General features: G+C 38.8%; 2 protein-coding genes across 2 annotated transcripts; one reads left to right on the plus strand and one right to left on the minus strand.

The window, feature by feature from the left end:
* Window positions 1–202: 202 nt before the first annotated feature.
* SMARCA5 (SNF2 related chromatin remodeling ATPase 5) lies at window positions 203–25,259 on the plus strand. Its single transcript, XM_082051965.1, has 24 exons — window positions 203–613; window positions 3,129–3,203; window positions 5,996–6,162; window positions 6,930–7,030; window positions 7,731–7,831; window positions 9,442–9,621; window positions 11,015–11,170; window positions 11,271–11,402; window positions 12,258–12,326; window positions 12,816–12,925; window positions 13,210–13,436; window positions 15,644–15,765; window positions 15,854–16,006; window positions 17,258–17,394; window positions 18,010–18,154; window positions 18,432–18,551; window positions 18,793–18,903; window positions 19,479–19,592; window positions 19,816–19,938; window positions 20,925–21,057; window positions 22,064–22,182; window positions 23,439–23,651; window positions 24,091–24,201; window positions 24,938–25,259. Exons 1-24 carry the CDS (start codon window positions 479–481, stop codon window positions 25,001–25,003), a joined length of 3,120 nt encoding a protein of 1,039 aa, XP_081908091.1. The 5' UTR covers window positions 203–478; the 3' UTR covers window positions 25,004–25,259.
* Window positions 25,260–29,093: 3,834 nt separating this feature from the next.
* FREM3 (FRAS1 related extracellular matrix 3) lies at window positions 29,094–57,575 on the minus strand (the record flags this gene model as incomplete). The annotated part of the gene is given in 28 exon segments (XM_082051208.1): window positions 29,094–29,173; window positions 32,318–32,459; window positions 32,463–32,572; window positions 34,695–34,772; window positions 34,775–34,819; window positions 35,081–35,207; window positions 35,211–35,222; window positions 35,224–35,312; window positions 37,849–37,864; window positions 37,868–37,948; window positions 37,952–37,995; window positions 51,172–51,261; window positions 52,913–52,946; window positions 52,948–53,100; window positions 53,104–53,247; window positions 53,251–53,446; window positions 53,448–53,692; window positions 53,696–54,166; window positions 54,168–54,310; window positions 54,313–54,438; window positions 54,441–54,864; window positions 54,868–55,370; window positions 55,373–55,427; window positions 55,430–55,621; window positions 55,623–55,671; window positions 55,673–56,391; window positions 57,024–57,082; window positions 57,491–57,575. Coding segments are annotated over 28 exon segments (4,512 nt in total).
* Between the last annotated feature and the right edge of the window lie 14,514 nt (window positions 57,576–72,089).

The following is a 72,089-nucleotide window of genomic DNA, read 5'->3' on the forward strand; positions in this document are numbered from 1 at the left end:
GCGCCAGGCGCGGTGAGGGGGGAGCGGGGACGGAGGCTCAGACCGTGACCCTCCCCTGAAGGCTGCAGGGTTCGGTCACGGCCCCGTTCCCGGCCGGGGCGCGCGGGACGGCCGTTGGGAGCGAACGGCGGTGACGCCACAGCGCGCGGCCCCGCCCTCCCCGCCGCGCGCAAGCGGCGGCCGTTGCGAAGGCGCCGCCACTCAGCGGCCAGGCGGCGGCTCGCGCCCGCGCACTCGCTCCCGCCGGCGGCGCTCTCGCGAGAGCGGGCAGCCGGCTCGGGTGCTGGTTGGTGGGCGCCCGCCGGGAAAGCCGGGGCGGCAGCGGGGACGGGGCCTCCGCCGGGCACCGCGCACCGGGCTCAGCGCGCCGCTTCCGCGAGACCCCGCCGGGCGGCCGCCCGCCCTCCCTCTACCCCAGCGCGCAGCCAGCCGGGCGCGGGCCCGCAGCCCCGGCGGAGCATTGTCTGCGGTGGGGATCATGTCCGCCGGGCAGCAGGCGCCGCCGTCGCAACCGGACGAGCAGCCCGCGCCGCCGGGCGCCAACAGCAGCGAGGCCGCGGGGGCAGCTCCGCCTGCCGCCGGCGGCCTGGCCGAAGGCGACGCCGAGATGGAGGTCAGGCGCTTTCCCGCCGCGGGAACCCCCCCCGCACACCTCTCCCCGGCTCCGTGGGGCGCGGCGACGGGTTCCCGGGGCTCCGCGCCCGGCTGCGCGGCGGCAGGTGCCCGCCATGCGGGACGACGCCGGTGGGGCGTCCCCGGGCCGCGTGGGGCCGCGGGAGACAATGGAGGGGCGGGCGCAGGGCAGGGCCGTGCCGCGGCGCCTCCGGGGCGCTGCCGGGCCCGCGGCGGTTGCGGAGGTGTGTGTGTGTGGGGGGGCTCCATCCTTCGGCTGCCGCTCGCAACGGAGACCGCGGCGCACGGGGCCCGTGCGCAGTGTTCCTCCGCCGGCCGCCGCCGCGGGGACACGGCGAGGGGAGGCCTGGCCGCCGGGTCACTCATTTATCTTCTTCGCTGCAGGGTGATGGGAGGGCAGGGGGAGTCCCCCCGCGTCCTCCCGCTCGGGAGCGGGGTTCGTCACCCCCCCGCGCACACTTGTCCGCGCTGAAAGCGCAGAGATCGCACTGGGACCGTCACCCGCTCCTTGCGAGTCGCCTTCTTCTCCTCCCTCCTCCCCGCAGAGCCCTCCCGGCGTCTGTGCTTCCGGCTTCACTCATGAGCCGGTTCATATTCTAAACTGCAGTAAAGTTTACCCTCCTCTGAAGTAGCTCAAAACTTTTTTGTAGGGGGTTGTTTGAGTTCGGTTTCTTTTTTTGTTTGTTTGTTTGTTTTGGGGTTTTTTTTTGGCAGCAGGTGCTTTTTCTAGAAATTTCAAGGGGGTTTGAGCGATTGCCTGGAGATGCTAATTTTATCGCAGCATTGTTTCTCTTTAATGATATGAGGAAACTGGCTGATCCTGCTTGCAGCACTGGGTGTTTTGTACTCTGAGTCATGCTGTATAGTCCAACCTACTCGATTTAAATACATTTGTAAACGCCATATTTTTCAGATGAGCAAGTAGCCAAAGCACTGTGGGTAATAAGCCCTGCTTGAGCCTGTGAAAACAGGGCAACTCTATGCTGGGCCTGAGCGCCTGGAAGCTGCGAAACGTGTGCTCTTGATTTGCCTGTGCTGGAGGGCTTGCTCGGTGCTTGCAAAGTTTGTTCCTTTTTGTGTGGGTTTCAGTTGAAACAGCTTGTTGGTAGTCGTCTGGGAGGTATCTTTTCTTGTTCTCCACCTGAACTGTGAGCTTTTGTCATCTTTATTCCACATGACGAGGTCAGATGGCGCACTGCTGCGTTTCCATGTTTCGCGTGTTAGGTATTTCAGAAGGAACATGAATTTTGTTCTGAAGTTTAAATGGTCTTGTGCTTACTGGTAGGTGGGTTTTAGCTAAGTCCAGTGGGAAATTAGTAAGAAGATCTGGAATGAGTTTAGAAGATCTTTAGCTGTATCTTTTTATGCTCAGTTCTTTATATTTTGACTGGTGAACAAAACACTTGCCTTGGGATTCTTCTGTTTCCTCAAGCCTTACCTGCTAGAGTTTACTGAGGAAACACCCACCCACAAACATCCCGTGTTTTGCCTGCCTTTGTTTCTTGTGCTTCATGGTTTTTTTTCTTACTTTTCTGTTTCTTTATTCTACATTGACTGGTAAAGACTGAACTTAGCTCAATTCTTACTTGGCTCAGTTGAACAGATGGTTAATAATGATTTTGGAGGCATCTCGTATATTTCCTTTTGTCACCCTTTCAAGAATTATTTTGTAATGTAGTGCCTTAGTGTGGTTTAGCAAGGAAGGATTGTCTCATTGGTTTTGTTTTTAAGAACAGAAGATGAAATTACATGTGGGAGGTGATGGAGAGAGAGTTAACCTTATAGAGGAGAGGAGTAGAGAGGGTATAAAAAAAACCAAAAGTGATCTGCAAGAAAAATTGTAGGAAGTCTGTCAAGGATTTCACAGGAAGGGGATGAGAGAGGACTGTTCCTTCCCAACCAACTTGTTTTTCTGTTAGTAGTGGTACTGTTGGTGATAAGAACAATTATTCTATTTGGTAAATTATATGGGGAAAACATGCAGTTTGTCTAAATTCCTACTCTGCTTCCAGGACAAAACTGCAGTCCAGGTTCTTAATCAGACTTGTTCCCTCAATGCAGAATGATGGGGGATTAGGATAATCTGGAAGAAGGGAGAAAAACCTTGAAACTAGTCTTGCTTTGGGACCAGAGCTGGTTCTTTCACAGAACTCTCCAGAGGCAGCTTTAGAAGAGTTTTGGCTCAGCACCTTAGAAGCAGCACGCTGAGCTCCTGCACCACAGCTGTCTCTCGCATCCGCATTGATGTGATGCTTTAATGATGGAGCTAAATCGGATTATAGAGAGCTAGCTCTGTCCCTCGCTCTGTGGCAGGGATCTTTGATCCATCTCCAGGTAATTTTATAGTAAGTAACAGCTGACTGTATCAAAGCAGCAAAAGATGCCTGTGGCATCTGATGTGGATAGATAGTAATTTGAAACACGCTTATTCTCTCTTACATAGGTATCTTCTCTTGCTTAGAAAATAAGTTTTTTCTAATTCTTTTTCATCTTAGGAATCTTTTGATGATGCATCACCAGGCAAACAAAAAGAAATCCAGGAAGCAGATCCTACATATGAAGAGAAAATGGTATGTAATATTTGCAAATGTGTACAGCTATCCAGTACTTATGTAGTTGCCTAAAATAGACTGAGTTGTCTGCTTGTTTGAAATCTCTTACCTGGATTTATAAAACTTTGTCTAGTTATTTAAAAATATATAAGTAATTTGAAACCAAAAATCATAACCCCCTCTAAGACTCTTCTGCTTTTTAGCATTTTGTTCACTGTTCCTCTGTTCTTTCTCCATTTGCATTGCAGCAGTTTTGGGAATAACTGGTAATGTGTTTGCTGTTTCTAGGAACTATAGTCCTAGCAGCTCGGAGGTGCTCTAGATTTAGAAGAATGATATAATGGGCAATATTTAAATGTCTTAGGGGAAAAAAATGTAATAGAAGTTGTCAAGTTGTTTTTGAAGTAACCTGTAGAGTTGTCCTTTCTGCAGGGAAGGAAGATTATGAAGAGTTGAATGTTCACTGTCTCAGTCAGAAATTAAAAGATCCACTAGGAAAGTGTCCATAAATTTCTAAATGGCTGCTACCTTACTGTCTCGATGTATGGAATCAGTTGAAGTCCAGGACCTTCTTTTATATCACTGTTGAATATAGGAAGATAATTCCAAACTTTAAAACTGCAGGAGCAGCAGTTCTTTGTAGGAAAAGTATCTTACTTTCTCTTTATGAGGTGTAAAAGGAAAGGTTTGGCCCAAGGCTTTGCGTAGGCACTGCAATCTTGTTCAGTTGAGATATGCTTAGTAGGAGAACTTCAAAATAGGCAGGTTCTTTCAAACAGTACAGTTTACGGGTCAAAGTAAATAAGAGTTAGCTTTCACAATTCACTGGAGGCCCTTGTACTTTTCCTAGACTGAAAGGGATTTTGTGAGCTCTTTCTGAAATTTAATTTGTTCTTTATGAAGCTCCAGATACATTTCTCAAGCTTTTGAAGATGGGTAATTCTATGTTTCATGGTTTAGATAGAACTTACTCTTTTCCTTGGTTTTTAGTTTTTATATTATCTTGAAAGTAAGAGATGAAGCCCTCTGTTCTTTGCCATCCCATCACCTTTTCTTTCTCTGTTCCTCCCTATTTTCTTTTCTTCCTGTTTGTAATTCCAGTGTCTGTGACTGCATGTAGAATTTCTTCATATGAAAGCAAAACTGGTTCTTATAATTTGCTGCTTCCTGTGGTGTTTCTTCTTGCCACTGAAAATAACTCAGTCCTCTTCAGCTAATTTCTTCATGCTACTTCCTCGTAAACTGAAGACCGTGAACTTGGAGTTGTCTCTTCCAGTCTCTAGACAGGCAGGATTGCAAAGGGGCTTGTATTTTACTGTTGCAATAGTGAGAAGTTGCACTGGAAGAGAAAACAGGAAAAGTTTCTCTGTTGAGAGAAGGATAGCTCTAGGTTGCAGAGTACAGACTGTTCTTGTCTGTGCCCTATCTAAAAAGCACAGACAATGTTTGTTAGTCTCTTAAAGGAATATCTGTAAGCACAGTGAAAATGACTTGTGGGGTGTGTGTCCAGTGCCAAAACTTGCAGAATATTCCCTACTAAAATATTAGAATGTGGGAACTTTTGCAATGCCGTTTGTATCTCCTCTACTTCTCGTTTGCACAGCCAATTAAACAAGTGCTTAAAAATAAGGATTAGCAATTTGGATAGTAGTAACATCTTACCTAGTTTAAACTTCAGAAACTGTTACAAAGTAAACAGCAAGAATCCTATGAAGACTGGACAGGAAAACTTGAATTCAGTGGATGTGGATTGTAGCAGTGTCAATCAAGCTTTAACTATAGTTAGAATGAGTCTGACTTTAGTGGTACGTACAGGATCTCTTTCTGGCTGTTTTTCTTCTCTCACCCCCTATCTTTTTGTCTTTTATGTAGTGCAAGAACTGCTTGCTTTAAGGAGAACACTCACAGAGCTGGCATTGCTCTTGCAAAAGTCTGGAACATATGTTCCATTTTACTAAAAAAACTCACTTCCTGTAACTGTGCAAGTTGTTAAATACCAGGTTACATTGTGGCAGCTGGCGGAATGTCAGAGTGGCTGCTGTTAGGCTTAGAACTGTTTCCTGTCTTCATTGTCTGTCCTAAAGTCTTGACGTGGCCCTGGGAATATGTGTTGATTCCAAATGGAACCTGTCTCAAAGGAACTAAACCTTTCAGATACTAATGTTGTCTTCTGTAATCTTTTTTGCACACCAGAAACAGCGACTCATATCAAAGGGGGGGCCATCTGATGAGTTAGGCTGAGCGTATCTTAGAGGTCTCTGCTGCTGAAATAAGTATTCTGGTTTCTAGCTATGGGCAATTCTGCCCCCTTTTATGCCAGCTCTTTTGCTTATCTTGACACCACAGTGAGGTGGTGTTATCTCACAAGCAGGTAACGAATGTGGTAGAAAATAGTTGTTGCCAGGTTGGTGAGATGAAAAAGTTCATTGACAATGCCGTGCATGCTGGGTAGGGGTAAATTTCTGTGAGTGGGACTCTCGTTTTTGATAGAAGGTTGTTAAGGCCACTCTGTGGCCTTGTCTAGTGACACTCATGCGATCTTTGTGCCAAAGTCAGTCTTCAGTCTTAGTGCAGGTCTGTCTTGCAACTTTTATCTTGCAGCGTAGCAGAGGCTAGCCTGAACCTAATAAAAGAATATTGAATCTGTCAGCAACAGTCATGTCATTGATGTTAATAATCTCTTCTTTTTTATTGTATGTATATATATAAAGAAATGTGAATGTTTAAAAAGTATTTGTAAGCTTTTTCTTTTGAATGAACACACACTGTAATATCTCACACTTGTTCTACTTAATTTTCCTTGTCAACAGCAAACAGACAGAGCAAACAGATTTGAGTATTTGTTGAAGCAGACTGAGCTGTTTGCTCATTTCATTCAGCCTGCTGCTCAGAAAACTCCAACTTCACCTTTGAAAATGAAACCTGGACGTCCACGAATAAAGAAGGATGAGAAACAGAATTTACTGTCAGTTGGCGAGTGAGTGATGACATGTAGACCAGCTTGTACTGTAGTTATGGATTTTATTGTACTTTAGAAGCGTAAGTTAAACTTGCTAGCCTTTTGTCCTATTGTGCTGTGTGTTTTATGCTGTATATATGTGGTTATTTCAACTGTCCACTTGCAAGTTGAGGGTTGCTTAACAATTCTAGGACTTGTAAGAATTTTGCGTTGGTGGTAAAATACTATCATGATTAAAAGTATTCCAGCACAAGAAAAACACAGATGGAAAAGCAGAGCATTTGTGGCTGTAAATTGTAAGAGTTCATAGAGAACATCAGCATACTGTATCTTCCAAGCCGCTTGAAAACCGGAAGTCTAGAAATTTGGATTGCCTTTGTTAACACCTTTGTTGCAGCTTCTATGGCTACAGTATCTCTGTAGCAGTTGGCAGCTGTTCCAGAACCCTTAAATACAGTACCATTCCCTGTTTTGTCATTAAAGGCCAGTACTGATGCACACAATTTATCCCTTTCTAGTCACCCTGCTCTAGTTTTGGAGCCTGCAACCACTGTGAGCTGGAATGCAGGGGCCATCTTGTCATTAAGAAGCTAGTGGCTCATAAAGAGTTAAAAACTAGTTTTTCAACTGATCAGCTGAACGTAAGAATCCTTCTGAAGAAACTTGCAAGAAGCATCCTCGGGTGTTTGTGATCTGTCCTGTAATGCCATTAGATCTCATTTGGGAACAGTTTTGTGTCTTTTCAGTTTAGCCAGAAACTTACTTCTTTCTTGCACCTTTTTCAGCTACCGCCATCGTAGAACAGAGCAGGAAGAAGACGAGGAGCTGTTAACAGAAAGCTCCAAGGCAACTAACGTCTGCACTCGATTTGAAGAATCTCCATCATGTGTGTTTCCTCTTTTCGTTTTCTTTTTTCCTCTGTTCTTTTCCTTAAGGATCAAGCCTTTGTTGTTTAAAATTAAGTTTATTTTCATCCTTCCCAAAGACAATGAATCAATCGGGCCGGGGGGCGGGAAGGCAAGAGAAGGAGAAAAAAATAACCAGCACCAGTCTAGTGGGACAAAATGTATTGGCAAGGAACTGTGTGTCCTTTCAGGCAGGCTGGAAAGATGGTCCAGTGCATCTTTTCCTTTGGAATACCTGAGCTACTAGGAAAGAGGCAGCTGGTTTTAAGTCAGTCATTTTACAGTGTTTAGATGTGTAGCCTATCTTCTCATACAGTTTAAAGCACCTATGAGCTGCCAGTCCATTTAACAGATAATTCAATATTCTGTTGTTTTAACATTCAACTGTTCTGATTTGCCAGGGAGAAGGGGAATGGCAGAGTTAGGATTTCTATGTATTTTGTTATCTTGCAGAAACAAACTAAAAAACCCAAATTGTAGAGGCAGCTCACAGAAATTAAATTAACGTGTCCCTGTGTCCCATATGCATTGTCCTTGGAATTTACTGCCTGAAATTTACTGCTTGATTTTATTCTGTGGCTGAGATAATCAGTGTCGCTTAGCAGGCTGGGGATGGTAATTATTTCTACAGATCTAAAATCTAAATACAGATATTTTAGTCTATTCTTTCATGTCTTTTAGATGTCAAATGGGGAAAGCTGCGTGATTATCAGGTCCGAGGATTGAACTGGCTCATCTCTTTGTACGAAAATGGTATCAATGGTATTCTAGCAGATGAAATGGTATGTACATAGCACATGTTTCTGTGGAATTGTGAACACATGCAATGCAATACAATTTTAGTTCAGCTGTATACATATATTTATTTAAGAGCAGAAAATGCAATATATAATTTGCCTAACATTATTTTTCTAGTATATTTTAAGTCACTAATGTCAAGAGTCACGGATATCTTACTTTAAATAAACTGTGAAGGCAGTTTCAGAAATAGGCATATAGCAAAGGGAATTCGTCAACCATTATAAAACCCTCCAAATTCAGAGTTGTTCTATAGAATTATGTGTCCTTTATTTTTTACTCTAAGTTGCAGATATTTTGTTAAGGTATTCTCAACCTGCCCTTGTGGAGAGAGTGTCATATGTGAAAAGAGCAACAAATGTGGGAATACTTCCTGTTGTTGTTAGGGTAGAATGCAGATAGCAGGATATGAGTGTCCTGTGTGGATTGATCTCATCAGCAAGAGCTTTACAAGTGGGAAATTTCCTGGGAAAAATCATGTTAAGATAGATTTCGCCAGAGAGCTGTGTTAAAATTTCTTTCACACTATGACCGTGGACATTTCAGTCAGTGCTGGCCATAGCAGCTTCTGTTTCTGTTGTTTTGTTTTGTTTTGTTTTTTCTGAAAGACAAGGGATGAAGGCAAAAGAAATTGTAGTAGTTTGACAGGCAGATATATTTTTTCTCTAAGTCATTTTAGTTGTATCTATTTTTCACAAGGAGCACAAACAAAAATGTCATATTTCAGTATGTTGCATTTCTCATACCTTCTGGTAATTAACTTCCTGTGTAATAAAACTGCTTAAAGATAAATTAGAGACAAATGAATTTAAGTTATTGTGTAGTAACACATTTAATTTCAAAATAGATCAATAATTTTCTTCAACATATGTGCTTATGAATAGAGGTTTTTTGTTTATTTTGGATTGATGTTTTTTTAATGGCATGTGTTTGAGTCATAGTACTTTTTGAATTATTTGAATGGTACAAATGATTTGGGTTTTGCATGTCTTCCTTGATTTCATTTTAAGTAAATTATATGCTGTAAATACAAAGTTTTTAAAATTTATGTTGAATAATGAACAGAGTGCTTAAAAAAAGGAACTTCTAAAGAAGCTCAGTATTTGTTTTCTTCTTTGGCACTGACATCATGTTTTGTGGCCTGTAAAAGGCTCCTTACAGGGTTTTTAATTTCTTCAATTTATTTCAAGTTTAAGAGAATGCATACATTGCATGCATTCAATTCATTGAATGCATGCAGTTTGTGAAGTTCATTGACCTCTTAAATAAATAATCTGAGTATACCCTAGTCTATAAAATGAGATTTTTCGAAATAATGTTTTCTTGCAAGAATGTCTTATTTGAAAGGTAAGACAAAGTTCTAACTTCATAGTCCCAGGTTTGAAAAACGTTACTTTTATTATTTTTCTTTAAATGAACTGTGGGAAGCAATACAAGCGTTTCCTAACCAAAAGTTTGATGCCTTTTGTGGCCGTTAGTATATTTTAGTGATTTGCTCAGGCTGCCGTTTCTTCCATTATGTACTCAGCTCACTCTTGAGCTTTTTAAAGGTGTTCCTGAGAGATTTTTTTCTGACACGTTGTGTTTCTTACAGGGTCTTGGGAAAACACTGCAAACAATTTCTCTTCTTGGGTATATGAAACACTACAGAAATATTCCTGGTCCTCACATGGTGTTAGTTCCTAAGTCCACTCTACATAACTGGATGAATGAATTCAAGAGATGGGTACCCACACTTCGAGCAGTTTGTTTGATAGGCGATAAAGACCAGCGAGTAAGTTTTCATGTGTTTTTTTTTTTTCCTGTGTTTGTACACTGTAAGTCCAGCTTGTGATCTTGCTGCCCTTTACCTTTCCTTCACAGGGAAGGATATTACTTGCATTTTTAATGGTTAAACAGTAAGACCTACAAGCGCTACCTACTTAAAATATAAGCAGCTTAGAATTGTTTGTTGCTCAGCTATTGCTTCATCACTCCGCATTCATAATTTCTTGTCTGAATGTTTTCTCTCTCGTTTTGTGAAGGCAGTACACTGTGTAGACCAACCAGACCCGATAAATTTTGAAATAGGAAGATGAAGTGTTTCGTGTAAAGTGCTGTTGTTTGTATGAATATGTAACTCTGTAAAAAAGTAATTTGTTTTCTGCTCTGTATAGTATAGTACATTGTATTGGCTGTAACAGCGGCTCTCGAGAGGATTGTGGGGTCTTGTCTCTAAGGAACTGTTTTCTGAAAACAGTTGTCAGCTTAATGTTGGAGGGGCCGAGGTGGGTTGGTTGGTAACAGTGGTACACAAATGGATCTTATTTGGCTTGAATTTTCTCAGTTTTAAGAGCAAATATTGTTCAGCCTCTTAGAGCCTTGGTGTTTCAGTCACTGTCTTTTTGTTACTTCAGTATTGGTTCTCTGCTATTTTTTTTTAGCACAGCAAAGGAACACTTAAAAACCATGGAATATGATGGCACATCTGTAGATTAGTCAACTGGAGTTAGCCATTTATTTATGGAAGGAATAGATATTACTGGTGCAATTCAAATTTTGTCAGCAGGATTTTTTTTTTAAATCCTAAAGGCACCTAGCTCTGTTTTCAGAGTTTATTGGGTTCAAAATTACAAAAATGTTGATGAAGTCATTGGTCCAGGTCTAATATCTTGTGATTTATTTTTTTTTTTTTGGTGCATCTTTTTAGAATCCAAAAGTTGCTACTGTTCCTTCAGTGTATCTCTTGCTTATATGAGTTATGCCCTTAACATTAATATGTCTCTGTATTTTGAATTCTGAATAATTACTGTGTAATTACTTTTAACCATTCTAGAAATTGTTCAGTTGGCCAAATAAAGCTGTGCTTGGGTTTATTAATTATATTCCAAACCTACTATTTTCTAAACTTGAAAAAAAATAAGACCCCACATAAAATTAGTTTCGAGTTCTAATCAGCTGTTGAAAAACCTCATGTCTGGGTAGTCATCTGTAGTTTTAGCAGCTTTGGCACTGACAAAATCATCAAGCTTTACAATGGCTGCATGTTATACTTCCTTTATAATTAATCTTGCCTTTTCTTTCAAATTTAGTAGCAACATTGTTTTAAAATGTTAACAGTGCTAGTGTGTTCTTTGTGGTTCAGATTTGACAAAACCTCAGTAATTAACTGTCACCTTGTTGTCTAGGCTGCCTTTGTCAGAGATGTATTGCTGCCCGGAGAATGGGATGTCTGTGTAACATCATATGAAATGCTTATCAAAGAGAAATCAGTATTCAAAAAGTTTAACTGGAGATACCTAGTTATAGATGAAGCCCACAGGATTAAAAATGAAAAATCAAAGGTAATTTATACTTCAACTGAACAAGATATTTGTGTGGGTTGCTAGGTGGTGATGTGGGGACTAGTAATTTTACATTTGCTTGTGACTCAATGTCCTTCAGTTATCAGAAATTGTGAGGGAATTCAAGACTACAAATCGGCTGCTGTTAACTGGAACTCCGCTTCAGAACAACTTACACGAACTCTGGGCACTTCTTAACTTCCTTTTGCCAGATGTCTTTAACTCATCTGAAGTAAGTCTTCATTTCTGCTAATTGAATTAAAGGAACTTTGTTGTTTTTCCAGATTTGAAAACAGACTTGAATATTATATAGTTAGGAGTATCAGTTACTGATAATGATAGATTGACAGTGTTTCCAGTGTTGTGCAGTATAGTAGGGTAGACAGTTTTCCCAGCTTGGCCATTTTAAGTGCTCTTGTCAGCTTAGCAGATATGAGAGGTATTTAAAATCACAATATGAAGATGATCTCTACTGCATTTCAAAAAAGGATTAAACATTATGATGACTAAACCAACTGATTTTGTTCTTACATTTGACTGTGTTACATTATTGTTAATCTTTTCTGTGAGCTGGGAGATACTATACAATGAGCAACAGACTTCAGAAAGTAAAACATGTACATAACTGTTTTGATGAAATTGGAGTGTTACAACTGTAGAAAGGGAAGTCTTGTGGTATATTACACCAAAATTTTACTTTTTTGTTTTTCATCAAACGCTGCAGTAGTATGCTGCTTCCAACTGGAATTTGTCCAGTGGAGTGATATGAGCGAATCTTTCTCAGCAGAAAAGGACTCACTTTTTTTTTTTTTTTTTTTTTTGGTCTTCTGATGTTATGAAGATTGTGTTGGGGTTTTTTGTTTGTTTGTTTGCTTGTTTGTTTTTGTTTAATTATGGGTTTTTGTTTGCTTTGGTTTGTTTTTTAAGATGTTTTGTCACAGACCTTTCCTATAAAAACAGACCAAAAGAAGTGATTTGTTCTTTTACTTACTGCCTGTTTAAGAGAATCACTTGAGTTATTCACCATTGTAATGACATTGCACCTTGAAAGGAGACTTCTTACTTATCAATGGTTTTGTTGATACAGGACTTTGATTCCTGGTTTGATACAAACAACTGTTTAGGGGATCAAAAGTTGGTGGAACGTCTCCATATGGTAAGCCTTTCTGCTTTTTGTATAAATAACTATTTTAATGCTTCTTGTGACAGAGTATTAGGTTGAAATACCTTATTCCAGAAACTATGCTAGACTTTTAGAACAGGTTGCTGAAGCTCAGGAAATGATCTGTTTATTGAAATTGTTTAGGTGGGAAAGAAGGGTTGATAGTTCTGACTTTCAGGGTTCTGAATACATTAAAAATATTGGCTATGAAGAGACCAAATATTTCAGTCAAGCAAAATTAACAAAGGATCAAGGGGTGTAGAACCATCTGAAAGATGATTTTGGCCTAACCTTTGAGTCTTCTGAAGAAAATGCATGTATGTTCCCATGTATAACATGTCCAGATAGACTGCTTTTTGCTAGGATCTGTAGTAGGTCTGTTGTCAGAGCATTTATGGCAGAGAATATCTGCACTGTTTTTATCTATTGACCTGTTCAGTATTTCAGCTTCCAAAACATATTTAATGATGCAATCTCTTTCAGGTGCTACGACCCTTCCTTCTGCGTCGCATTAAGGCTGATGTGGAGAAGAGTTTACCTCCAAAGAAGGAAGTGAAAATTTATGTGGGTCTCAGCAAAATGCAACGAGAATGGTAATGCAGATACTTGACTCTGCCGTGGTTAAGGCTCAGGAGGAATGTGCTGCTTGTGACTTGATTATTGTGTGGAACTCGATTTAATTCCTCCTGATGTACTAAATACCTTCCAACTCATATGTATCGCCTTGTGACACTTTTGTGATGACAAAACCATGCGTCTCAGTGAGAGTTATCCGATGAAATGGGGGTGGGGGGGCGAGCTTTTGACTATACTTACTATTTAAACAAAGGTCAACTCTGTTTTCAAGTCACAAAAGTTTTTTCTTTCTTCAATATAGGTATACACGAATCTTAATGAAGGATATAGATATATTGAATTCAGCTGGGAAGCTGGACAAAATGAGACTGTTGAATATCCTCATGCAACTGCGGAAATGCTGCAATCATCCGTACCTCTTTGATGGAGCAGAACCCGGTCCACCATACACAACAGATATGCATTTGGTCACCAACAGTGGCAAAATGGTAGTATTGGACAAATTGCTACCCAAGTTGAAAGAACAAGGTAAGCATCTCATGCTTGTGTGAAAAGAGTTTGTTTTGACAACAAAAATGAAAGTTAGTGCTTCTTAATGCTTGCACATATCCTGGCAAAAGCAGGCACACTTCTGCCAGGAGTTTGGTTGGTTTCTGGCACGATACCAGCTTGTCAAGCACTGTAGCTTAAAAGGTTGATACAAAAACAATTTTTGAAGTGCCTTCATAAATAATTGGATAACTAGGTTATTATGGCTTTTAGTGACTTAAATTTTTTTTTGGTTTTGTTGTTTGTGGGGTTTGTTGGTTTGGTTTCATGGTGGTTTTTTGGTTTTGTTTTGGATGTACTGGTGGTTGGGTGGGTGGTGGTGGTGGGGTTTGTTTGTTGTTGGTATGATTTTTTTGTGGTGTGTTTTTTGGTTTGTGTTTTTTTTATTTGTGTTGGGTTTGGTGTTTTTTTGTTGTATATTTTTTGTTGTTGTTTTTTCATCCCAGCTAATCTGAGACCAAAGAAGCCATCAGTTGGTCTGGGCTTTAGGTTTGCTTTCTCAGCGTTATTAGCTGTTCGAAAGATTAATCATGTGGTATTTTAGCCACTCCTTTGATTTACCATGAAGTACCATTTCAGATTCAAAGTCTTCGTGTAAGGTTAAAGTCGAATCCTTTGTGGAATGTTCTTTCTTGCTGGATATGATTTTGAGCAGTACCTGAGTTTTTTCAGTGAGTTCTTTAACGTAACTGAGTGTTCCCCCATGTTTACGTGCCTTCAAGTTCTTTGATAGTAGGGACAAACCTCTGTAATACGTTACTGTAAAACTCAATCACCACAGAATTTTTTACTCTGGAATAAATGTTTAACTCATTATTTCAATGAATATGCTTACTGAAGTAACTTGGCTAAAGGAGCAGAGGAAGGCTTGTGACTGGGGAGACACTGCAGAAAAATAAACCCAAGTCACAACCTCAGCCTGGCTTAATATAAAATTAACCTGTACTTTGTACCCAGGTGTCGTTGAAGCAGCTGTGGTGATGCACATCTTTGTAAGGCTGAAAAAGAATTCAGTGTTTATTGTGCTTTTTTTGATGTTCGTTTCTTTCTGCTATGAGGCTTCTTGTTGAGACATGGCAATTAAAATCGGCCTGGTCTTTAATCAAATTACCGTATTAAACAAAACAGAGTTTGTTATCACAGCCTGAGTCCAAAGGACAAAAAAAAAAAAAAAAACAGACTAGGAAATATAGAGGGAAATGCAGGCTCTGTAGTATTCTGTGTTTTACTTATATCTCTCGAGTAGGTTGGAAACTGTTGTGTCTATATGCATAAATTACTGTACATTTACATTTTCTGGAGCTTGTTCTTCGCAGGTAAGTAAACTGACAAGTCCTTAAGAAGAACTTACTTTATTTCTAGATACCTTAAATCCAAACCAAATCCTTCAAAATTTTATTCTTTGTTCTCCTTGGATGTTTTTATATTTGTGTTATCATCTTACTCCGCTGTGTCTGGCAACATTTTAATGAGGACTACAACAGAAAACAAAAGCCAAAAAGCAGCCACTAACTACACTTCAGTAGCCAGTAAGACAAGCAAACCCCACAGCACATACAGGAGCCTCCCGGTTGGTAGTGAAACAGCTGTAACAGCCTCAATTTTAAAATAAATATAAAATAAACAGCAAGTAATCCGTTAGTAGCAAACAAACAAACAAACAAAACTAACAACCCCTAAAGCGAGAAAAGCACATTCAAATCATGTATAACATAACCACAGTTATTTAAGAATGTATCCAATATCAAACAGAAAATTTCAACAGTGCAAAAACTGCAATTCCTTTTGCACCAGCCTAATAGTTGAAGATGTCCCTGCTCATTGCAGGGGGTTGGACTAACTAGATGTTCTTTAAAGGTTCCTCTGAATCCAAACATATGATTCTATGATTATATATTGGGCTCTGTAATTCGTAGAAACATTTTAAGTTAAATGAGATCTCTAGTTCTAATGGCTGCTCAACAAAAATACTGTTTTTTTTCAATATGTGCTCTTTTATATATGTATATTTACTCTTGAAAATTTATCTTAATTACATTATTTAAATCAATCTTTTTATTTTTAACTGCTTCTTAGTAAATGCAACTGTCCTCTTTCCCTTTCTGATAATCCAAACTTGCATAGTTTGATAAATCTTAAGTTTTGGTGAAAAAATAAAGCTTTAAGAAAGCTTTTTACCCAAACAGGTTCAAGAGTCCTAATCTTCAGTCAGATGACAAGAGTCCTAGATATCTTGGAAGATTACTGTATGTGGCGAAATTATGAATATTGTAGACTGGATGGACAAACACCACATGACGAGAGACAGGTATTTCAAATTTTAAGTATTTCGGTTAAGTAAAAATGAACCAAATGTTTTACGAGTACTAACTGATACATTCCTTTTATTTATTTAGGCATCTATTAATGCATATAATGAACCTGGTAGCTCAAAATTCGTGTTCATGCTGAGTACACGGGCGGGAGGCCTTGGAATCAATCTGGCTACTGCTGATGTTGTAATTCTGTATGATTCAGACTGGAATCCACAAGTAGATCTTCAAGCTATGGTAAGAATCCAGCTGGAAATGACCTTCTTTTTTCTTTTCTTTTTCACAGAACTTATGTGTTCGGCATGATGTATTATTTCCAAAGCAAAATGGTATTTTTCCTGATTTAGCACCAGAGCAATATTTTTAAGACTAATTTTCAGTTCCAGTGCAGCTTCCACTGTGTGGAACCCTTAGTCACACTTTGGCTATGCAGTGATTTATGCAGTGGGAAATGCTGGATATATGCTACAGTACTCAGTAGTATTTAATGAAAATAGCATATTTTCTTTAAAAAAAAAAAAAAAAAAATCTAGCATAGTGTGTGTTAATTGCAAAACTATAAAGCTTTACTTCTGTGGGGAGTGTAGGTGAATGTGTTTGCACTGTGTTCCCTGATACTTTGGAAAAGAGACAACAAAAAGCTAAACGAAACTTCTAAAAAAACGCTTTTATGGTGGTGATAAGTGAGCAAGCTCCTTTTACCAACCATCTTTAGTTTTCTTTTGAAGTATATTTGCATGTATCCATCTCCAGCCTCAGGAGTAGTGTCAAGAACACTACTCCACTGCATAAGAAAGTGAAGCTATTTAAAAAACATCAGTGTTTTTTGACAAATGAGGTGTTTCAGTGACAAATCTTCAAAATTTATTTGTAATTATTTCAGCTGTATTTCAGCTGTATTTCAGCTGTAAGTTCTCAAGTAGTTTAGCAAAAAATCAGTTCACAAGAATGACAGAACTGGTGTCTGGAAGCTAAAGCGAGATACTTCCAGGTACCACTAAAGGTGTATGCTCAAAATACTAATTCCCAGAGTGACTAATGATTTGCCAGTCAGGTGGGGTGGTGCCTTGTGTTTTTTTCTTGAAATAGTTGTAGCAAAACTGAAGTTTTGAGACAGGTAGCTTTTGGGCAGTACAGAGACACCTTCTTAAATACTTTGATTTTACAGAAAGTTACATAAGGTTAGAAGCATCCAGTCTTAAGTCCTCTGTGATTTAACACCACCCTCCCCCCCAATTTTTAGGTATGACATCTAGAGAAGAATCATTGTTATTTAAGAAACTTGCAAAACCCCAAAACTTGCAATGCAGATAAGAATGTGCTGTCTTGGGTAGCCATGTTAAATGGATGGCTAAAGATTTAACTAACCTATGCTGTTCCATTTTGTAAATTAGGATGTTGAAACTAATGACAATTAAAGACTAATTATATAGTCATGCTGGAACCAAGTACTGATTTTTTTTTTTTTTTAATTACTTTTTTTCCTAGGATCGAGCGCACAGGATTGGCCAAACAAAGACTGTTCGGGTGTTCAGGTTTATCACAGACAATACTGTGGAAGAAAGAATAGTGGAACGTGCGGAAATGAAACTCCGGCTGGATTCCATCGTCATTCAGCAAGGCAAGTATTTGAAGGGAATTTGTAGATATGATGTGTTTCTCTTATTTTTTTTTTTCACAACTTGTAAACTATAGTGACACCATCTAGTAAGAATTAATGAAAAAGTTGCTTTTGCCTCAGCCTTTGCACTCAGAGTGCAAAGGCCTAGTCCCCTTGAGAATATATTTCCCCTCTCCTCCTTCCTCTCCTCCTTCTTTTCCTCCTTCCAACTGTTTGTTTACCCCCTTAGTGATACATCCATACAAGTGGGTATAGTCAAGTTTGGGGTTTTTTGGTTGTTTTTTTAAGCACTTAACAACTTCTTTGAACTAGAGAAATTAATGCCTTGGCTTTTTTTAATAGCTGGGGAGAGTGATGACAATGTAACATTCGTGGTTGACTTGAATGGAATCAGTAACTTTATTTCTGGGGAAAAAAAAATATCACCAAAAAACATACACCGTAACAAAGCGTGGGATTTTGTGTTTTTGTGGGTTTTTATTTGGAATTTCCTTTACTGAGAGAAAAGGATACAGCTTTAACTTGGAAATGTTAGGGGGAGAAAAATCATGTATTGTTGTTTCCATAACATCAACCCTTTAGTTAGTTGCTATCCAACAATGCTTTTATCTTCAGGAAGACTGGTGGATCAAAACCTGAATAAACTTGGGAAGGATGAAATGCTGCAAATGATCAGACATGGAGCAACACATGTGTTTGCCTCAAAGGAGAGTGAGATTACAGATGAAGACATTGATCACATTTTGGAAAGAGGTGCAAAGAAGGTGAGATAAAGTGGATGTTTTTTGTTGTGTGTGGGTTTTTTCTTTTGTTTTTTGGTTTGTTTAAAATGAAAAAAAAAAAAAAGGAAGCCCAGCTGTAGACTTAAGTGTGATGGTAAGACAACAACTTCCTTGTAAGCTGGAGAGAACTGGGTTTTTGCTGTTGGGGGGTTTCAGATTGGTCAAACATATTTGTTTTTTCTACTGTAATAAGTGAGGTGTTTTATAGTGAAGTACCTTTCAAAACTGCTCCTGTTCTTTTCTTCCCCCTCCCCCCAAGACTGCGGAAATGAATGAAAAGCTTTCAAAGATGGGTGAAAGCTCACTCAGGAATTTCACAATGGATACAGAGTCCAGTGTGTACAATTTTGAAGGAGAAGACTACAGAGAAAAACAGAAGGTAACATTAACATTTCTTTCGGAGGAAAGCACTGATTTGTATGATTGAACCATATTTTTTTAAGAAGTGTTGGTTAAAATGCTATATAATTTATGAAAATAGTTTATAAGTTTTATTACTTACTTAATGAAGTAGATGTAGACCTACTTTTATATAAAACTCATAGCTGGTCTGATTACTGTGGAAGGCTTAGTCTTAATAATTGTTAATAATGATTTTTTTGTGGGATTTGATTTTATAGATGGCATTTACAGAGTGGATTGAACCACCTAAACGAGAAAGAAAAGCCAATTATGCTGTGGACGCTTACTTCAGAGAGGCTCTTCGAGTTAGTGAGCCAAAAGCACCCAAGGTGAGTTGACTAATTTAAAAAAAATTAATTGTTCAAATATGCATGATAAATGGCTAAAGTTGAAAGCAACAAATTGGTCTTAATTCATAAAACAGCTCTGGCTTCTACAAATTGGTGTGTCGATTTAAATTTTAAAAAATTCAAAGGGTTTGATACAACCTTCTGTGAGAAAAAGGTAAGAGCAGGATGAAACTTGTAAGATGTTAAGGGAGGGTAAGACCACGGTCTTTCTTTTATTTTTGTTTTTGTGTATTTAAGCAGCTGGGGATTTTCCTTACCTGTGGAGGATTTCCTTACTGGTCCTCAGAACACCGAACTTTGCTCAAGGGGATGTGTGTGTGACTGTGTCCCCAGCCTCCTCTTCCCAAAAGACCCTCTCCCCTTTTCTCACGGGTCCTTCACTTCTAGAGTTCTTCATGTTGTAGTTGTCTCTTGCACGGTGTGGCCTTTATTTGTTTTTATTAAAGTCAATGCATTTCTGTAAAAATAAAGGCGGGGTTTTTGCTCATAAACTGAAAGCAGTTAGTACAAGCAGATTCTGGATGTGAAAGTACAAACTTTGTATGTGTTTTCAGGCACCACGGCCTCCAAAACAGCCAAATGTACAGGACTTTCAGTTCTTTCCTCCACGCCTGTTTGAACTACTGGAAAAAGAGATTCTCTACTACAGGAAGACAATTGGGTACAAGGTAATAGAGGAAGCCATGCATTGCATCAGTGCGTTTTATTGTAACAACTTACTGCAACAGCAGGAGCATATGTACTTTCCTGCCTTTCACACTAATTTAAAGGAAATAAAATCCTGTTTATTTGAACAAAGAATTAGGTTGTACTAGCAGAAAAGCAACAATTAGTAATTAGCAGTTATCTATGAAAAATGCATCAAATTTTACAAAATGCAAAACTTTTCAGGTACCTCGTAATCCTGACCTGCCAAATGCAGCCCAAGTACAAAAGGAAGAGCAGCTGAAGATTGATGAGGCTGAACCGCTTAATGATGAAGAACTAGAAGAGAAAGAGAAGCTTCTAACCCAGGTACAGTTTGTTCTGTAGTGTGACTGAAATCAGCCGCAGCTTGCGTTGTGTTGTACAGGAACATTTCTTAGTCGTCAATCACACAGGCCGTAGTGAACACAGCTGCAAATTTTGGTTCATGTTGAAAAGAGATTTAACATGAGGTTTGTCATGGGCCCAGATACCTTTGAAGAATGTGCCCCAAATTAGCGTATTCAATTTTTACTGAATTCTACGTAGTGGGTAGTGTCCCTCTCTTAAAGGGGTTATAACTTGAGTAGGTATTTAATTAGGTAGCATGTAAATAATTTAAAACAGGTTAATGCCTGTTACTCCTTATTAGGTTATTAGATTTTTGTGTTGTATTTTGGAGTGGAGAGGACTTATAGGACAAAATCTCATTTGAGTAGTTATGCATTGGAATGGTTCACTATTAAAAACAGTACAATCATAACATGGCTGGCTGAATGATTCACTGCCAACTGTTTGGAAAAGTTATTGCTAACATGAACTTGACCTGTATTGGCAGCTAAGAGCCTCAGCATTACTAATTCTGTCCTTACTGAACATCAGCACATCATTAGACCTTTTGAGAGAGAGTGACTGGAGAAAATGGCATCTGAGGCACTTGCTGGGCCTTTTTGACAAAACAGAGAGACTACTCGTGTCATTTGAGGGATTTTTCTTCTTCACACGTGATCCCATGTTCTCTTTCAGAGAATATTGGTAGGAGGGGTGAATTTGTGAGCTGAAGACTGTTCTATCCAAAATTAGTAGGTAGTTAGAGAGCAGTGCTCACCATTATGCAGTATGTAGATGGAGAGAGCACAGTGACTGCAGAAAAGAGGGTTTTTTTCTGCTAACATTAAACCACAGAGAAAGCAGAGGTTTAATACTGTTGGAATTATGGAAATGTTACAGGCGTTTTAAATAAGTCTATTGAAAGAAATGTGGAGATAGACAATTCCTGAACTTGTGTGCAATGTTTCCTTTTGATTGCTATAAAGGGATTCACTAACTGGAATAAGAGAGATTTTAACCAATTCATCAAAGCTAATGAAAAGTGGGGCCGTGATGACATAGAAAATATAGCACGTGAAGTAGAAGGAAAAACCCCCGAGGAAGTCATTGAGTATTCAGGTAACTTCTTTTTTTTAATTAGTCACCTTCACAAGTCCATATCTAATGCTGCTTTCCTAGTTTGAACTGCTGCTGAGCGTGGCAAACATCTCACTCTTGTGAATTTCTTACGTAGCTCTTTATGACTTTCAAGGATAGAGTTGTACAGATGGATTTGGGATCAACTGATCTAGATTTTAGCATGTTTAGCCCCTGCATCGTTAAAGCTGCACTGAAATGTGCACACAAACTATTATAGGCCTACTTTAACATTTCCCAAATCTACTCTAACTGGATAGTGTTGTCATCTTGTTAATTTTGCAAAAGGAAATGCTGAGAAACAATACTTAGGTGGAGAGATTTAGCTTTTCCTCATATTCATGACCCAGTAGTTTTCTTGAATCTTTACACCATTATTACCTCAGCCTCATCAGGAGGGGGATATGGTAACCATTTTGTGACAAAATACAATAATGACTGTTGTTTTTTGTAACCTAAGAGGACTTTTGGCTGCTTACTGATGTCTCAGGAGCATTTTCTACTGTAGTGCAGCTGCAAGGTCCTGGAGTGAAATTTCTAAAGGTATATGGCAGGTTACAGATGTGATAAATTCTTTTAAAAACCTCTTATATTTAAACATAATCTAATTGTCTTTTAGACACTTGCTCTTGTCTTGGTGACTCAGTTGCCCTCTCACTTGCTCTGATGTATTGCTTTTACATCAGTTTCCATTTGAAAAATCTTTTTCCTTTGAGAAGGCGACAGGCTAACAAAAACCTTTCTAGCCTATATTGCACCTCATTTAAAATGAGAACGCCATCAAACTAGTGTTTGTAAATACTGCAACACATGGTTTCAGAAAGTGAAGATGGTTTGCCAGGTAAAGTCATGCCTGGTTTGATACAGCAGTAAGTTCTGATAAAAGGAAGTTTAAAAAAAAAAAAAAAGAAAAACGATGCCAGATGTTAAGGTAAAAACTGAACCTTTAAGATGATGAAAAGAAACTAACCAATTGTTCTGTTCTTAGCTGTGTTCTGGGAAAGATGCAATGAACTCCAAGACATAGAGAAGATCATGGCTCAGATAGAAAGAGGAGAAGCCAGAATTCAGAGACGAATCAGCATCAAAAAAGCACTTGATACAAAGGTATCTCTGCTGGGGTTCTTCCTTTATTCCCTGCGCCAGTGAGGGGAGATGCAGGGCTCTGTCTTGCCAGTGTCACTAACATACTAAGATGACATGTTGGGCAGGGTGTGGGTGTTTGCTGCTTTTTGCATATTCCTCAGCAGTTGCTTCTTAGACGTTTTCTATTCTATAGAATTGCTATCCTGCCTGATATAGCTATAATGGTAGCTTTAGGTATGGCCTAAACTCTTGTTTGTAACAATCATCTTTAATTCGTACTGCCATATAACAAACTCCCAATAGCCTACTTGCTTTTTGAAGAAGCAGAATTTCTGTTGGACCCGTGTAACTGAAAATTTTAATTTTATGTATATGTTTATATATATGTACATTGTGCTTGGAGGACAGAAAAGGAGGAGTTTTTCATTCTCATCCATGTTTTACCAGCCAGGGTTTAAGTAATGAACAGTTAATTTAGTTAATTAAGATGGTGTATTAGAATTCCCTTGTCTTCATGTCATGGTTTAAGCCGAGCTAGCAACACAAGCATGACAGCCACTCACTCACCCCCTCCCGCAGACCCCTATGGGGAGAGAATCGAAAGGGAAGGGAGAAACTTGGATTGAGATAAACACAGTTTAATAAAACAACAAAATACTAACACACTACTAGTAAAAATACATATATATGTATATAATAGAAATAAAATAGTCTCAAGGCAGTTCCTCATGAACTCTGTCCAAAACAGAACAACCAGTCCTAAAGCTGATCCCAGAGAGAGAAAAAGAGAGGAAAAAGGCAGAAAAGCCCAGAGGCCTCTGCAAAATGGCAAAAGGCCGGGCTAAATGTCACAACTGAAACTTCCTGGCTACCTCCAGAGAGAGAGAGAGAAGAACCAGTGAGATCAGTAAAGCCAAACATGGAAGTTCCCAACTCTCCTTAAATAATTAGCATGACACTAATGGGATGGAACACTCTTGTTGATCAGTCTGGATGTCAGTCAAGCTCTGCCCCATCCATGCCCCCCTTCCTCGATGCTTCACAGCTGTGGGCAGAGCACTCAGAGTGTCCCCGCTCTCAGACCAGTGCTGGGGTGTTATCTCTTGTTTTCAGACTAAGTCCAAATAATGAGTGTGCTAGCTATGGAAAAGAAAGGTTTCTAACTGCATGAACAAAATTACCCCATTTTCAGTCAAATCAGCACACTTAATGTAATGTATTGCTTTCATGCTAATTCTGAACTATTTCTCTAGTTTTATGTGATTTGTTTTGTTTAGATTGGCAGATACAAAGCCCCTTTCCACCAGCTAAGAATATCCTATGGTACCAATAAAGGGAAGAATTACACTGAAGAGGAGGATCGCTTTCTGATCTGTATGCTTCACAAGCTGGGATTTGATAAAGAAAACGTCTATGATGAATTAAGACAGTGCATCCGAAACTCCCCGCAATTCAGATTTGACTGGTTTCTCAAGTCCAGAACTGCAATGGTATGTATTAGTCTGTTTTGCTTTTTGTTCATCAATGCCACTCACAACACCTATATTACCAGGCTAATTAAAAATCTTCTGAAATACTGAGGTATGTGCACGTGTACTATTTATTAAATTTTTATAGACTTCACAACAACTGTAGTGGATGGCAAACACAGTAAATTAAAAAGTCTTATAGGAGGAGAAATTCAGAATTCCAAGGTACCATTTTTCAAAATCCACATGAATTTAAATACAACCCTTTTCTAAAAAGCAAACATCTGCTATCAAATCCATTCTTGTAAAGCCAGCCACTACCAAAAATATGTAATTTCTTTCTTGCTCTGCTAAGATACAGCAAAAAACTTACCTATTTACAGGCATTTGTAATATTAGAATATGATTTTTACATTAAGTGGCTGCCTAGTGTAATAAGTGAGTATGTTGTGCAATTTAGGAGCTGCAAAGGAGATGCAATACTTTAATCACCCTGATTGAAAGAGAAAATATGGAACTGGAAGAAAAGGAAAAGGCAGAAAAGAAGAAACGTGGACCAAAACCATCTTCGGTAAGATTTTTAAAGGCATTTCTGTGGAAAAGCTCATTTGAAGACAGGGCGCTTTGTTAATTGTCTAGGAAAAGTAATATCTAAAGTTAGCGGAAATCACAACAACAATAAACCTTAACAAGAGCTGCTTAAAGTTCATGCTGTCATTCAGCTGGTGCAGTTGTGGATGTCAAATTAAGGAAAATAGGTTCCAAATTGTGGCTCCCATGAAATGGCATTCTAGAGCTAGATTTTGGAAAACAAGCACATATGCTTGACTGCTCTTCTTGCTGATTAAATTTAAAGCACTGCTAAACACACAGGCTTATTTTGTAAATACCAACTTCATCCATTTCCTTGCCTGGAAGTGTTGTTGTCTAGAGCAGTTATATCAAAAAGTTAGAAGCAAAACTTATTTGCAGACATGTAGAAATCAGAAAAGAGTGGTAGATTAATAAGTTTCTTAGAACTGTTCACAGAATATTTAAATGTGTATTTAGAAATACCATTTTCTAAATAGAAAGCTTTATAACATCTTTGTTTGCTTCTATACATGTTTTACTTGTATGAAATCACACTCTTCCAGACTTGGAAGAATACAAGACAACAGCTATCCTGGATAGGATGTGCATATTTGCCATATTACATTTTAAAGCTGCCATGGTTGTAAATCATCTCTGTGTTCTGATTTGAAATGCATTGATTGCTTGCAGTCTTTTTGTATCACAATAACTTATTTTTCAAACTTACCTTACAGGCACAGAAGCGCAAAATGGATGGTACTCCTGATGGGCGTGGAAGAAAAAAGAAGCTAAAGCTGTGAATGCAGAATTTTTGTAATCACTAAATTTTAAAAGTAGTTCTTTAATTTACGGGTCTTCATAAGATGTACTGTATAATGCTCAACTATTATGTCATTAAAGGACATCGGGTTCATCTGTTTACTGAACTAGAAACATAGTACTTAATGTAGTTTCACTTTTTTAAATGCAACAGCTGTGCTGAATTTTTTTTACCATTAACACTTGAAGTAATAAATAGGCTTCATTTATTAATAAAGTTTCATGTGACTTTTTTCATTTATGTTTTCACTTGGATACCTATTTAGTCACCCCTCAATATTTTTGTCCCCTTAGGGTGTTATGAACACCTCTGCCATTATGATCAATACAACTATTGAGCTGTAACAAGCCATTTCCAATCAAAAGGCATCAGTGTTGTGTGAGCAGGAAGGACGGGGTGTGCGCAGCACAGTGAAGAGCCAACCCACACCACTTCACCTGCCCTAGAAGATGACATCACTCTAACTCCTTATACTTTGTGTACCCTAAACAAAAATGCTGAAGCCTTCCTTTCCAAGCATCCCTTTTCACAAAACATGTCCAAACACCATCCAAACCTCAAAGCAAGCCATGATTAGAGGTGACCTCATCACTCTCTATAACTACCTGAAGGGAAGTTATAGCCAGGTGGGGATTGGTCTCCCAGGCAGTTAGCAATAGGACAAGGGGGCATGGGCTTAAACTCTGCCAGGGGAAATTTAGGCTGGATATTAGAAAGAAATTCTTTACAGAGAGGGCGGTCAGGCATTGGAATGGCCTGCCCAGGGAGGTGGTGGACTCGCCGTCCCTGGAGGATTTTAAACTCAGATTGGACATGGCACTTAGTGCCATGATCTAATAAACGGACTAGAGTTGGACCAAGGGTTGGACTCGATGATCTCTGAGGTCTTTTCCAACCCAGTCAATTCTGTGATTCTGTGATTTTGTTTACAACTAGCCCAAATAAAAACCTTGACAGGAAGCAGAAGGGAAAGAGGTATTAAACAGCTGAGCAGCACTTCATTGGTGCTGGCAATGTCCAAGTGTTAGGATGCAGCAAGAGAAATGAACTAAACTTTAATCTCTCAAATGGCATCCTACTAATTACAGAAAACCCATTTTATTTCACATAGAAGTAAAAAGTATTTGCTCTAGATGATACAAGTGTGTTCCTCTGGTGCCATCTGGCAAAATAAGCTCCCTGGTAGCAGTGTTTGCCTGCATTTTGATGCAATCACATCTGTACCAAGCAAAGTAAGATAGGCAATTATTGCACATTATGGGAAAGCTGTTGTAAGTACTGTTGTTTGAAGTACTTGGATCTGTTTAGCCGTGTTTGAAAGCACTTCCTGCTGGCACATAAGCATTAACATATTTTTCTAGTGTGGCTTAACAATATAACTCCAATTCACAGTGATCACATGTAATGGTCTCCTTACAGCCAAGTGCAATTACAGCCTTACCTGTGTGAGTCTCCCACTGCTGTTTGTACATCTAAGGTCCTCATTAAAATCTGAAACAAAACTGCTGGTATCACTAATTGAAAAGAACACTATCATCTACCGCTTAGCTTCCATTCTAATACTACCACCATCTTCCACAGAAATATTAAAACCAAACCAAAACGCAAAAAATGGTTATATGAGAGCTAGATACTATACAAGTCAAGTCATTAAACCCAGCATCCTTTTAAGCCCCAACCTACCATGGTGGATATGAAGGTACATTTACATTCAACAATTAAAGACAGACTAGCTCTTCAGCTGCATTTAAAGGCTGTGCTGGTAACTCTTCCCCAGCAGAGGACATCACATGGTGGTAGCCGAGACTTCTTTTGCCATTGTGCCTGTGTGCATCTTCCTGCAATGGGACCGTATAAATAGTGTGAATGTACCATTCTCAGCCAGCTGCCACCTTCAAACAAACCAACACAACAAATAAAAACTCAACAAACCAGAACAATCCTGCCATGCACAGTTCACTATAAACTGGAAACACCAAGGAATCAGACTGATGTCCCAAGCTTGCTGCCAAATATGTCTAATTAAAGTAAATGGCATGATTAAGCTTTTCTTGACACAGACTGCTGAAGTAGGTCAGATAAACAACGTCCTAGTAAAGCCCATTTCTTTCTAGTGTTAACATAGAAAGGCTACTGCATTTATCTAACAAAACACTAGTCTTAGTTCACCCCACTTCAGGAGAGCAAAGACAGACTTCAAGGAATTTGAGTTAATCATCTGACTTAAAGCAGCATGCACACATCTTCTTAATTTTATACTGTATACAAACCAGTTACCCTTTTTTTCTTCTTTTTTTTTTGTTTTCTTTCTAGTTGCAAGAAAATCGAGTCTAATTTCTTAGTTTTGTCCTGTGTAAAAAGGCCCCCATGGTAAGCTAAACCAGCGGCTTTGTCTCCCAGTCACAGGTGCACGTCTGCAATACCAGCAAGGCCGCAGAAAGGCAGCTCGGCGTTACAAAGCAATGCTGTCATGGTTCTGCGCTGCTGGCGAGAGGGCATGTAAATGTGTAAACGTGTTGCTGAAGTCAGAAATCTGTTGCTGACTAACACAGTGCCCATGATTACCTGCATGCTCTGCTCTCCACCTCCATCACCTGCTACCATGGAAGAATGTTTCTGCACTATACTTATCAGACAACTTACCTGGGAAGAGTGGAGCAGATGACAAGCTGACACCATCAGAACCAGGCTGTTTTACTAGAGGAAAAGCATCTGCACAGTCAGCTGCTAATGTAGCATGAAACTCCACGTTTCCAAAGGCTCTTGCTTGTGTCTCAGGTTGAGCTTTATCCTAAAGAAAGTATTTCCAGGTTCACTTGGGAATCAGGGATCTAAAAACACATGCTACCGTAACTCCATGGTGAATCTGTACAAGAGGGAGGGTGAGTCAGCCAGACATCTGTATTCCTGGTTGTCTGGGCTGTACTTGCAAAGGAACACACCTTCTCAATGGTGCAGCTGAAGGAGTCACTCAGATTCTGAACTCAACCCACCATAGATCTCAGATCCTAGTAAAGCAGATTAATGCCTTTTACATTATACCAGTCAAAATTATTAAATCAGGCTATTACCAAACCTTTGTTGTTAAAAAGCCTCAGGACAGGAATCATCTAGCTTTAATTGTATTTCCCTTTGCACGTGAAGACAGTGTGTTCCATGACCGTTACTACAAATTTAGCATGGACTTTAGTCCTATTTTCTGTTACAATTCGTACTGACATGTGGTTCTTAGAGTGCAGCTTTTTAAAGCAGGCTTTTCCCTTCTCTTCACTAGAGGGCAACGCACATTCACAGATAAGGAACTATCCATCCTGATAGCATTACACCAAGCAAAATAAAGTTCTTAACGTTTGAGTTTCAGACTGAGAACTGGAGTAAGGGACCAGTTAAAATCAAAATTATTTCTGGTCCAATACTGCCACTATGAGAAGCTTCCCTGGAACCCAATAACAGCTCCAGTCAGTGAGTACAGTATGTGAGAGCACCTGCCCTGGGCCAGAACTCAAAAAAATAAAATCAAGAACGAGTCTGAGCAGCTTGGCTGAAGCCAGATGCAGTTATTGTGCACCCAGTCTGCAACTGAGAACAGCTGCATGATCAAGTCCAGGAGCCTCAAGTGTACGAGTATTCCATCTCTGCTTTTCTGACTAGAGTAACTCAAGCACTGAAAATACTTAGTCCCCTCAAAAATAGGCAAAAAGTTCTAGTGTGGGCAACTTCAAAGCAAAACAACCAGACAGAGGGGACTACGTGATCGTGTGGTAACTGAGCCAGAGTTTTCAGAACTGCACCTAAATTCTGCACCTACCTCTGGAATGCTTTTCCTCTCAGAGCCCACAGACAGAACCAAAGCTTGTTTCAATTACACTAAATTATGTCATATTTTAGTGCTTCTGTATTTTACTTTTCTGCAGTGGAAATACATAGACATACATAAAACTAGTAAAATACATATTTAGCTCTTGTTAAAAGTGTTTCTGTTTTAGTTTTCATAATACGCTGAATGTACAACTGACTTTTTACCTTTAGTAAAGGCTACATCGGCTCCTTCTCCAAAGCCCACTGATCCATCAGATATCCGCAGCTCCTTTTGAGACAGCAGAAACATTTGCGTATTTAGACTGGACTCTGCTGCCACTGGGCCACTGACCTGTGGGGAAAAGCCAAATTAAATGATCAAAAAAAGGCCTTGGTTGTAGTGTCACAATGATCATTTTTGTCTTGGCTGAAGGATGCAATGTTACACTGAGAGGTTTTTAAAAGCCTGATACGTTCACTGGAAGTTAAGTCTCAGATTCAGAGCACTCCGTCTCCAAATGCTAAATTATTCCTCAAGCTAACTGCTCTAATACATACAGGCCAATTGTCACAAAGCCACCATACCTCTGAATGAAGTGCTGCCCACTGCTTGAGAAACAGACCCTCTGGATACAATTCTATTACACTGACTCTGTTTTAAAAATCAACTTCAGGACTACAAGTTACTTTGGAAAACAATCTCACACTTAAAACTAAAATTCCTTCCCCCTTCAGCCCCTACCTTCCTGAAACAAAAACAGCAAAGCAGTTGGGAAGAGGCTGGACTACGAGAGAAATAAATGGAAAAATAGGATTTTAATTATTAGAAAAAAATCATTTAGTTCATACAGTTTTGTTTAACCAACTTGTGCAAAGCACAGGAAGAATAATTCTGCACAAGGCAATGGCAGCACCTCGGGTTGTATCGGTGCCACCAGGACCAGTGTCCTGCTTCCGAGTGACACTTGGTTTTTCCCTTGAACGTGCTCACTGTGTCTACAACCATATGGCCCACAACACTGTAACTTCAGATGTCAGTGCTGCTCATTTGGATAACAAGCTTTTTGTTTTGAAATACGGCTTAACGCAATGCAATAATTAGTGTTATTACTCTTATGGCATGCATCTTTTCCAGTTTATTATAGTCACTAAAATTTGTCACATTAAATTGTTATAATTTTCCTGCTGAGAGAACTTGAAATGATTGCTGCAACGATCCAAAGTTTCTCAATCTTATTGAACTACCAATGAAAAATATTGAGTAAGCAAATACTTTTCTTGATTTCCAACACAAGCAGATGAAAAAAGGTATATCTACAATTATTTTCTTTAATCTTTCAAATGAACATGTTTCCCATATAAATAAAGCACAACACAAGAGATTTGTTCCTTGGATACTGTGACCAGTGAAATATTGAACAGTATTTTCCATGTCTTCAAAGTTTCTGAGTGTCCAGTCTAGATACACCTACTCTCCCCCAAATAGTAGGGATAATAAACATCAGTCAATGGGCTGTTAATAATACAGGTCCAGCCCTCAAGGAAGACGACACTTGTGACTCAGTTATTACAGTGAATTAACCACTTGTCCCTAAAACACAATCCATTCTTCTTACAGAGCCCAAAGGTAACCTCAGTACTCTTTAAATTCTATCAAGACAACATATTTTAAAAACACGCAAGCAGTTCTAATACATTAATGTATTTATACTCTTCCTTTTAGATGGTCATTAAAGAAATCATTACATTAACTACCAAGCATTTAACTAAGAAAAAGCATAACTGGTAATCTTCAGTAAACAACATTGATTTCAATCATGGCCTGGAAAGCCAGTAAATTTTCTTTTTTTTTTTTTTTTTAATCTGTGGTCCTGAAACCTGTTCTAACTATGATTCCACTTAAACACACAAGCAAAGAGTTAACGTGCATTTAAACATCTTTATAAAACCATGAGCTGTTAGCACTAATGTCTCCCAAGCCACAGAAGAATGACACAGAGCTCAGCACTCACTGGTTTAGGATTGAGGGTCTGCTACAAAACCTGCTCTCTGGCTTAGGGAGAGCCTAGATCACAGGACAGGCGTTATGTCTTGACTGGAAACTTGCTGTTTCTTTTTTCTCTTTAATGCTTGAACTAATACTTTCCTTTATTTAAATGTTTCTATGATGCTATGAGAATGCAGACTAATAATTTTAGAGATGTTTAAGTTTTAAACTCTTTAATGCACTAAGCTATACAAAACTGGTGACTCTGAACACTCTCGAGACCTAATAACGAGTTATTTCTGGTTTTTATGTGCAGGTAACATGACTGTGAGGAGCAAGGGATCTTCACTTGAGGCAGTTTGTGGAAGATCTCTCCTCATGACATTGACAACAAAATTTTAGGACTCCTGGGTATATACCTCTCAAACCACATTTCAAGCTCTGCTCAATGCCTTCCTCCACATAACACACGAATCATATCACGCCTGAGTAGAGACAGTGGAAATTTGAATCCCTCAGATGTTAAACAAGGATAAGTTTCTACAGTTGGAATAGAAATAGTCACTTTAAGAAAAGTGATTCTTGAAAGACTTTTCATTTCAGAGGACACTCTTTAACAAATTGAGCTTAAGCCCTGGCTGTCTTTCCATATGACACAGACTGAGTTCAGGATTTTGCTGAATTTATCTGGTGATATAGGCTGGTTAAGTATTTTGCTGGATGCTCCTCTTAGAAAGAAAGCTTTGTAACCAAAAAAGAGAGTGAATATAAGATAACTCATCAAAGTTGGATTGAAAAGTAGAAGCTTGATAAAGTTCTGTCAATTAACACAAAGTAATATTCTATATAGAAATTAAGCTTTATATATATATTTTTTTTTTCTATCAAAAACTGCATAGAAAGCAGTTTTGATATGATAATAAATAATTGTTTTCCATGAAAATAAAAATCTGGTCTTTGAGTCAGGTAAAGAGAACAACTCTTCCCCTGCTGCAATGGTTTAATTCTGCATTATTTTCCCTTCCTATTCTGTGAAAAAAATAAAGAAGCCTATAGACACATCTCCTTAAGCTAAGGACTGCGATACTCTGATTAACTGCTGCAGTAGCAGTAAATTAAATCCTCACAAATCTACTTAAGAGCAATAAAATAGCTAGCTAGTCCTACACCAGTAATGAAAATAAAAACTAAACCTCAACTCCTACTGCAATAACAAAAGAGTAAAAGCCAAAGTGCATTATACATATTTACACTGTGTCTTACACTGTGTAGCCTCATCTAAGTGTTCCTGCTCCAGCAGGGGGATTGGACTAGATGATCTTTGAAGTCCCTTCCAATCCCCAACATTCTGTGATTCATGTCTGTTCTGTCAGTTTTTCTACTAAGTGGAACCTAGCCCCATGTTTTCAGCTGGTTGAAAAACAGAAACACAGTGGAAGAGATTATTTAATCAGTAAAAGTTCCAAAGAGGTAAGTCCCAGCAAAACACAAGTGCTTCTTTGTACTCACCATCATTTGTGTCAGACAAGATTATTATTTTAGTGCTTGGGAATTCAGTGCCAATTTGGCCACCCAGTGGCATGCTCAGAGAAATACTGAGGGTCTCATCTTCCTCATAGAGAGCGTCATCAATAATGATAATATGACAGTCTCATTTCTCAGTCTCATCTTTATTAAAATGAACAGTGCTGCTATGATCTCCAGGACGTGAGATGTAGTCAGAATAACATAGGACTGTGGATGGTACTGTGCTGGTAGCAGAACCTGTGAGGGGAGAAGGTAAAACATGAACTAGAGGCACTCAGGATTTGAAGGCAGTAGAACAACACCCGACCTTTAAATGAAACACAAGCAGAAAAAGAGTTTTATGCTGGAACTGACTAATAAATGTGCTTTGGTAAAAAGTCAAACACAAGAAATTATTACTGTTTATATTTACAACTTCACCAGTAGCAAAGAGGGCTCTTATTATCACTCAACACCCTCATGAAACCATCCCTGTGCCCAGTTCACTATTATCTCCAGTTATCCTGACTCAGCTTTCTTGTGGGGCTGCACTTCAACCAGGTGGGAGAAGTGAGTCAACTAATTTAAAAAAAACAAACAACAGCAAGAAAAAAAAAAAAAAACAAACCACAAAAAAACTACCAACAACAAAAAAGAAAAGGAACAACTCTCAAAAACATGCTTTGATACAAATTATGTAGAGCACAGCCCCATCAGCAGTTGAACAGTCACAATAAAAAGTGTTTTTGTGAGGGAAGAAGAATCCAAGAGCAGTCAGGACAGGCAAGTGGCAAAATCCCCAAATAGGTTGTGCTGTTGAAGGACATAGATACAAACCCGATTTAACATCACACAAGACTGACCACATTTCGTAATATTTGCACTCAAAAATGGCAAGATACTTTCCTTTTTTGTGGATCTGAATGCCTATGAAAGTCACTAGGACTTTAGGATGAGGACACATCCTGAAGAGACAAATGTGAATTGGAACTTCACATTTACCTCATTGTGTGATTCTTAGAAGGCTGGGGGGGGGGAAAATCCTTCCATCCTCCTCCTGATGTGTAAGGTTTATAGACAATATGAACCCAAGGACTGCTGTGGATTTGCGTTACCAGCATCCTTGCAGCCAATGGGATGTTATGAGCTGGATGGACTGCTAGATGGGTAAAAACTGGATAGATCATCAGCATCAAAAAGTGGTGGTTAATAGTTCATACTTCACCTGGAGGCCAGTTACAAGCTGGAGTTCATGAAAAACACAGATCACGATAACAATTACAGCAATTGTGCATTTGGGTAAATGGTTGGCACTGGTAACACCAGGTCCATTGACACTCTACCTGGTCAAAAAGCCACGCAGCTCGGTAAGATTTTCTGTGCCTCAATATGCAACAAAAGAGGGGAAAATGCTGTTAAGCCCTCATAAGTCACTGATGATGGAACAAAGGACCTATGAATGCCTGACACTGAAGACTCCTGCCAGCCACTCAGGCTGACTCTTATGGATAAGGGTAAAATAGAAACAAAATATGTTAAAAGCATTTTCTGAACCAGAAATTGAAAGGAGTCAGAGAACTGAGGATGATCCCACATTTTCCCTTCCTATGAAGCACACACGACATTGGTATCTCAAGCTACTACTAGCTGGTACAGGACTTCTCTACAAGAGTCAGGCTTTTTTAAAATCAAAATTTCATATTTCACTGTTTAGGATAAATTCTAACCTTTATCTTAAGCCTGGTTTCATTTATAAATGCCCATTACCTTACATCTATTAAACCTATTTTTGGATGCATATTTTGGTTCTGATTAAGACTTATCTGATATATTTTATAAAATCTAATATTTTCACAATATCTAATATTTTCTCTCCTCCTCCATCCTGCTTTTTCAGCTTATAGCAGGAAAACTCTGACAACAGGAAAAACTCCACACTGAGGACCTTGGTTCTCCCTCAAGATACATACAAAGACACAGTGATCAGTCAGATCCTCAGCAACAGGAGAGGTACACGGATTAATACTGGAAGAATAATTTTTTTGCCCTCTAAACAACCACTGCAAGGACAGGCATTTGCAGGGAAAAAAACTGGTGCCTCTTCGAAAAAAGGTATACATCTATATACACACATGCATGTATGTGTACACGTATGTATACACATATTCTTACACATATGTGCACACATATTCTTACATTTTGGGCTTTTAAACACTCTTCGAGCAGAGAACTAGACACACCTAAGTTGCCTGCAAAAATCACTTCTTTCAGATACTGAAGCTACTGACAATACTTGCTGACTAACAACTGCATTTGCTCTCCTACTCGCCTAAACATGAATATTATGCTGAAAAATCTGTTACCTACCTAGAGAACATACCTTGGTGTGTACAGCAAATGACCATCAGTTTTTGACTGACATCTCCAGATCTTCTAAAAGGAATCAGCAGTTCACCTTATCTTCCCCCACTCCGTTTTCCAGCTGAGGAATATACACTGTAGATCCTGAAGAAAAACATAATGAGAGAACAGGGGGACTGAAGCTGAACACCTGTATGATGTTACAAACAGAATATGAACTTAGCCAGGGGAGAGATTTTTATAAGAAATACGAATTCCTTGTTCAGCTAGGTGAAGCTTTAAGACAGGGCTGAATAACAACAGAACAAAGACAGATGAGGTAATACAGGTACTCATCACGGGACCTGCAAGTGAACAATACTGCACCTAATCACAAATTCTCAGAGAATGAGAAGTGATACACACCTTCACCAGGATCCACAATTTCAATGGTTGTGATTGCTGGAATCTCAAGGGCAGCCATAACTAGATCAGACAGAAAAATCTGGAATGTTTCAGATGCCTCATATTCCTTGTCTGCAAATATCCTCACTCACCAGGTGGCTGAAAGCCTGACATGGATTGAACTGGACCTGTTTCTGAGGTTTCCCCTTGAAGTCTTTATCCTTTACTACTGTACCACCTTTGGTTCCAATACCTGGATAAGATTTCAGAGGAAATATTCTCCATGCTTTTTAATATCTTAATAAAACTTAAAAAACAGTTTTAAAATGCTAATCTGGCAGTTATTGACCTTCAGAAAAAAATAAGGATGGTTATATCACACTTTCTCTAATACTGTAGCATAGCTCTCAAAAAAAATACATTGCTATGGTAGGGTCCTGTCAACATATGTGTACATCAAGAATCGTATTTGCATGAAAAATTCCATTGACTTCACCTGCTGGGCACTTAAAACCTGTACAAGCATCAAAGTTACAGAAGCATGAGGTTATTTATTGCATATGACTGAAGAGAAGAACTGTTCAACAGGGACAGTTTTCTTATCTATATAGAAATTTATGGAACACGTTTTCCAGTTATGCCTTCAGAAAAGATACACCAGCCTGTTAAATTTCCTTATGTCAATTAAGGTGTTCAAGGCTTCACTGAAGGTATAATTTAGTCACACATAAAAAACAAACAAACAATACCCCCCCACACACCAAAACAACCAATCCTACCACTCATCTCTTTCAAAGATAAATTAACCATTCTACATTTAAACTTTGTGCTTACAGTTTCTGTTACTGCTCTGTCTGCATCTGTGCTGTACTTATACACATTTAGAATCTGTGAAGTTCTTTACCACTTTTACCTGTACACTAAATAAGCCCTGAAGATTTTTGCCATCCGTCCAAGTCTTGCTTCTGCAGATGCTCTCCTAGCCAGGTGAGTGGATATTTGATGTGAAATTGCAGCTCAGCGTGACAGAACAATGTTCACAGGGTTTATTTGGATCCACCACACTATGCAAATTTGCTTCTTCTCTCCCATTTTCTTTTTTCTCGCTGTGTAACTCTAAGCTGCAATACCTAGCCACAAACACATCCTCTCTGCTGGGCTGTTACCCAAGCAGAATTTTTTCACTGTAGAGGTTTAAAAGGCTGCACATGCTCATCTTAATAAAAACCAGAGAGGGTAGTTGCACAGAGATTCTAGGGCTAGAGATGAATCCATTTAGTTCAAAGTAAAGCAGCAGATGAGGATATAACTCAAAGTAGGTTTATTTTGCTATGCAGATCAGATGAGGTTCACTGCAGCATGAGTTCATAAAATGATGATAAAACATGGATGTTTTGAGAGAGCAAAAACCATATCTAGAAACGTGAACATGTTTTCATGTGCAGGATGCTGCAAGTGACATAAGGATTCATTCAGTTTTTGCTACTTAATGCAATACAAACAGTTGCTTGATTAAGAAAAACCATTTTTTAAAAGCAAGATTGTACAAAAATATATCACAGGAAGGCACTCAAGAAAATATTTTTTTAATTAAGTCTGCATAGTTTTATAGCTAGGTTTCTTTGCTTTAAGCAACAATGCACACTTACTGGCAGAATCCAACTGTGGATATAAAGCAACTGTAACTCACCATGGAGTTCTGAAATTCATTACTGCCTCTAGGTTTCAATCCAGTATCAGTTTGAATATACAAGCATTTTTTTATTAAGGGTCAACACTAGCAATTAGGAGGCACTTTACCTCCCCAGTTGAGCATAATTAATCTCTCATCATCAAGTCAACAGCCTATGTGTTTGTGAGAGAATGTGATGGCTAGCAAAGAGCTTCTGAAGGCTGTGGAGTATGAAATCGTTCCTGAATGACTTACCATTCCTATATTTCCACAGTTTTTCTATTCTACAACTTCTTAGGTTTTAAATGTCTGATTTAATTAATACTCAGAAAACAGCTCAATGTATTTGTGTTGCACAAAGCGAATACTGTCACGCATGGGTTTAAATGATTAAAAAAAAAAACCCCAAACCTAAAGCTTTAAACCTTTTTTCTTTGTTTTTAAATCAGGCAGAAAAAGACCTTTTCTGCTCAGTGCTCCCTGAGCCGCTCCACTGGTGCAAATATTTTTATGATTCCTATTTACTTTGCAGAGCTGTCACGATTGGGTTCTCTGCTATCCCATGATAGCACACTCAGAACTTCAGTGTACTCTACACCTGCCACCTCTGCCAGCAGAAGACCTTGGAAGAATTTCTAGTAGCTTTCGGATTTTCTGATAGTTCAAAGGCCAGCATAATGTAAAGCAAGGAGTTGTAACTAACTTCTCCACAACTTGGTCCTACAAGTAAAGAGCAGCTACTTCAAGAACTTATTACTAATAGCTGAAGTTAATGTGTTACAAAATGTATCCTCCTGCCAAAATACACAGAATATCCCAATTTCTGTTTTGTTGTCTGGCAACTGATTTGAGGAAAAAGACACTGGGTAAACAGTAAAAGTTTGTTTTATTTATTTGCTCTTACACCTACTAATAAATACATTCAGTTAGATTTCTGGATGGCAGCAGTGGAAAATCAAACACGGAGTCATGTCTAAGCAATAAAAATCTATACCATTGTTTTTATTCTAATTATTTGGCACTTATGTGTAAACAGATTAGCAAGCAACTATGGAATAGCTTCTTAACTGCTGCCTTTTCTGGTGCAAGAAACTTCAAACATTCAAGATTTACTTACTGATAAAAGAGGTTTCTCACAGATACCCTCTGCATCTGATGGTCACCTCCAGAAATTTGGAGTTCTCATCTACAACGTAGTTCCCCTTCTCCAGTGAAATTCAAGCCCAGTTCAGTCGAAATGGCTGGCTCTCCAATATGTTCCCCGCTGTGTCACAGAAAAAGTATCCCGAATACTACATATGGTTCACAGAACACAACTAGAGCTCCCTAACGTGATTGCTTAAGTCAATTTGCATCAGCCTGAGGACAAAGCCAGCAGCGTTTTCACCTGCAGATGTGAGGGACAGAAGTGCACCAGATGACCCACAACGGTCCAGTCTCCCAGACCGGCCAGAGTTGACTGGCACGTGTCTTCCAAGAGCCATGGAGCTCCCTGTGAACTCTCAAATATTACTTTTGCACAGATTATTTCTGTCAGGAGTGGCGCTAAGCTGTGGAAATAACTCTTTGGGAGGCTTTAGGTGGGTCACGTTGTAGCCTCGTGTTACTGACGCTTTTTAATGATGGCAGTTTGATGCTATCAATATCAAACAGAAGCATGAGCTGAATTCAGCATCTCCTAGTCAATGCAGGCAACATACAATATCACATAAGGAAGATATAATATCGTGACATAAATTAATCGATTGTGCAAAAATATTTGGAAATTGTGACTAAGCTTCTATTTTTTGCTTTCAGGAAAATAATTTATAAAAACAGTAGTTATTTTGTATTTCATGAAAGAAAACAGAAAAATATTATGAATGTAATGCTGTTTAAAATGTACAAAGTAAAAAACATTTAGGTTGTAATTTTCTCCTGTTTTGGAAAATTAATTCTTTAGAAGTATTTTGTAAAATTTGTGTGTGATCTGGTAAATCACATTTTCACTCAACAAATGTAATCAAATAATAACCAGTCTTGAAGCCATAATCTTCCAGCTCATTAATTATGTTTTTCTAGCAAAATTAGACCTTATGCTGCATGCAGTATGCTTTGTAGTGCAAGATTATAACATCTGATTTCAGAAAGTCTTCATTGCCAGTAGATAACTGACAAGGTATAGACAAGAACTGGTACAAAAAAAGTTGCTCCCATCAAGAACTAATAAGACGCTGTCCTCCACTTTGATGATTTTCCACATAATGAACATAAATTTGCAAAAAACTGTACTTCAGATACTTAATTACTTACTGAATCAGACAATTTAACGAAATGGAAAATTGCATCCTGTTAGCATTTTGTTTCTGGACAAAAATTATGTTAGTTAACATTTTTCTTTTAAAATAAAAATCACATTTTACTCTCTAATTATGCACTTTTGTTACAGAAGAATAACAACATGAGACCAACTGACTAATTCAGCCCTGCATATAATAAGCACTTAAACTTTTGGACTAAAGGATCTAATTTGCTACTAGTGCCCTGTTGACATCTAATAAAAATCACCACATAAATCTCATTTGCCTTAACACCAAAAATTCTTATACTAACATCATTTCTATGGGAGTTGCCTCAGGCTATAAGAAAGTGTGGGGCAAAGTCCAGCTCAGCTTGATCATTATATTTCTGCTACACATCTTTCACAAACTTCATCCCTTGGCAGATTTCAGTGGGTTTTTTCCCTTTTTTCTTTTTCATTTTTTAAAAATAAAACCTAACACAGGGTGCTCCAAATTAACAAAGACTTATCAGCTTAGAAACAAAGGACTGGAAACAAAGGGAAACTCTTACTTAAGGCTAAATTAAAAACAAAACCAAACCAAAGGCCCGTAAGATAACAAAGTTTCACTTCACAATACATTAATGGTCACCTAGCATATTTCTTATTAGTCAACAATTGCAGTCAAAATCTAGTTCTCAGGTGTGAAATTACTGACAAACTGCTATATAGATCTGCACAGAGCTGAAACCCAGATGTGATGGGACCACCTGCACACTTGTTTCTAGTCAACAGTTCCATCATCTCTCATGTCTGTTTGCACTGCAAGGTCCTCCATACAAAACAAATACAGCATCCTCCTCCTCACATAAAAACCACACACATATGTGCAGGTAAATATACTCTCATATAAAGCTGTTTAGCAAAGACACATTTGTAATTCCTCAGATATTCTACTTATACTTTCTTCTGGAAATGTCTGCTCCTATTGCCAGAGTGGGAAGCATTTTGGGATGGATAATCTACCATATAACTATTCCCCAGACTATTTATTCAAAACAGAAAGTTGCTGAAAAAACTGAAGTAAAACACCTCCTAAGCTGTTATCCTTAGCACACAGTACATGCAAAAAAACATACTGTTGGGTAACACTTGGGATGGGGAAGAGTGTTGTATACGTTGTACTGCAGCATCGGCAAACTCAGCACGGCGTGTATCACAGGATCTGAGAACTGATTGCTGGAGCTGATGATACAAAGCAGCTGCCATGAATCGTTAGAAAGTGTCTTTTGCTTTCATCATCACTAGGAAAGATCAGACAGCAAGAGAGCTAAAGACACGCATCACTTTTCAGTGATAGGTATATTACACTCGACCTAACTCAGTACCTGGCTTTTTGTGAACTCGGCATTAAACAAAAAGATCCCCAAACCAAGCCCCAAACACCCTATAGGCTTAAAGTAAAATCATATAATTTCCCATTACTGAGTATATCACAGAACACAGCATCCTAGAAGATAAATGTCTGGAACATCCTTTAACCCTGTCCTTCCATATGCAAAGAGCAAAATACCCATTCATACTCCTAGACCATTTTTTCCTGTTTCCAAATTATATCTCATTTGGTAGGTTCCCAACCTTGGGCTGCTCATGGTCCATGAAAATCAGGACAGCCAAGGAATTTGTACTGTGCACAATACTAACGCCAGGTTCAACACTTGTTTACTGCTTCACAACTTCTCCACCTATTCTTTATTTCGGAACTGGCAAAAGGCTGGAGCAGGAAGCAGTGAAATTTTTAAGGTAATACATTTTCCTGTAGTTTTAAAGAGATAATAAAATGTAGTCTAAGGAATCTGTTCTTTATGTTGAGGATTGAGTACTTGTACCATAAAAATAACAAACAGGACAATTTTATTCTTTAAAATGTGTTTCAAACATATACTTAAATATCTCTATCTTTTAACTGAAACACAAATTCTTTAGCTCACCTACACATGCATCAAAAGCTGTAAAATCTTGCAGCTTCCCATTTTGCAATTTTTAGGAAGAATATATATGCAGGGGCAATTACTAGAAAATTTAAGCACTCGTGTTAAGTATCATATATTTGCATTTTTCAGAGAAGCAGAGAACACTGAAAATGACAAACTGTATCTTAAAAACAGGACAGTATGAAATTAGATGGTTGCCAGTTCTACAGATATGATAAACGGAGGTATTCCAACAACATATTATAGTTAATAAGGTCCCTAACTCTTTCTCTACATAGTCCACCAGCTTTTTCCTGCCCGAACAGGGAAGCCTTCAAGGGATGTCTCACACCAGCAGCTTCATAAATCTAACAAAGGCAGAACTGGTTTTCCTCTTGTCAAAGCAAATGTCATAAAAAACTCACAAGTTTCATAAAGGAGAGCCCTGGTTTTTCAGTGTTCTCCTAAAAATCTACCCTAGTTACTTGCTTTCTTGGTTTTATTACCCCTGAGCAAGTGTTGATGTCATGCCAAGTATTGTTAGATTTTGGGAAAAAAGACTAGATTAATACAAAGAGGTAGAAGTTGGTCATGTGCTTGGCACATGGGCCCTGCATCCTATGAAACATATATTTTTCTTTCTGTAAGCACCACAGACAGCATAAATATATATTCAGCAATTTGAAATTAGTAAAGAATAGAACATTAATAACCCAAACGGCAGGACACTTTCTTTTTGCTCTGGTGAAAAGTCCATCTGATCATCACCTCAGACTTTGTCTTAGCTTGGGTGGTTGGCCATGTTCCTATCGACTCCTTAAAGTGAAGTTATGTTTCTTTACAACAGCTGTTCTGTGGATGCAAACATATTCGCAGTTCACTTTGATTTGCTGGATAGCAAAAATTTATGGGAAAGGACTGGAAAGATAGAAAGCAGTTCAGGCCAATAAACAGTAAAGGAAATCAAAGGAATGAAAAGTTGGAGAAACACAAAAGGAAGAACAAAAACCAGCAGCTCAGAACAAGAAAGTAAATATACATATGTATGAAAGGGAAGTAGTTCCAAATGTTGGAAAAATTGAAAAGGGAGATGAGAGGGAGGAAATCTAAAATAACTTTTAACTTAAGATATAAAATTATGGGGTGGCAAAGTCACAAAAGGGCACTCATCCTCCCACCACTCAAAGAATCTTCAAAAATGCTTGGGCAAGCAGCAGATAGCAGGATTAGGAAATGTAGAGTTTGTTGGGAAACACAGAAAACATAGAAAAAACCACTTTTTTTCAGGAAAAAGCCATCTTTCTTGGTCTGCTTAAAGAAATATCAAATATCACAGTATCACAGTATGTTTGGGATTGGAAGAGACCTCAAAAGATCATCCAGTCCAATCCCCCTGCTGGAGCAGGAACGCCCAGGTGAGGTCGCACAGGAACATGTCCAGGCGGGTTTTGAATGTCTCCAGAGAAGGAGACTCCACCACTTCCCTGGGCAGCCTGTTCCAGTGCTCTGTCACCCTCACTGAGAAGAAGTTTTTTCTCAAATTTAAGTGGAACCTCTTGTGTTCCAGCTTGATCCCATTACCCCTTGTCCTACCATTGTTTGCCACCGAGAAGAGCCTGGCTCCATCCTCATGGCACTCACCCTTTATATATTTATAAACATTAATAAGGTCACCCCTCAGTCTCCTCTTCTCCAAACTAAAGAGACTCTAGTCTCCAAAATACTTTAACACTGATTATAACATGAATTCCATGTTAAGGTCCTGCCAGCATTTCAAAATATCTTACAGGTGACTTTCAAGAACAAATAAAAACAAAGAGTTAGTTATAAAAACCAAAACAAACAAAAAAAACCCCAAACATACAAAAATCTCCACCTAAATGCAAAGTGCAGAATACAGGTCAAAAATGTCTACTGAATAGTATCACACCTTTTAAGCATGTAAGCCAAAAATAGAAAAAAAAAAAATGTAGCTGTTGGGAAAGAGCACTATCAAAAGAGCAAAAATCAGCTAACAAAAAAGTATACCTCATCGTTTTGAGTGCAGAAATCCAAAACAGTGGTACCATGCCATAGTAAAGCTTTTTATATGGCTTTTAAATCAGTATTTAATACGCCTTTTACAACTCATGCCTGATTTCAGTTATCATCAAAAAATTTTGAGACCTTAATGAATCTACATAAAGATGCTTATACTTTAGACTTTTTTTCCTGTTTGATATCAGTGGACAGGGTTTCAAAGGAACGGCCACACTGTTGTCCACATTTTGTTGGAGGCACTTTCATTATTGCAGCTTGTGGAGGGCTGGCAGGCACAGATTGAATTACCTTGTCTTCTGCTTTTAAATCTTACCCAATTATGAGGATTTCATATTTTCATCCTCCCAAATTCCAAGAGACCTGAAAGTTGACTAAGAGATTTGTAATTTGAGAATGATGAGCATTCAGTGAAACATGAGGCGAGCCTGTGCATCAGGAGACTGAAAGTCATAGTCCTTCTTTGCCTTTTCTTGCCCACCCTTTCCCACTCCTGCTACAGGACTGGAGAACTGCAGTGTACTGTCAATATAAGAAAAACTACATGCATTTTATTTAAAAAATAAAAATAAAAATTTGCAGCCATATTCTCAATCCGGAAAAAGCATGACTCCGTCTGTGACTCCAGTGCTTCTGCCCATGTTCTTTGCCTTAGTTGCTTTGCTTTGCCCTGTCTTTAACATAAATTAGTAATCTTTACTCAGACCCAGTCAGCCTCCACTTAAATAAGCATTGTATCCTTCTATTAAAATTCATCATTTACTCTATATATCTTTATATAGTCTCTTTCTGGAAGCCATCAACTCAAGAAAAATATGTCCTTCGAGCCTAACAATAACATGCTTTGCTGCACTATGAGACACTATACTAAAACTATTTATCCAGTGGAAGTCACCACAACATACTATGCATCCATACCAGTGTAGCTCACTGGAACACAAAAGCCACACTCTAATTTGCTACATTAGCACAGAGGAACATGGTTTATCCTGCATGGCTGGGAAGGTGTTTTCCATTAATTAGGCCTAATTCTTGGAGTTTTTCTGATATATGAACACAATGGAAGAGATCAAATGGCAAAAGCAGCTCTCAAATAAACTTACTGCTGCTCCAGAGACTGTAAACATTTTCAAGTACAGGAGTTCACAAGAAGCCCAAGAATTTTTGTTCTGGCAAAACAGAACTTGGTATTTGCAACAAACCATCATCACTGCACTTCTAAATAACCAGTTTTGCTCGTAGAAGGGAGTTGCATTTAATAGTACAATTAGGAGAATAATCATGATAAAATAAGTTTTGTATCACAGGCTTGTCTAATTTTTGTCTGTTTTCCTAACAGCCTCAGTTGTAGATAACTGCAGTCTAGCCCCAACATATTCCACTTAGAAACATTTCCTTTTTTAGAAGGAGATGGAAAATTTAAAAGTGAAGAGTTCAAGAAGCAGAGATGGGACAGGGACTGAGACAGAGCTACCGTAGAAGGGTGTGTGCTACAGAGATACTCCTTACCACCAGCCAAGGAATGTCCAGTTGTTCCTGAGAGCAACTTCCTGTTGTTACAGAGATACAACTACATTGATTAGAGGTTATCCACAGAACAGTCTTCAATACTCTGCCTGTTATGTGTTAAGTCTAACTCCTACTTCTAATTTAATTTAAGAATAAATTAATCTTTACATAATCAGGCAGCTCAAACAACAATAAACTACCCTGAAGTCAGGCCTATGGTCCAACACAGATACATACAAGAGAGATGGGAAACGGGAGTTTGCTAGCTATTATTTCACAAAAGTCTCTCTGTCTGGAAATAGGGAAAAAAAGAGAAAGGAGAAAAAAAAAAAAAGACAGAAATGAAGGAATATCAAAATAGTGGAGTTCAAAAAAACCAAACAAACCAGGAATATGACACTCAGGGAAGCTAAGAGTGAGCTCTTTAGTCATTTTTCACATTAATTTGATCAAAAAATAGTTTTGCTAACCGGTTCTGTGCCAGAAAAATTCTTCATCAAAAAAAGGAATTGAGAAACCTCCTTGTCACTACTCTGTTCTCAATGGTTCTTGGATTTTTATTACATGCAAGACTATGAAGGAAGCACATTGTCTGCAGAAAGGGATGGGTGTTCCTCATAGATAAATCTAATACTAAAGTGTCTGCTTTTCCAGACTGTATTTGGCCTGAAAGAAGTCATGGTACTGTAGGAATTTGTTCTTCTACCACCATCCTTTTTTGTATTAATTACATTAAAAACTATATTCTAAGGAATCATCTTCATTTCCATGTTTAGGTTAACTACAGAAACTACTTGCCACTGTTGAAGAAGCAACATCAGCCAATTCATTTAATTAGACAGTCTAAATTGTGCAGATTTCAATTTATCCATATACTAAAGACTATTCTACCAAAGCTTCACAATAACAAATACATTCAAGAATTCTGCAAGCTATTGGAACTGATAGACCTGCACTACTTACATGATAAATTCTTCTTTAGATATTTCCTTACCCAGTCATCACCTTACATGTACTTATGGTCCATCTGGGCTCTGATCTTAATCCTACCTAATACATCTGATCTAATTTAGATTACTCACAGTATCAGTTGTTTCAAACAGCTATCAATCCATTTGCAAGCTGTCATGTCTGATTACCTATACAAATAATTTGCCAAATCTTTAAAATACCATGATAAAAATATACAGAACATGATTTTTAACAATGATCCTTTTATCATAAGAATATAAGTGCCTTACAGACTACAAGTTTTTGAAAGGGCAGTGTAATAAACATGCCAAGGGAAATCAACACAGGAAGTAATAAACCATAAATGAAAGTAGAAAGATTGACCACCGGGCTCCATAGATGCCTGCCTAAATTCTGGAAAGGTGCCAAGAGGTACCACAGAAACATAAGACGTGTTTCTTTCCTGCTTCAGAGGCCTTCCCTTTTATTCCCTAGTGAAATGCCTGCTCAGTCTTAAAGATCATTGCCACATGGAGAGCCATAGCCAGACCAGTGGATGAGGACTGATTCAGGTTTCCTGAATCCTCCAGCCACTTGACATTGACTGAAGTTCCACAACAGGGTAATGACCTGAAGCCTGAAAATACTGTAGAGTTCCTATCTTGAAACAGCAATAGATGAAGGGGTGAATGAAAACCATGTCAGAAACACTTCAATGTTTTAATTCCACAATTGCTCAGAGGTTCCTTTCAGCAGAAACATAATACCTTTACAAAAATTTGTATCAAAATAAAGCCTCCACCCCCAATGACTTTTCATTTTTGACTTGAACACAGGTAAAATGCACCATTCAGTGCTGTCAAGCATGACAGCAAATTAGAGCACACCAAACACGCAGTGAAAATGGAAAGCATTCTCCCACTGAATTCAAAAGATCCCTGCAGTGCAATTTATTCAACCAGCTTTGCTGCATAAGAATTCATACATATTTGCTGACTAATGATTTGAAACTTTTTGATGAAGTTTTTGTAAACCCCTTAGCACTTCTATTTAACTTACGCTGGGACAACTATAGCTTTGGGTTTTTTTTAAGGCTGCTTGGAGATGGCTCGTCAGTTGGAAATTCTTTGCTTCTTAAATGAGGCACCTTTGTGTCTAAAGTGGTGAAATTATACCACTGCAACATCTTTTGCAAAGTCACAAACCGTTTTCAGATTTGTGGATGTGAGGAGATAGATGCATAAAACCTGTCTACTAAAAAAGAGCATTTTTTAGCAAGAGAATGGTATACCAACTTGCAAAGTTGATTTATAAAAGCATTAGTAAAATTAGAGGACATATTACTTACACATAAGAGTAGACAGTTGTGTTAGATAAATACAGTAATCAGATACTAATTTTGACCAGTAACTACATTCTGCCAGTTTAGGTGATCAAATTCAAGCCAAGGATTGCTAACAATCTCCCGGAATTGCCGTATTTCAGTTTGTGTTACCCAAAGGAAATAACAAAACACCATTAAATTCTGCCAAAATATTAATTTTTCACCTGCACATTATGCATTAACAAGAATACCTATTCTTAAGTCACTGGATATCTTAATGTTCCTAGGCATTATAAGCAAGCATATGACTATGATACTGTGCTAGAATCTGCAAGAAGTGTGTGGCTCACAGATTACAAAATCCTATATTCTTATGCCTCCTTAGGTACCAGATTCAATCAAAACACTAAGAGACTATCCAGAATCAAGGAGCCATACTCCTTGCCTAGAAAAACATTAACAAGCTTTAAGATAAAAGGCTGATGTTCCTTATATTAGCCTTAGGAAAGCCTGGATCAGCCCCTGGATCAACTCCCTGGCTGAAGAGTCTAAATCTTTGAAAGGCAAAAGGTAAGAAAAAAGGTGGAAAAATCACACACTACCAGAGAACTGCTAGCTTTTCCTCGGGGTTTTCACCCAACTACACCTCCCTCATGCAATTTCTTTGCAGTAGCATCAATTGAATACGGGTGAGAAGGCCTCTTAGTGAAATCCCAAGCAAACTAAAATTAATAGCAAAGCTCCTGTTAACTTTAGTGGGATCAGATTTTTACCCCACAGATCTGGGACCCCTTCAAGCAAAATGCACAGAGCAAATTCGTACTTTATATCCTATGATGTATTTTTCCTTCTATGGAGCTATTTTTGAGTAGCTAGAAGTACATAGGTACAAGATTTTCTTTAATATTTCCTGGATTGCAAAAATGCTTTAGTACCTTTCAGTAGGATTCATTTACACAAAGGGAATTCTAAGTTTTAATATCACATTCTACTCAAGGTTTGAAAGAAGCCCGAACTAGTCCCACAAAGTTCACATTAGCAAAACATTATAGCTTTTAGTATCAGCAAGCTCTCATTACTCTTTTGGCAGCGCTAATTGAAAACACAGTCTAGAGGGCCGCAACAACAGGAGTGTCAAAAGCTTAAGTGTACGGAAAAACTACAAAATAAAAAAGGCAAACTCTACAGGCAAATAAGAGCTACATCACTGAACATAAACCAGGTGGAGAGGCATTGGACTAACCTGATTGTGTTTGTGCAAGAGAAGTGACAAGACAGAGAAAAACGCACGTGTTTTCTCCTCACATTTGGTACACACACACATTGCGTTGCTCAATGTTTCCTTTGTACTGATGCAAAATTAAAGGCTTTTAAGAGGATTCTAGAAGCTAGAACATACAAAATAGAAAATAGTGGACTCTTTCTTGAGTGTTGCTGAAACAGTTGCAAACTCCACTAAATCAGTGAACATTCTCTCCTCCTGCTGGGCCTTCAGGTACTTTTTCCTCAGTCATACAACAGCTATTAGAGTTGTGCCTTCTTTCAGGCATTCCCTTTGGAGGTTAAAGCCCCTGAGGGAATACGTTTAAAGTATTTTGAGGCACCAAAGCCATCAAAAGACTAATCCAAATAGAATTCATTTTAAAAGCATTTCCTTGCACTATCATAGTAATGACAGCATTGACTTTTCAACCTTCTTTCCCACACCAAACAAGTTTTAAGCAAATTTCCGGATGTTACTTGCTCAGCACACCTTCCTGTATCCATGAATTCTTCCTGTAGTGTCAGTCACATCAGTATCCAACAGCCCTTCAGTCAGTACATGTTTCATTACAAGTATAGCTATGCACATTGCTACAGCTTTTCTTATTCTGTTTGGTGATATCTGGAACAGATAGATGACGAAGTAATCTAGTTGAAAGTATCACTTCAGTTAGCAGAGACTGAAAGTGCTATTAATGAAAATATCTAGTAACTGTCTCCCTTTGTGTCCCTGGGTGTATAAAGAAAAAGAATCACTATCTGTTCAGCCATGTCATTTCTTTTTCCCCATTGTTTCTCATCATTATTATATTACCTCACTTAGTAATGCCACAGTCAGTGAAAGACTTGTATATTCATCAAGTGACAGCAAAATAAGGTATCTGTAAAAAACACAGGTAGTTGTTCACAGAAACCTCTCCTGTGTGCCAAGTGAAGGGTAAGCAAAAATAGACAAGGAATACATCTCCAATCATTTGTAAATTAATAGCCCCATCTGATTTTAACTGCATCGATTGCAAGCTACTTCAAAAAGAGCTAGAAAATAATTGGCTTGTGAAGTCTAGCTCATTTTTTCTATCCCCCTCATGTGGCCAACATTGAACCTTTTTCTTTCAGTATAACCAGAGGAAGCACAAACCAAAAGCCATTTTCAGTCTGTCATAGCTTTGTCTGCAGATTACTCTGCTGGCTCCTAAAAGAAAAGATCTTTCCAGCTGTCAAGGATACAAAGTGCCAGCCATGGGGAATGGGTTATTGCATTCTTTGCTTACAAAACAGAGGTCGCCCAGTTCCCTGTAGCCTGGTGCAACTACACCTCACCGAAATGATTTTCTTACCCAAACCTTAGCAAGAAAGGAAATAATTTCCTTCAAACTATAAATACTGTGTGCTTTTCCAGCTGCCCACTATTCTACCTTCATTTGTAAACATGAGAAACTTGTCCTTGAAAGGATCACAATGAACCAGAGGTGCAGTTGATCTAATATTGAAAATATCTTTAACGTGCCTTAAGGTACATAATCTTTCATATATGAGCAAAGTGACAATACCAAATGACGGGTGCCAAATGTTAAATTACTTCTTGGACAACTGAAAATAAACAAATCACACTTCATTGTTTTGCTGATACTCTCAGTGCAGTGTCCAAAAATAGTGTTGCCCTACAGATGGGATAAAGAAAACAGTGGAAGTTCTATCCAAGCTGCTCACATTCATCTTCAAGTCATAAAACGAACAGGTTCATCTCAGCTCATCGAAATGTCTCAGCTAGTCAAAGCGTGGGTAGTTCTTAATTCATAACAGAATGATTATTTCTCAGGCACATATTTACCACTGGCTGGATTGGTTTATAGCAAATGGTGGACAGAAAACTATGGTTATTTATACCACTACGAGAACAGAAACAGGCTGATTATAAATATAATAGAAAGTAATAACTGGTTTTCAACAGATCAAGACATACATTTTCTGGTTTGCAATCATTAGAATAGGAAGTGTCAGCAAACCCAAAGAAGCTATGGCTTTCCAGTGACTATCCTCATACTGTCAATGCAGATTTCTTTTTATTGAGTCTGCCAATTTTGGACAAAATATTTTAATGGTGTTTCAGACTTGTTTTGAGGCCTGCTAAGAAATACTTACTTCTGTCAAATGCTGTGTTAGAATGCTATTCTGACATGTTCTGTGTACTTGAGATTACATCAAACTAGTCAGTTTACAGCGATTATTATGAAGGCGGATCCTTACACAGATGTTATTCAACTGAACTGCAAATTTATTTTACAGATCTTCTTGTCTCCCTTTAATTAAAAGGAACTTAAGTAAAATTTTGATGAATTCTCAGTGAACTTAATTCATGCTAATGATTGGAGGAAAATACTCCAGCCTACGGAGAAAAAAATACACAAACAGAATAGATTTCAAAACAAGAGTCATCAAAGAATTATGGAAAAAAAAAGGAAAATACATATATCAGTTGATACAAATAATCACTGGCCCACTGAAGACTCAGAAACAATAACAATCTATGCAAAACAAGGATGTGCTTCTGTATAAATAAAAGCAAAATAGACTTAAAGCAGCCTGTCTTACCATTTCACCAGACTCTCAGCCATGATCTAGATCAACTAAACTCTCCTTATTTAACAAAGATTAACATACATTTTCTCTTTTGATTCAGTAGCTGGCCAGGATTCCAAACCCGCCAATGTTCCACATTGCACAGCCGAATTTTTGTAACGTACACAGCTAACCATAGTGGATTGACTGTCACCGGCAACAGTTCTCCATAGAGGCCACTGAACAAACAGTAATGTGACAACAGTATATCCCACAAAGAGTCCAATAGCTTACCATGGCAATTTGCATTAATTGTGATATTACACAGGGTGTTGGAAAAAGATGGACACAATTTGAAATCATGCTGCTTTGAAATTAGGTCCATATTTTTGCAACACCCTGTATGTTAAAATAAATAAAATATCCTGATTTGTGTTCCTATGTGTTCATGTCGCTTTTACATTTTACTTACAAAGAAATAATATATGACTTGTTTATGTAATCTGAACAATCTTCCAGATGATGTAATTCAAAGAAATGTAGAATTAAATATCTTAACCTTACCTTCATCTTCAATGGAGAAATAGAAGATGCCACTTGTAGCATTATAACGTTCCTTCAGGATGTAGCTGATCTTCATTTCATCAATATCAGCTAAAAAAAGAATATGCTAAATTAATCATCACAGCATTTATCTGCAGAGTATTGGACATAGTTCATTCTACCTTTACTATTTGATTACTTACAAATAAGTTGGCTAATTTGTGGATAACGCATATCACCAACCAAACTTACATAATGTGGCATGGATTCCTACACTGGTCTATACTGAGCAACACAACATAAATTTAGTTACTAGTTCAAAGAAAAGTAGAAAAAGACAGTGAGATGTAGTTTTACCCTAAATGTTTATTTTTCAATACTAAAGTCACATTCTTGTTTCAGCACATTAGGAAGAATTACTTTGCTGCTAATTTTTAAAAAATCTGTTTCACTTTAATCAGTTTTTTAAGCTCTTCCATAACACACAAAACTGTTGCAGGTACATTGGGAGTGAATATGAGAACATATCAAGCAAATCACAAATAGCTCTAAAAGTTAATACAACTTCGATTCAATACTCCCAGAGAAGAGGGGAAAATCATCAGGATATTTCTATTACCCTAAATTTACAGGTCTATTAACCTGTACCCCATTTCATCAATATGAAGAGTTCAGAGAAGTCATCTTCTTTTGCTTTTATTTTAGTTAAATACTTTTATTTTAGTTAAATAAACAACAATATCATTCGATATAAAAACATCTGGGATAGAATTTAATTGTTCTTTATACTCCAATCACCTTTAAGCTTTTCTAGAGCTAATTCTGATCTACTAAAAGACTTACTCCCCTAGAGATACCAGTTGCATTTCTTCTGGCATGGCAGATTTGGGTGCTTTCTGTTAACTGAAAATGTATGAATCATTGTTGAATGAATGGCAAATGATTTTCACAACACTGTAGCTTGGCAGATGAAGTGCAAATTGTTCTATCATAATCTTAAAGCTACAACCTGTCTGGTAGCTACAGATAAATACATAAAATGGAGATAAAGGTTTTTTTCTCTCCCCAGATTGCTTTCTCTTGCAAAAGAAAGGCAACATACCTGAGCACAGAAAAATAATGGAAACCTCTAATCCTATTACAGTGGCTAATGAAAATTTTGTTGTCCCCACTGCTGATAGTCAAAGCATGTTGGAGACAGGTAAAGTCTAGGCTGGAAGTTTCCTTGTGAAAGCTTTCAACATACTGTTCTATCCAGGATAGATGAATGACAGTCCTGAACCCAACAAACTCGCTAAGATCACCCAGAGCACAGAGACCCTTACAGGGAGTCTGGCTGCTGTCATCATGCCCCACCATGCTCTGAGGCTCTCCTCTCTGCACTGGTTTGGTGGAGCTGACCTAAAGGAGGTCTCCTTATGTACTCAGCGTTCTCTGTGGAACAGAAACACACAAATTGTCACCCAAACTACTGAGACTATGCTGTGTGTGCCCATCTTTTTTGTTGTTGTTTTTGTGTTGTTTTTTTGTTTTTTTTTTTAATACCAGATTCAGTGACGCACAGGAATGTTAAAAGCCTTTCGGAACAACTTTTGCTGAAGGCTAGTGAGTTTTGAGCCTGGATTTGATTTCCAGGCAGGCAAACAGGTACTTCAGTCTTCAAAAAGAAAATGGTGCTGGATCTGCAAAGCACCATTTCAGATTTTATCTTCTTACGAGCAGTACCATGCTATGTACATGGTAAGATCTACACTTTGCACACACGTATCAGTTACAGAAAAGGAGAAACTGTTTGTTTTCTGTACCATCATGTCCGTAGCTGGTAAGATTGTCTTTCAAGTCTTCTTTGGTGAAGCTGGGGACTGGGTAGTTGCTGTTGTACAAAATCTGGCTGTGCACTGGAATCTGAGTGACTGTGAAATGAAGTGAATGATCAGGAGTGTCCCCGTCTTACACAGTCAGCTCAAAAGGGGTGATCAGCCCAATCTCCCCTTCTTCAGCAACCAGGTCACTAATAGTTAGAATTGGCTTTGTATTGTCCAAATCTATCATGGAGACCCTGAAGGTACGGAAGACTGGGTTATACCCATCTGTCACTTAAAACTCAAAACTGTCCATCTTCACCTCATCCTTTGCAGTGTGAATGTAGTAAATCTTGTTGCCAGCAAGTAGGATTTGAGTAAAGGAAATAACAGGTACCCCAGGATTGTCTGAGTTTTCTAGATGGCCACGGGCTGGGGACTGGGTGACACTGAAGTGCAAATTTTCATCAGGACTGTTGAAATCACTTGTGCTGAGTTGTGAGTGCCATGTTTCCACCTTCTTTGAGAGTCACCCCCTTGTTGATCACCTCAGGGAAGACCATATCAATGCTAGCAATGGTAGTACAGAAGTACCTGTCTATCAAGGCACTAATATCATCAGTAACATCAAATTTAATGAGATCACGCACCACATATAAGCCAGTATGAACATAGTAGAAAAGTTCCTGGTCTACATCATCTTGTGTGAAGTTTGTGCCTTGTGTAACGTTGCATAGCACTTATCCTTCTCTGTTCAGGTGCTGTAAGAAACCCTGCATGGGTACCAAATGGATGACATAAACAAGGGTCTTGTCCTCTGAATTGATGTCTGTGGCTTTAAGGGCTTGACTAGAGATGATCTTTGACTTGCCAATCTCTACTTCCAGACCATTGTTGATTGCCATCCTGGAGGTCTCCTCATCTACCAGGATCACCATAATTGGTACATTCTGCTCCACTGTGTAGTGCCCATCAGTGAGCTGAATTTGGAAGCTATCTTCTTTCGTCTCTGAGTCATCATGTTCATACACAATGCTGGAAGCCTCCTGGATCTCCTCCAGGGCAAAACTGTGAACAGACACAGTACTTGTGGACAGCTGCTGCACAATCTGCCCATGCCTAGGAGGGACAGCAATAACAAAATGCAGTTCATCTGGAGGCATGTCTGCATCGACTTCATTGAGGATGGGGGTGTCAATCACCAGGCTCAATCTCCTCAAGCACCATGAATTCACACACAAACAGCTCCAGCTTTTCATTGTTGATGAGGATGATGACAATAGGGAACAACTGGTGAGGTGAGAAGTTAACACCATCAGAGCACTGGAAAGTCAAGCTACCCTCTCCAGACTCCACACTTTGTGAATGCTCTGCATGTTGTTGGCATGACCCAGATGAACATCTTTGATGGAAAAAGCACGAGTGGCAGCACCGGCTCTAGACTTCTTGGACCCTGGGGCTGGAGAGACATTCTTCAAATACCCGAAGTAGACTGAACCATCACAATGCACAAGATGTCATCTCTGGGAGTATCTATGTCCCCTACACCCAGCTGATCCAGAGTTAGAGTACTCTTCCCTCCCTCAAGGACACTGAGCAGCTCTGCTGCAACCATCACTGAAGTTGCAATGCTGTCCACTGGCAATATAGTCACAGCAACATGGACCCTTGGTACTGTGCTGCCTCCCACCACCCATTCACTAGAGAGGTCAGAAATGGTGAGACTGAAGAAATCATACCTCTTTTTCAAGGCAATCTCTCCACTGGTGTGAGCATAGGCTGCTGCTCCATTGATGAGGTCATGCTGGGTAATCTTTTCTGATCGCACTCCATCCGTGAGGATGTCACCCAGCTTGGGTGGATCCTGCACAATGAAGGTCAGCACGAAGTCATCTGTATCCTCACCTGTACCCTAGAAAAGCAATGTAGTAATTTCAGCAGCACCGTCTTCCAGGACATCAATGGTTGCTCCCACCCATCTATGACCACCAGGGAGAGTGATGCTTGGGTTTTCATCATCCACAGGCTGCACAGTGATCCTGACCATGACTGGCACATGATGGACTCCCTCACTCACCTGCAGTTGATAAGAATCACTGGCAAACTCATCACCACTGTGCTTGTAGGAGATGTGCTCACCAGCAATATCATCTAGCAGGAAGGATTCTCCTTGCACCATCAGACCCTCCTCCAGATAATGCAGATGGCCATGTTCTGGAACTTGAGTTACAGTGAAGACAATCTGGTCTGCACATGTGTCCTCATCTGTGGCATCTAGCTGATTAGTGGTGAGAAGGAAGCTGTTTCCCTCAAGCACTGTGAAGCCAGTATTTGTGATCTGAGGTGGCTGGCTGTCCACTGGCTGAAAGAAGACAGTAAAGGTACCTTGTATAGAATTGCCAGCTGAGTCCTCTACAGGAATGTGAACTGAACCATCCATGGTGTGATCCCCAGCTCCTGATCAGGGGGGTTGATCCCTTGTGGTGGTTGACCTGGGCCTGGGTGAAGCATGTAATGGCCACCTCAGGACTGTCAGCTAATACAATGTCCCCAGTGACCACAGAGCTGTTCTCATTTGTGTCAGCTGGGGGTGTCATTAAAGCGTACTTCAGCTCCCTGTCATCCATATCCAGGTCAGTGTACTGTAAATAGCACTTCTTCAGTGATGATCGCTTGGTACTCCCACACCGTCATCTGCAGGCTAACACCTGGGTGCAGATGGCAGGCTGCCTACTGGTTGGACTTGGACAGTGAGCACGTGCTCCCCTGACAGGTTAGGGGGGTCTTTGTCATCCTGCAGCTGAAACACAATGTGGCCCATCACTGGACTGGTGCTGTGAGCTCTCATGTGCCTGAAGAACAGCCTCCCATCGAGGATGTCCTGCTGCAGCCACTCACTCACCATCCTCTCATACAGACATTCATCCGCCACAAAGTGCCATGGGGAGGAAGAGGAGTCATGCTCCAACTCTGATCTGCTTTCTTTCCTGTCATAAGATGGTTGCTGTGCCTGACACAACAACAGCTTGCCAAAGCGGGGTGAGTCCAGTAGCAACACTGTTGAGTCCCCAGCCAGGACAAATTTTGTAGAGCCATCATCAATGTCCGTAGCACTGAGGACAAAAAGTGAAATCTGGACAGTTTGGTGCTCACTCAGCACCAGCCTAGGATTTGTATTCAGCAGCAGCAGCTGATCATCATCAGGAGCAATGGTGAGGGGGTACAGAAATTCAACCTGGTGCCATCCATCGATCATGCAGAAAACAATGTTGTCACTGTAGCTGTGCTCACTGTCATTGTGCTGGTAAATCACCTGCCCTGCTGCTAGCCCTGCAGCAGTGAAGGACTTGTGGTTGGGCAGCACACCCAGTACCTTGAGCTCCCTGTAAGTGCAGTTAAGGAGCTCCTTGCAGATGTTTCCTTCTGAATCGAAGTCTTTCTTAAAATCACACAATTATAATTAATTTTGGATCCACAAGCACTCATGCATCTTTTAACCTTTAGTAGCCAAGCAGGTTGAGCCAATCTGACAGTTCACTGTGGCAATCCTTTGATGTGTTGGAAGTTAAGATTTCAGAGCAAATTATGACCTGCCACCCAAAACAACAGACAGATTTTCCACAGAATTAGACTTGCAGTAATCACACCAAGATCCTTTTTCATAGTCACACAAATATACATAAAATCACACACAGAAAATGTTTGAATTAATATTTGCTACATAAGTGATGCGTGAGCACTTTAATAAACAGACAATACATCTTCCAATAACTCTGATGATTAGGTTATCTCTCACACTTAACAGTGAGTGTTATCATAGAATCATAGAATAGTTTGGGTTGGAAGGTACCTACAAAGATTGTCTGGTCCAACTCCCCTGCCATGAGCAGGGACATCTTCAACCAGATCAGGCTGCTCAGAGCCCCGTCCAGCCTGGCCTGGAATGTTTCCAGGGACAGGGCATCTACCACCTCTCTGGGCAACCTGGGCCAGTATAAGTGAGTCTTCACAAGCTTCAGACAAGTTTGTGGAAATACAGAGATACAGCAATTGATGAATGTTTTTTCTTACCTTGGAATATGTTGCCCAGGCATTCTCAAAGGGATTCAAATTGGAAAACGTGAATAAATCTGAAAAACACAATCGAAGTGTAAGAAAGAGTAAATTGTGTTCATTAGGTGAATTTAAGAACTATTTTGCTAAATGCATAACTTCATCTGTGTTGTTTTTCTTTTAATACATTTGTTTCATTTATGAATGGCAGTACGAGATGCAGAAATGAGCAAATTAGAGATCTATGTCCCACCCTGGAAGCAGATCTTAACTGAACAGAAGTAGTGTGAGTCAAACACTGTTTTGCAAGGCAGAGCACACTAGTGCTACTGTCACTTAACATGCTTTTGATAACAACTAAAAGTCAGATCAGGTTCCCTTTTAAAAAAAAAAAAAAAAAATCTGCCTAATGCAGTTGAGATGCTCTGGTTTGGAAGTGCCAAGACCCCTCCCAATATCTTATGAGATCGTAATGCGTGCTCTACCTTTCTCATGTCCACACACCAGGTGCCAAACACCAATCCCTGGCACTGCCAGGGTTTCTACATGCATATTTGCATTCATCTGCATGCTACCTTTGAATTCCATACAGGGCTTTGGCAGCCCAAAAAAATTAATGTAGGTCCAACACAATCTGTCATGTTTATCCTCAGGAGAAGCGAAAATCTATCATACGGTATTACATGATGCTAGGACAAATTGAGCTATACTGTATCATGCCATGAGGTCTAACTGGATGAATGAATGAGAGCTAGCATGTACCTGCACTTTCAGGCAGCAGACTTGCTGGACTTTACAGCTGGCAGAGAACCAAGTACTTAAGAAGAAAGTAGATTTGCAAGATCTCATACTATGAAATACATGTATCTGTTCATAAGATGTTGAAATGCTTCTGTCATGCCTTCTGCAGTGCTCTCTACTGGGAACACTTGTCCTGATGAGCTGTCTATGCGTGTATAGATGAACATGGGTATGTACATGTGTGTATACACGTACAAATTTGATTTCTAAAACTCAGCAGCTTTATAGGACTTTGGGGATGGCAACATTATAGTCCTTAAAAACTCAAGAACCAGAACCAGGTTATAAATCTCATTTCCAGGCTAGGATCTTAGGACTACACTACTGAAGTAATTTGTTCTGTTGTGTTTCACTAAACAAAAAGCAGGGGGAAACCTTTGGAGTAGAAAGTATCATTGAAGATCCTTCCCTAAATTCAAGGTACATCACAGCTGAACAGAGCACTAAGCCCAGAGACAAATCAGCCCATAGAATTTGGCTGTTTTGGCTGTATATGAACACCTACACAGAGGAACATCTGCTGCAACTTTCCATATAAAACATATACTTTCAAAGTTTGTTTTAGGAAGTGTCTAAAAGCCCTTAGCACATTTGTCAATTCTTTTGAGGAGTTTAAAAAAAGAAAAGCTTTCATAGTTCCTAACAAATTTCCTTCTGATTGCCGCACTGGCTGAAATCTTGTCAACATGAGGAGGTATAGCTTGGTTTTCTAACAAACTTTAGCACAAACCCACATCTATCCACTTTCACATCTTTTTTAGCCTACTTACCCTAACAGATCTTCCTCCAACACTACATGTCTAAGTGGAATGACAGACTATCCTTGGTAAGCAAAAATCTACTTACAAATCCTAACAAAGATCAAGTTAACTTGTACAATGTTTAATTTGTATAGTTCTATGTTTCATTTCAGATAAATAAGCATTCCACAGCAGATGCTTAAGAGTATTATGTTATATCAATGCATTGACTCCTCACTTTTTAATTAGAGGAAAACAAAAGTATCCAAGAGGTTATTTAAATAGTGATAAGAATAACCTTAAGATTCACATATTTGACTCGAAAACTCCTTATATTGAGGGATAGTAGGACCTTGCACACTTGTTCCTTCTTCCTTCCCCTCTCCCCATAAAACAATAAGGTTGAGGTAACGGTCCTTAGATGCACTTATCTTCAAGGAAAAAAAGAGACCATTCACATTAAAGAGTTCATATCCATGAGATCTACTCTTTCTTATTTAACCTGATGCTGACAGTCTTGTGAGATGCAGGGACATTTGTCAAGGGTTGTTTCCCCAGGTTATTTCAAATACGCAGGATGTCATGGGATGCAAAATAATCATTTGTGCAACACTCCCCACACCTGGTCACTTGAAATGCCAATTTGCATACTTCATGTGAAAGCACACTAATTTGAAGTTTTTAATGTAAAATTATTTTAGAGTTAAATCACAGTACTACTATGAGGACATAAGGTATCTAAATCCACATGTAGAGTAAGAGAGCTCCCTCTGAAGTTTACTTAAGTAAATTTACGAATGGTCAGTCTCCACTTAAAATTGAGAATCTTCCAACATTGTACAAGTGCATATGACGGCTTTGTGATGTTCATACAACAATTTTTCTTATTATTGTAAAAATACAATTACTAATTAAGAACCTTGTAGTTATTACAAAACAGTCACAAAATTTGTGATGACATTTCCGAAGAAAACAGCTACAGCTACATACAGGTTCTTCCTTCTATATTAACATTGAAAATATAAACACTATGTAGTTCATCTGTATTATTATTTTCCTCACTGACTGGTTAGTTCTTAGTTAAATGTAATTAAAAAAACAGATAGCAATTTGAAACAGAAAGTGATTAAATACTATTTAGTTTTTAGAAAGGTCTATTCCATTTAAGCAAGTAAAAAAAAACCAGCTGCCAACCTTACGACCTCTTTAGACTCTCTCCATCTTACAGCCACAGAGCACAGAAAGTCCAGGAGCTCCCTATGGAATGCTCCAGTAGGCATTTCATAAGGTAACTCTCCCCTACAAGGGAGCCAGTGGCTTCACTGAGTTTGATTGACAAGGTGGAGCAATTGGGCAGTGACACATACAAACAAGACTCCTGAATCCATAGCTTTGCTGTTCCTTTGCTAGCTTGCAGTAGCGTCCTGGGGTACATAGACAAGACTTGCACATAGTGAAGGCTTTTGAAAAGACCAGCTTTTACTTGCGTAATCTTTGTCATCAATGTCAGAAGCATTTTGCCCAGACAAAACGGTATTCTATCGCAAGGAGGGGGTAAAAAAGTCTCTTGTATCTGGCTGCAGGTTCCAGATACACCCTTGTACAGGGGGTAGTTCTGCCCAGTCCTCACACAGATTTGGTGAAGGGGAAAGGCAGTCACCTAAAATCACATGTTCTTGCACGCACAACAGTTCTACCCTGCACAGTAAGAAACCAACAAGCATATCCAGTGACTGTCCATGAAAATAAGATCAGGGATAAATTCTCTAACCACACATGATAGTTCAGAGCAGAAACAGATATTGCCTTACTCTTCAATTAAGAGAAGAAAGTAGTTAAGACCATGACCGAAGACTTTAACACCACTATTTCATACATCATATTTCATTCATAGATACACCTCACTTAACAGAGAGAAGTTAAAGATCGTGGCCAAAGCCTAGACGCTACTATTTCATACTTTCATATTTCTATAAACATATGTAACATTCCAAGAAGTTGCCAGTGCCAGTCTTTTAGAACTGTACTTATATACAAATGTAACGAGATCCCAGTGGTTGTGTGCACCTTTGAAGAAATAAAACACAAACCAGCCTTTTATTCTGCCCACTCAAGTTTCAAAAACATTTCAGCATACATACATTTCATCTGTGTTTGATTTCTGGTGGCCAAGTAGCTACCCAGGCATGTTTACCAAGTGCACAGCACAAGTTTCCTTCCTTCATGCTGCAGGTGTTCCCTTCGTGACATTTTCTGATTTAAAAACAAGATACACGGACAACCTTCTGCCAAGATAGGTCAGGTTGCTAATTTATCTAATATTCTGCTGCCTATAATCTTCCATCTTAAATATCTCAAACCATGCACTGAGTTCTTTGAAATGAATAAGCTAGTCCTCCTTTCCCTAATACCTCTTGGTACTCTTTAGAATAACTAGGAAAAGGTCAACAAGGTTGTTCACATGAGCACTACCAACAGCAGATAGGATTTCAGAATCAGCATCTGCCCTCAGAGGTCTGCTCAGGTAGACCAGGCAGCCTTTCATGCCAGCAGCCCATTGTACCCTGGCCAAAACTGCTCTGACAAGAGAAAGGGCTGAGAAGCTTTAACTCTTCTGCACACATAGCAGAGCTACCTATTCACCTCTCTGTGGAGCAGACAGAAACCTTGTGGAGTAGAACATGAGTACATTTGTGATCCATCATGGCAATAAAACCACTTCTCAGGGTTTATATTTCAAGGAAGAAAGAGTATACCAGGGTTCAACCTGGAGGTTATGCTTATTTCTTTTGACAAAAAGGTTCTCTTCCAAAATAAGGTATCAGTTTGACAGAAAAACCACCTTTTCAACCTAGACATGTAATTTTAGTGGTATGAAGTAGATACTTCTGATGAGGAGAGCACTTATTAAACCCATGGAACTGTCTGACTCCAGGCAGGACTCAGCAGACAGGTTCAAGGCTGGGCTCCAGGCAGCATTGCTGCATGAGAGGATGCTGCCAAAATGAAAACCTATGGCACACGTCCTCCAAGGTTCCCCTGCAGAATCTCAGGTCACCCTTAACACAGTGTAACATATTTTTCCCTTCTGACATCTCAGCACACAGTTTCTTGCCTACTCTAGTCACCACATCACTGTAGAGAAACAGCAAGAGACTTGAAAAATTCACTTTTTTCATGCCTCAACTTTGATAAAATAGTTTCTGATTTAAGTCAAAACCAATAAAATCTACGAAAACCCCACATAACAAGACAAATATTTTTTGACATGAAGGTCCATATTAGGATGTTCATGCACCATGCATATGCACTCAAATTAGCTGTTGCACATACCTATGCACAGAAGTTCATCTTGATTCAGCTGATGCTCCTTTACCAATACCGGTAAAGAACTATAGTACAGATGTTGCAAATATCATTAGAAAGATACTGCTCAGTGAGAACACATGCAAAAGAAATAACTGATGCAGTGTCTCTTCTTTTTCCACCTACCACCCCAAGAAGAGAGTAATCTTTGCCTTTTAATGAGTACATCTGACCTCTCATCCCCCACTTATTTTATACAATCATTCTTCTATTAACAAGAACTTACACAAATAACGAAAGGCAAGGAAACTTTGTGAAAAGGAAGATCATTACAGTAAGATTAAACAGATACAAGGCTAAAAATAATAGTAATAAAAATAAAAGAGAGACAGAAAAGTGAAAGAGGTCTCCCATCAAAGCAAGAAAAATGTTTTAAACTGTTTTGCTTAGGTGGAGGCACCACCAGTCACCGACCAAAACATCATGTGTAAGACACCACGCACAAAACTGTCAGAATTTGTCTCCCATGATCCTCAACTATACATGGAAAGCTAAAAAACAGGCCTCCAGCTAAGACAGGAGGTGTATCAACCCATCTCTCCAGTACTATATTGCTATATAGTCAATGTACCAATGATCTACCTTACATATTAGTCAATATACACACAGTGACTATACGTAGTAAATCAGTAATAGAGAGATTAATCAGATACTACAGACACTATATGAGCCTCCCATAACAGTCCTACTTTCTTCCAAGGCCCCTCTCTAGAAGCAGACACCATCACTAGAGCAGTAACAACTTAACAATAGCCCCTCAACAATGCACATATTTATGCAGCACTATATTAAATCTAATTCTCATTGCCAGTTTTGTCTCCAAAAAAGTTAAAGAAGATAACAACCTTTTCAAGTGCTCCCAGTTGATTTTTAATATATTTCAGCAATACTCTTGAGGTTAGCTTTTGGCAGTTTAATTTCCTAACATGGATGTTGTCATATTTTGTCTCTCCAGGACAAGTCTCAAATAGACAATCCGAATCCAACACTGCAGAAGTAGCAATCACTTCCTTCTGAACAACTGTTTCTCTTCCTAAAATTTTAATATCTCATATTTGAGATTATTTTTGAAGTGTGATGGTTCTATGGTCTGCAATCCAACAGAAGTGCTTTATGTTGAATACATACACATAGAAAACTGCACTGAAAGCTGTGTCTAGATTTTCATATATTTTATCAGAACTTAATGTAAAACTATAACTCTGTTCAACTCAAACTATATTAGAAAAGTCTGACACAGACTGTTAAAGAACCATATTTTATTATTCTGCCACACTGTGCTGTAGCTGGTAAGTATCAGGAAATACAAACCCCTAAATACCAAATGAGATCTTTCATGCTAGGAACTGCAGACAGTGTTTAAGAGCAAAGTGCTTCTTTGAACTTCAGTAAAAGGTCAGAAAGTCTGCTAGGCTAATATTAAAATCCTCATTAACACTGCTTTGCAGCAACTAAGGGTGCAGATAGGGTGTAAGCTGAACCAGGAAATTCATAGGAGCTCCAGCAGCAGCAAGAACAATTTTCTTCCATCTGGAGAGCTTATTTTCAATTTGGAATACTTCGTCAACACTAACAGGTACAGTTCAATGGAGGAGCTATCGCATTTAAGATTAAGAGTGTTCAGCAATACAATACTTTACATTGCCAGTGTAAACAGGAAGACAAATATCAACATTATACAACATAGAAAATTTATAATAATCTAGTAAGATGTGGGTATTGGCATCGCTAATGCCTTCACTTCATTCTGTACTGCTGAGCTCTCTAATTATTGATTTCATACCTCAGTAAAGAAATAAAGTACAGTGTCAGACTGAAACAATTATCTTATATCTTCAGAAGCCACTTCTTTGGATAGGGACAAAGAGTTTATGGACCACACTTCATAGCAACCTGCAAGGTCCACAATGCACCCCAGGAGCTCACAAGCAGTTTAAACACAAGTGTGAGCAATTAGGGGTTTAAGCAGAACTGGCTGTGCACAAGTACAACAGCAAACACAAGGCATCTAATATATAAGCAAAGTTGTTTTTTTTTTTAATTTGTAGTTGCATATAATTGTAGTTATCATTGAGAAAGTAAGATTCAAATGGATTCAGTATGACTGAAAATATAAATACTGCCCTTACCCTGATAACGACTTAATAAGAGCTAACAGCTATACTGATTTGTTTGGTTATATAAAGTCAGGATAGGGCTGCACTAGTTAAAAACATGTTTGACCATCACATGGCATTTTAGATTCAACTGTTTACGTTGCATGCCCTAGGGCACACAAAGAACATCAGTGGTACCACCACAGGAGACTGTAACTCTCCATCCACAAACACCACAACTCTGACTCTCATAGGGAAGCAGTGAGCTTCTCCCAAAGTCTGAAATAGGACTTCTCATGGTGTCCTCTAAGGCTTCAGGCCTAGGAAGTTGCTGGTTTGTAGCACACACCAAGAGAATGCCCTATACCATGCCACTATCACAGCAGGTTTTAGCTAGGAGTGTAACTGTGGCATAGGGAAAGCTCCAGCTAAAGTGAAATTGGCTTTTGTATCAGAAAAACAATCTCCTAATAAATTAAATGCTACAGAGCTTTTTCTTGTTCTCTCCCTTGATAAAACAGGATTAGATCATCTATGCCTTCTAAGCTTTTTGGCTATTTAGTTTCCAAAACCAGACTAACCAAACATCTCCACCCCCTTCCCAGTCCCCCTAACCCACAAAACAAAATCTCTTTCTAATATGAAAGAGAAGCTAAGTAAGGAACATAATTTCTAAGACTAATTTCAGAGATATTCTAGTTGGCTTATCAGAAAAACAAACCTTCCCAAGTTTAGAAATGCAGAAAATTTGAAAGAAAACATACTCAAACCATTCAAAGCTATAGAAAGAAGAGCTGCTTAACTCTACAGCTGGTAGCAAGTACTCCTTTTCACAGACTTACCAGCACTTTTTTAAAACTTCTGCACTCTCAAGTTAGCTCTACCTACAAAAGCAATGACCTCTGCAAACCACAGCTTTAAGGTCTGATTCTCCTTTTAGGTGTTAGGAGCAGGTGCTGCTCAATTGACTTGATTGGCACCAGCCTTCATCTATACCAGGGGAAGGTGCTGCCCAGCCCTAACCAAAGCAGATGAGATCAATAGAGTCATTATATACATGAAACTGCACCCTTGCTCTGAGTCTGCAAAACCAAAGGCTAAATAAGAAAATAAACAAGCTTTGGATCTATATATATATATATATCGATAGATTTTGAGAGGAAATATATATATATGTTTTGAGAGGAAGAGGCTTTACAACGAAACCTTCTATAATTTGTAGCTGCTTTGAAGGCAGAAAGGGAAGCTTTAGATTACAGAACAATCACTTTATCAGAAAGAGACTATTGTAAATCTCCCATTACAAACACTGAAGTCCTTTATTTGAGAAAACCCACACACCCTCAACACTGAAGTAACCATCTCATCAAAACTACTTCTTTCTCCACCCTAACAATGTGTGTGGGAACAATGAACAAGAAAAGCAATTCATTTCAGGCTGCAGTGTGCATACAAGCACTCATCATAGCTTATATTTGCAAGCTATTGGTTATTCTTCATTGACAGCATTGAGTTTCACAACAGTTAGATGAGTTTACGAATTTATGTGCTTTGATGAACAAGATGCAAGCTATTTTAACTTAGTTCCTCTAACAATTCTTTAAATCTTTGATTTGAACAACCACTCAGAGGTTATGTGGCCAAAAGTTCTCACCTGAAGAATACCACTGCTGTACTATAGATGTACTTACACATTTCTAACTACTCAGTTAACCTTAGGAGCATGATAAAGTTCATAATAAACAAAAGTATGCCACAGCATTGCATATTCTCAAAGCCTTTACATTACCTGTTTTCTAAATTCAGTACCTCTCTTATTATCATACATATTAGAAATCTGTGCTGCCAGTATCTGTGCTTGCCATGACAAAAGCTACAAAAAGGTAAGATCATCTTCCTGCTTCTGTCAATTACTGTCTTGGTTATACATCCAGCATTTGCATTAACCTTCTTAATCACACTTGAAAACTCACACTGAGTTATGCTCTGGGTCTGCTTGCCTTCCAGGATATGGACCTGAATTCCTTGCTCTTAAATGGTCTTTTTTCATGGTCTTTTTTCCTCGGGTAATACTAGAAACTGTAGGGCTTGTATGCCTCAGACTGGATCCATGCATCTTTATACTGAACACTATACAACCTTAGATTGATGTTATGATTTTCTACTTGCTTTTCTTAAGTGAAAAAAATATTCTTCAAGTAGCACAGAGTTATAAGTCATCTTTTGTATGTCTGGTATAATTTCTGCCTCAATAGTTTGCTAGATAGGATTTCTAAATTCTTACATATTTTTTCCGAGAAGGCATAAAACTCTCCTGCAATCAGTGTTGCTTACCTAAAAGCACATGCCTCAGTGGATATACAAAGTATTAAGGGCTTCAAAAGAGCTTGGAATTCCTACCTAAACTATTCCAGAAAACCAAGTCCACCATGGTGTTCAGGGCAAAAACCCCAGATAAACACCCCCACACACACTTCCCCCCCAATAAAATGAATTCTAGGTCTTAATAAACTTTCACTTTCTTTTCTCAACTAGGTTTTAGTTGAAAAGTCTACCCTGAAATGAGATGCAGTTTATGACATTTTGGTAGTACTAGGAAGCTTGTTGGCATTCCTTTACTTGTTTTTGCTGTCTGCTACTGAATAATATACTTTAACCTGAGTGTACCAAACATTAACTGAAGCAGTAATAAGCAGGCAGAGGATATTTCCTAGACATTAATAAGTGACTGAAAGAAACCAATACCCTTAGGATTGACCTTAGGTGCTTATTAACAGTTAGGAAATATCCTGCACGCTATGTTTTTTTGCTTTGGAAGATTTTAAAGAAAAATCTCTTTTGTTAAGGTATTTCGTATAATAATTAACAATGGTTTTGATCAACAAATATAATATAGAACATTCCTAAATATTACTTAAATTTCAAACAACATCATTTTTTTTTTATTGCCTCAGCATCAAATTCAGCAAATATTTCTCAATATAATAAATTTCATCTAATTAGTGGAAAACCTCATTTATTCTTTTGTCTCTGTAGCACTATACCTAGCATTTCTTCAAGAACTTTTAGAATCTAAAGGATGCATAACAGTTGTCTGTGAGACTCTAAAACCTTAAGACTTAAGAAACACAGAGATTTCCACCCTGCTTCTGTTTCTGACAGGTTGCCTCCTCATCCTTGTGTAGCAACAAAGAGGTATCTGTCACCAGAAATAGAAGTTACTGTTAGCTGGCTTTAAAAAGATATCTTAAGAGATATTTGTTCTGTGTGCTAAACTTGGAGTATGTCAAACAAAAGCATCCTGTAATCTTCTTTAAGCACATGCTAACGACACTGTCCCAAGGTCCTGGCCACACAAACTTGTTAACACTTGTGAAACCACAGTCCCTCTGAAGTCAACAGCAGCCAAGTTCCACACAAACTATGTGTGCCTGGTTGGATTTCTTTAAAGAATATGCTCATTTTATCTGAAACTTTGGTTCTTCAGTTAAAATAGCTTAATAAAATGCTAATTCTTTCAAACTAAAAGTACATGTGAGATGTGATGAAATATTTGGGATCAAAACAAAAGTCAGGTAATTCAACCAAACTTTCATACCAGTATTGCCACATACAGTTCTACAGTTGAACACAAACATTACTTGGAGAGCTGACACAGAAGAATATGCTTTCCCAACAGTTTAGCATTCTGAATGAGAGAACGCAGCAGTGAATATGGGTACTTCTGAGCAAAACTGCAGTTTTGATAATCCATAATCAGTTCACATTTCTTTTCTAAATTATTTTTTAATATTTTACTGAATATTCATCAGGAAAAGCAGTAGTTAGCTACTTGTTCTTCTGCAGTAGTGTGACAAAGCATGAAGCAGACTGAAGGATTCATTGCAAAGACTCCTGTAAACTACGATTAAGGGTATTTTAAAACATTTTTTCCTTTTAAAGGGAGAGAAATTAATTTTAGTACTTCTGCTTTCAATAATTCTTTTTTTTCCTCTTTTTAAGATAAAATGAAACTATTATATAACCCAGTTCAGTGATTACACAGCCTTTCTGGAGCAAACAATATGAAAATCCCACACAGTGTAAATACAATTAAAAAAAAATACAACAAAAGATGTCAAGTGTCTTATTTCTCAAAGCTGACAACTGATTTTTGGAAAGGAAAATTTAGGGGGGGGGGAGGGGGAAATTAGACCAGCAGGCCTAAGTATCCAAAACAAAGCAAGAGAACAGAACAGTGTCATTATCTGAAACTCTCTTTTAAAAAAAATTCCTATTGTTGCCGTGGTCTTAGAAGCCCTAATATAAAAACTATTTGAATGTAATGTAGATTAAGAAGTTGTCATGGTTTAAGCCCAGAGAGCAGCTAAACACCATGCAGCAGGTCGCTCACTCTCACCTGGTGGTATGGGGGAGAGAATAGGAAGAGTAAAAGTAAGAAAACTCATGGGATGAGATAAAGACAATTTAACAGGTGAAGCAAAAGCCACACAAGCAAAGCAAAACAAGTGTTTCATTCACTGCAGCCCATGGGCAGGCAGGTGTTCGGCCATCTCCAGGACAGCCGGGCTACATCACATGTAACAGTTACTTGGGAAGACAAATGCCATCACTCTGAATGTCCCTCCACTTCCTTCTTCTTTCCCCAATATACTGAGCATGACATCATAAGGTCTGGACATCAGTCAGTTTGGATCAGCTGTCCCGGCTATTCCCCCTCCCAGCTTCTTGTGCACCTGGCACAGCATGAGCAGCTGAGAAGTACTTGATGGGTTAGCAACAACTAAAACATCAGTGTGTTAGCAAAATTATTCTAAATCCAAAATACAGCACTATACCAGCTACTAGGAAAAAAATAAACTCTATCCCAGCTGAAACCAGGACAGAGGTGTATTTAGTGCTCTATTTAAGTTATACTAGCCGACTTCTTAGAAAAGGGAACATATGAATTCTTGGTTTCGGTATTCTCTCTGAAGAAAGCAAACAGCTAACCTTTTCAAGGCAGCCTAAGAGAGTAAATCGCTTTGGGTTTAGGTAAAATGCTTCAGTGCGATGATAGGTGGTCCATCTTCTTGAATTCCTGGGTCTCTTTAGCTTGGAGAAGAGGAGACTGAGGGGTGACCTCATTCATGTTTACAGCTATATAAAGGGTGAGTGTCACAAGAATGGAGCCAGGCTCTTCTCAGTGACAACCAATGATAGGACAAGGGGTAATGAGTTCAAACTGGAACACAAAAGGTTTCACTTAAATTTGAGAAGAAACTTCTTCTCAGTGAGGGTGACAGACACTGGAACAGGCTGCCCAGGGCGGTTGTGGAGTCTCCTACTCTGGAAACATTCAAAACCTGCCTGGACACCTTCCTGTGTAACCTCATCTGGGTGTTCCTGCCCCGGCAGGGGGATTGGACTGGATGATCTTTCGAGGTCCCTTCCAATCCCTGACATTCTGTGATTCTGTGAAAGCTAAGCCAGAGCTTCTGTTTCACTGAAACATGCAGCTGAAATGGTGAGTGGTTTACTCAGCATTTTGTTAGTGGTATTCCACATTATTGGAACAATAGTAGCAGGCCCAATAGGACCATAACTTACAAACTGCTTTTGTCAGAGAGGTGGTCAAGAAAGCAACACTGGAGTTCAGGTTCTAACTTAGTATAACTTAGAGCAAATAAATATGAGAAGGAGTTTCTTGGCCATCAGGAACTAATAAGATAAAAATTCATCAGCAAGTCAAATACCCTTAAAGCATTCAGGCAAATTCTTTAACTAGAAGTCTGTATTCCTGAGTAAACCATAATATTTGTTGTTTTCTACTTCTTTCCATGCTATATGCAACTATTTGCATCTCATCAAGCTTTTGACAGAAGTTATTTACTAGCCAGTGTGGGAAAAAAAGATCTCATTTTAAGCATAAACTACATTCAAAGCAACACTACCAAGATCCCATTACAGTTAATATCTTGTATTGCTTCTATTGCTTGCTACATCAATCCTTAAGAAAACTTATCTTTCATTCCCCATCACTCCCCTGCTTTTCAGTCCTGTATATTCACTATAGAGTCACTATATATTTAATAGAAGTTTGGTAGTATTTTGGGATAATTTTGATTAAAGGATATTGCATCAATGCAAGAAATTATCTGCATGTCTCTATCCGAATCCAGAGCATTTCCTAACTGGGGGGGTCTAGGCGATGATCGTTTACACCAAATAAGTCATATTCTCTGACAATTAAAGCCTCCTTTGGAGAGAGGCATGAATAATTCTAAGCAAGTAGCAGCTATTTTTAAGCAGTATTTTGCTGCAGACAGTGTTTATGGATACTGGCAGTACTTTTTAGTAGTTGGAAAAATCAGATAAATTTCCAGGCATACAAGTGATTGTATACAAGCATGCCTACAGCTGTCTAATTTTCTTTATTTTCAGTTTAATTAATTGGAAATATTATCTCTACCTATAAACTTTCCCCTGATAGGTATCTTGGGCATTCTGCCTTCTGGACCATTCTCTTAGGTCTTATTCGTACCTGTTGTCCCAGGCTGGTGACACAACATGTTTTCCCAAACTGGTGAACTTGGGCACATGTTCTTCTGGATTAAAATTGGTGGCACACAGGAGGTGCCCTGACTCTGCAAGCAGGGCTGAACAGAAGCACCATGACCAGCTTCTGTGGCTGCCACAGACCACATACTTCCTCTTGGTTCCTCAGATGGGCACCTCCTCTCAGGCTCTGTAGACTGGCTGCCCTTGGCAAATATGCATTTAGATTTTGTCCTCTGACTTGCTACAAACACATACTTTTTGGAAATGCTACTTTGAAAAGATGGCAAGGCTACGAATGACCTCCTGAGATGAGCAGTTTAGCAATTTCACTACTATTTTAATTCTAGGCACATCATATTTTGGAGTGATATTTTCCCTCAGTTATTACCCCATGAAATGTCAGTAGTGTTGTAACAGCTGAACTCATGGTCTAAAACAAAAAAAAGTGGCATTTAGTTCATTTGACATTTGACCATTTACAGCGTATCTTGCAGGGAATGGATTTCTCTGTCATTGTTGCTTACCACCAGACTACTACAAATACCAGAAAAGCAGCTATAAAAATCTCTATGGCTGTGCTCTCTCCCTCAACAAACAGCTGTACATTTTTTTTTTAGTGTATTTCAGAAGTTGTAGGGAGTGTTGTTTATTGTCCATTCAAAACCGCATATTGCTGCGTCAAGAAATATAAGTTGTCTTAGTAGTGCTGAAAACAGTAAAATACTTTATTCCTTTTGTTTGCTTTTAATGCCTTTCCTGGGGCCATTCTGCCACCTGCAGTGTAGGGAAAACTATTAACATTTGCAGAAGTTAGTTATGTTATACATAGGCAAAAATACAGGCTGAAGGCATCAACCAGTTGTTATTTTTCTCCATCTATATCTTGTCAGGAACACATTTATAAGAGTATTAGTCAATTGATAGAAAGATGAAACTGAGGGAAGTTGCTGGATAATTTTCATGGTAGAACCTCACTTAGTGCCATGATCAGACTGGAGTTGGACCAAGGGTTGGACTTGATGATCTCTGAGGTCTTTTCCAACCCAGTTGATTCTGCGATTCTGTGAGTCATTCCTGTCACAAACAACTCTCACAGCCATCAACTTTGACAGCTGTCAAATTCTTCATCTTGAAAATTGTTTGTTTGCCAGCTGGGAGTTGCTCTTCTGTCCCCTTCTAAAATGCCTTTACAGATTAATTCATTTGGAAACAGACTCCCTGGGTTTCAAATGAGAATGAATGCAGATGGACAAAAATTAGTAGTGTCCAGATGTAATTTACATCAAATTCTATTATATAGAGAGAAATATAGCCACCTATAGCACACATCTCTGCTGAATTTCTAACATCTTTTACAACTTGACAACTAAAGCACTGCACTGAAGTGCCTTAGTTCAGTTTGCACTCAGCCTGTGATATGATGCAATTGTATGCAGCCTGTATATGATGCAATCCTGAGGAAAAAGTGCCACCACAACATGGTTATTTCTATAGAACTGCAAACCAGTAACATAGGACCATGTAGAACTTCTTAAGTGATA

Source organism: Streptopelia decaocto (assembly GCF_964273445.1).
Source record: "Streptopelia decaocto genome assembly, chromosome: 4".
Lineage (NCBI taxonomy): Eukaryota > Metazoa > Chordata > Aves > Columbiformes > Columbidae > Streptopelia > Streptopelia decaocto.

What these genes read in the sequence shown, in the direction of transcription:
- SMARCA5 (XM_082051965.1), top strand. Translation starts at nt 479, where the DNA reads ATGTCCGCCGGGCAGCAGGCGCCGCCGTCGCAACCGGACGAGCAGCCC. An exon ending in AAGAGAAGCTTCTAACCCAG is followed by an intron (nt 19,939 to 20,924) that starts GTACAGTTTGTT and finishes ATTGCTATAAAG; the next exon opens with GGATTCACTAACTGGAATAA. An exon ending in GTGGACCAAAACCATCTTCG is followed by an intron (nt 24,202 to 24,937) that starts GTAAGATTTTTA and finishes CTTACCTTACAG; the next exon opens with GCACAGAAGCGCAAAATGGA.